Source organism: Gossypium hirsutum, chromosome A06 (genome assembly GCF_007990345.1).
Source record: "Gossypium hirsutum isolate 1008001.06 chromosome A06, Gossypium_hirsutum_v2.1, whole genome shotgun sequence".
Taxonomy (NCBI): Eukaryota; Viridiplantae; Streptophyta; class Magnoliopsida; order Malvales; family Malvaceae; genus Gossypium; species Gossypium hirsutum.
Genome location: NC_053429.1, coordinates 95,582,580 through 95,654,668, shown reverse-complemented (window position 1 = coordinate 95,654,668; position 72,089 = coordinate 95,582,580). Strand labels below are relative to the sequence as shown.

General features: G+C 36.2%; 2 non-coding genes across 2 annotated transcripts; both read right to left on the bottom strand.

Moving 5' to 3' along the window:
* Positions 1–40,371: 40,371 nt before the first annotated feature.
* LOC121231348 (small nucleolar RNA R71) lies at positions 40,372–40,478 on the bottom strand. Its single transcript, XR_005929408.1, has one exon. It is a non-coding gene; the product is annotated as a small nucleolar RNA R71 (small nucleolar RNA).
* Positions 40,479–52,501: 12,023 nt separating this feature from the next.
* On the bottom strand, positions 52,502–52,608 carry LOC121231649 (small nucleolar RNA R71). The gene has a single exon (XR_005929705.1). It is a non-coding gene; the product is annotated as a small nucleolar RNA R71 (small nucleolar RNA).
* Between the last annotated feature and the right edge of the window lie 19,481 nt (positions 52,609–72,089).

Here is a 72,089-nt window from a genome sequence, read left to right as displayed (position 1 = left end):
CGAATTCCTTGGAACACACAAACGACTTCTAAACCTCAAACAACCATCATCATCAATCTGAAACTCTGATTCCTTGTTCGAAACACACTCAGCTCGTTTTGCAACCAATTCATCATCGACTTTCTGAGCTTCACGAATTTGATGAGTCAATAATGGTTTGGCTTTTAATTCAGCTACTAACACATTGTCAGGTAGAACAGACAAGTGTACATTCATCGCTCGCAAAGCAAACTGTGATTTCCGGCTTAAGGCGTCCGCAACCACATTAGCCTTTCCCGGGTGGTAATCAATGACAAGCTCGTAATCTTTCAACAACTCAAGCCAACGTCTTTGTCGCAGATTCAACTCTCGTTGAGTCATCAAATATTTGAGACTTTTGTGATCCGAAAACACATGGCACTTCTCACCAAACAAATAATGTCGCCATATTTTCAATGCAAACACAATGGCGGCTAGTTCGAGATCATGGGTCGGATAATTTCTCTCGTGTGGCTTCAATTGTCTCGACGCATAGGCCACAACTCGACCTTCTTGCATCAGTACGCAACCCAACCCAAGTAGGGATGCATCACTATAAATGACAAACTCTTTACCCGATTCGGGTTGCACCAAAATTGGAGCTTCAGTCAAATGAGTTTTCAGTCGATCGAAGCTTTTCTGACATTTCTCCGTCCATTCGAACTTAACATCCTTTTGAAGTAGCTTCGTCATTGGTGTGGCTATCATCGAGAAACCTTTGACAAATCGTCGGTAATAACTGGCGAGCCCTAGAAAGCTCCGGACTTCGGTAACATTTCTCGGAGGCTTCCAGTTAAGTATGGCTGAAATTTTGCTCGGGTCAACTCGAATACCCGATGCGGATACCACATGACCCAAGAAGCTAACCTCTCTTAACCAGAACTCACACTTACTGAACTTAGCATATAACTGCTTATCCCGCAAAATTTGCAACACTAGCCTCAGATGCTCAGCATGTTCGGTCTCATCTCTTGAATAGACCAAGATGTCATCAATAAACACAACTACGAACCGATCCGAATACGGCCTAAAGATCCGATTCATCAAATCCATAAACACCGCAGGGGCATTAGTGAGCCCAAACGGCATCACTAAGAACTCGTAGTGACCGTACCTCGTTCTGAAAGCAGTTTTGGGTACGTCCGAATCTCGAATCCGCAACTGATAATAACCCGATCTCAAATCTATCTTTGAAAACACCGATGCTCCCTTTAATTGATCGAACAGATCATCAATACGCGGTAACGGATACTTATTCTTTATCGTCACTTTATTCAGTTGACGATAGTCAATGCACAACCTCATGGTTCCGTCCTTCTTTTTCACGAACAATACTGGTGCACCCCAAGGTGAGAAACTCGGTCGAGCGAAACCTCTATCCGTCAATTCTTGCAACTGAGCTTTCAACTCTTTTAACTCGGTTAGTGCCATACGATACGGAGCGATCGAAATTGGCGTAGTTCCAGGTACAAGCTCAATACCAAACTCTACCTCCCGAACAGGTGGCAAACCCGGTAACTCTTCAGGAAAAACAACCGGGTATTCACAAACCACCGGCACCGATTCGGGTTTCTTTTCTAACTCCTTGTCATCAAGTACATACGCGAGGTATGCTTCGCACCCTTTCCTTACATATTTCTGGGCCAACATTGCTGATATTACAGCTGGCAACCCCCTTAAGTCCGCAGACTCAACTCGGATTATTTCGTTATTTGCGCACCTCAAATCGATAGTCTTGCTTTTGCAATTCACAACCGCATCATGCGCGGTTAACCAATCCAAAACAAGAATAACATCAAACTCGTCGAACGGCAAAAGCATCAAATCGGCCGGAAAACAGGATTCTCGGATTATTAGAGGGCATCTCTTACACACTTTATCAACAAGTACACATTGACCCAAAGGGTTTGATACTCGAATTACGAGCTCAGTAGACTCAACAGGTAGAGTCTTACTGGTTGCTAAGGTTTCGCATACATATGAATGAGTAGAACCAGGGTCAGTCAATGCAATCACATTAGTATCAAAGAGAGTGAAGGTACCAGTGATGACGTCGGGGGAGGATGCCTCCTCTCGTGCGCGAATGGCATATGCTCTAGCAGGAGTACGGTTCTCGGCTCGATCGGCCGTATTAGAGGCCCCCCTCTGACTACCACCCCTGCCTCCTAATATTCTCGGTGGTCTACCTCTAGATGTCACTCCACTAGGTCTTGCACCTTGAATCTTATTCTTCCCATCCAGCTCCGTGCAATCTCTAATGAAGTGGTCCTTCGAACCGCATCCGTAACAGGCCCTGCTAGTAGACTTGCCCCAACATTCACCTAGGTGTCGTCTTCCACATTGGGGACATTCAGGTTTCTCGTGACGATTATTGCCCACACTAGCTACCGAAGTAGCTCGGGAGCCCATCGATGGTCTTGCCCTGATGGAAATTCCCGCAGTCGCCCTCGACTTATTAATGTCCTCCCTGAACTTCTTTACAGCTGAGAACGGAGCTTTACCCGTCGATCTTTTACGATAATCTCTAGCTTCAAATTCAGCCTTCCTCTTCTCCTTTCCAAGTTCTTCCGCCTTGCAGGCTCGTTCGACTAGTGTTACGAATTCTTTTATTTCCAAAATACCCATTAGTAGCTTTAAATCTTCATTCAATCCTTCCTCGAACCTTTTGCACATAGCAACCTCATCAGCTACACACTCCCGGGCATACCTACTAAGTCTTACGAATTCATGTTCGTATTCAGATACAGTCATACGGCCTTGCTTGAGTTCCAAGAACTCCTTACGCTTCTGATCAATGAACCGTTGGCTAATAAATTTCTTCCAGAATTCCGTTTGAAAGAAGTCCCAAGTTACTCGCTCGTTCGGGACTATGGAAATCAAGGTCCTCCACCAATAGTAGGCTGAGTCTCGCAACAAAGATACAGCACATTTTAGACATTCGTCGGGTGTGCATGACAATTCATCGAACACCCGAATGGTGTTATCAAGCCAGAACTCGGCCCTTTCGGCATCATCAGTTACTATGGCCTTGAACTCCTCGGCCCCACGCTTCCTAATCAAGTCTACAGGTGGCTTACTCAGCCTCACAGGATCAGCGACTGATGGCATTACAGGCTCTTGGGGTGGATTATTCAAATTTGGGAATTGTTGGACAGCCGGGTTGGTTCGGGCATATTGCGCGACCCACTCATTCATCATGGTAAAGAAGGCTTGTTTAGCCCCCTCACCTTGATTATTCGCAGATGACTGAGGTTCAACAGGTGGCGTCCTTTGTGCAGGAGCAGCCGCTACGCTCTCAACGTCATCCGCTAGGGTTCTTTCTTCACCGGGGTCCATTTACTAATCAAAACAAAAACATTTCAACCGTCGGAAGTCATCACACATTTAAACATTAACATTCGGCATGTATAGCTAGACTCATACGCGCTATGGTAGTCCTAGAACCGACTAAACCATAGCTCTGATACCAATCAAATGTAACACCCCGAACCCGAAACCGACACCGGAGTCAAACACGAGGTGTTAACTGACTTTAACCCCTTATAAAATTTATTTTCCAGACACTGCCCAATCTGTGTACTAGTCGTTCTAAAAATCATATCTTGAGTTTCATAACTCGAAAATCAGTTTCGTAATTTTTCCCAGAAACTAGACTCATGTGCCCATCTATGTATTTTTTTCTAGAATTTTTGGTCAGGCCAATTAGTACAGTTTATTAGTCAAAGTCTCCCAAGTTGCAGGGGTCGACTACACTGACCTTTGCCCATTACGACTTGGATATCTCCCTGCACGGGGCTTCAATACTGATGCCGTTTGTTTCTATGAAAACTAGAGTCAGAGAGGAATCTGTACATATATGGTACGACCCCTAATTATCTCTGGTTAATTTATAATGAATTTCCAAAGTCGGATCAGGGAATCCAGAAACCGTTCTGGCCCTGTCCCACAAAAATCTGATTATCTCTTAATATACTGCCCATATGATCTTTTCGTTACTTCCTCATGAAAACAGACTCATCGAGCTTCGATTACATAATTTATTCATCAATTAATTCCACTCCTACTATTTTTAGTGATTTTTCAATCTCATGACACTGCTGCTGCCAGCATCTGTTACGAAAGTAACTAGGTCCATTTCATGCCTACCCTTGATCCAACTCAATCGAACATTCGTGCCATTTTCGCATGGCTTAAAGTTTACATGCCAAAGTTCAAACACAACGTAATAGCTTATACATGCCAAAATGTTCTTCTAAGCCAACTAAGAAGAAAGTACCAAAACTTGCTATCCGGTGTGATGACTTCGATGACGGCCTGACCCCGCAAAAATAGATGAGTCCAAGCATCCTATAATGGGTGACAAGGAAACACCGAGTGAGTTTATAACTCAGTAAGTCATAAGCAATGCACTACCATCCATCAATAACATTATCACAAGAGGAAACAAAATGGAACGAGACAATTTACTCCATCCATACCGAACCATACCATAGTTCCTCCAACCTATCGATTTAATTTCATATCAATTCATGCATTCACATTCCATATACTCATCAATAGGACATTGAAGCATTTTCATAAATCAATTTATTTTCGTTACAATCAACGACTAAATGGCCTTTCACCCATCCTATGATAAATTTTATGTACGTGACTTCAAGTATATTTGTCACATAGGTTCAAACTTACCGAGCTCAACACCAAGTATAAGCATAGCACCTATTAGCCATGTACTCAAGACACTTACCCGATCCGCTGTCCGCGATTGACTCAATAGTGTCGCACACATAGTGTCCATGATGATTCACGAATGTATATTGAATCCGCACACTCAGTGCTATATAATCAACTCGCACACTTAGTGCTACGTAATCAAATCGCACACTTAGTGCTACATAGTCAAACTCGCACACTTAGTGCCGCATGGTCAATTCGCACACTTAGTGCATCATATTCACTTCGCACACTTAGTGCAACATAGTCAAATCGCACACTTAGTGCTGTACAATTTAATCCCGCACACTTAGCACCAATCTCATGGTCATAAATGGTTATACCCGCATGTTTAGTGCCGAGATCAACAACTCAGTACATCTTACCTCTTTTCTTTTCATTCAACAATTTCATCATCACATACGTACATGCATATATATATATATATGTATATTTATTCATTCCATTCAGCATCAATACATAAACATTATGACCATTTGAAATAATACCAACTACATGCTTAATGACTTACCTCGTGTTGGGTAAGACGGTTCCAACTCGGCTACTCGATGACCTTTTCTTTGCCTTTGCTCGATTCACCTCCTTTAACTCTTTGAGCTAAATCAAACAAATTTAACTCGTTAAAGTCTCATTTTGCTAGCTTATGGCCGAATATGACAAGGAGTTTGATGGGTCATATGGCCACCCTTTTAGCTCAAATGCACAATGGTCATATGCATTTTTAATCACATCAAATGATTCAATACAATTCACTCGAACATCAAAAGAGAACCTCAAGGTACTTAGTTCATATACACATTAGACATTAGAGTCACATATGTACGAATTCACGAATCGAATTCGACATATTAGCTAATTTTCCCTTTAGCCGAAACTTCTAAGTCAAGATAAAACCATCAACATGCTTACCTTTGGCCGAACATACACATCAACTTAGGTGCTCATTTATGTGGCCGAACACACACATGTCTATGTTAAGGCCGATTGCAACACTCAATACATTCTACAAGTATGGACACTTGCATTGACTAAACACCATTTCTATTATTTTTACTCCAAAGCCGAATGCCTCTCAAGCCCTAAGCTCATGATCCTTTCATCATTAAGCAAGTGTTATAGCACAACTAACATCCATTTTCAATTTGAACACCAACATAAAAATATTAAACATGAAAATCCATAGCCGAAACCTATACATGACATTACTCATTCCACCCATCGAAACAATATTTGTTCAAGACATCAAGCATTTTTATTTGGGTATTACCTATATGAGCATTTAGAATTTATATTTTTAGCAAGATCAATTTCTTTCCTCAACACATTCTTCATCAAAACTTAAAGGAAGTAATCAAATTTCCTTCTTTAATAGCCATAGCCGAATGCTCCATCCATCCATCAAAGTTAAAAATTTAGCATGGTCTAAGTAAGAACCATGATAATTAACCTAAAACAAGCTAAAATTTCCCAACTTTAACACAATATACTAACCTTATTAAGCATTCAAATGGCCGAAAGTTCTTTGCCCCTATTCCTTCCTTCAATTCGGCCAAGAAGACAAGGATGAAGCCTTTTTTCTTTTTTTTTTTCATTTGCTTTCTTTTTATTCTTTTCTTTTATTCATTAAATCCCACAGCCCAATATCAATTTCACAAATATATTGCCCATCATCAACCCACCTTGGCCGGCCACTATAAGGAAATTGGGCAATTTGACATGCAAGTCCACCTTTGTGTTGACATGCACTAATAAGCCCTTTAAAATTAGCCTATCATATTTTGCCATATCTCATGTTGATCCCTATTTAATAATTCCTCATGAAATTGGCGAAATTAGGGAATGAAATTTCCACATATGCATGTACACACATAATAAACGTAGAATATAACAATTAATTATTTTCATAACTCGATTTTGTGGTCCCGAAACCACTTCCTGACTAGGGTCAATTTTGGGCTGTCACACGTATACCATCACCTGAAACAATATGACCCAAAAATCTGACTTCCCGGAGCCAAAATTCACTTTTACTAAACTTACCATACAACTGCTTATCTCTCAAAGTTTGCAAAACTATCCTCAAATGCTCAGCATGATCTGTCTCATCTTTTGAATAAATTAAAATATCATCTATAAACACCACAACAAATCTATCCAGGTATGGCCAAAATATGAGATTCATTAAGTCCATAAACACAGCAGGAGCATTTGTCAACACGAATGGCATAACTAAAAATTCATAATGACTGTACCTTGTTCTAAAAGCAGTTTTAGGCACATCTGACTCTTTCACTCGCAGCTGATAATACCCAGATCTCAAGTCAATCTTTGAAAACCATGTCGCTCCTTTTAGCTGATCAAACAAATCATCAATTCTCGGCAATGGATACTTGTTTTGATTGTCACCTTGTTTAACTGCCGATAATCAACACATAATCTCATAGAACCATCCTTCTTTTTCACAAATAACACGGGAGCACACCAAGGTGAAAAACTTGGTCTCACAAAGCCTTTATCAGTCAACTCTTGCAACTGCGACTTTAATTCTTTCAACTCTGTTGCTGCCATTCTATATGGAGCAATCGAGATCGGAGCTGTTCTCGGTATCAAATCTATACCAAATTCTACTTCTCTGACTGGAGGCAAACCCGACAATTCTTCTGGAAATACATCCGCAAATTCACACACAACCGGCACTGATTCAACTTTCTTTTCAACTTCTTTTGTATTAATTATATAGCCAAATAAGCTTCATAACCCTTTCTCAAATATCTCTGAGCCGACATCGAATAAATCATACTAAATATTGCCTCTGATTTGTCTGGTTCAACCCGCAAGATTTCACCACTTTCACATTTTAATTTTATAACCTTTTCTTTGCAATTTACTATAGCATCATGCAATGTCAACCAATCCATAACCAAAATAACATCAAATTCATCAAACGACAACAACATCAAGTTGGCCGGAAAGTAATGACCCCAAATCATTAAAGGGCATTTCTTGCATACTTTATCAACTATCACACATTTACCTAGTGGATTCGACACTCTAATCATAAATTATGTGTTCTCAACAGGTATATTCATACTAGACACCAGTTTCATGCCTACATATGAATGAGTAGAAACAGGATCAATCAAAGCAATAACATTAGTATGATAAAGAGAAAATGTACCGGTAATCACATCGGGTGAGGAAGCATCTTCACGCACTTTAATAACATAAGTTCTAGCCGGAGCTCTTCCTTCAGATCTAACTGCGGCATCTCTGGCTACATTCTTACTACTTATTTCACTTCCAGCTTTTCTCGGATACCTTCCCCTCAAGTCTGCACCACTAGCTTTTACATTCTGAAATTTTTCTTTGTCAGCTCTCTCTGGGCAGTCTCTAATAAAATGATCCGGAGAACCACATCGAAAACATTTATTTGCTCTGCACGGACAAAAATAATTTCTACCACACCACTGGCACTCAGGTTAAACAAATCTCGTATTTCCCACACTAGCCGCAGAAGTAGTCTGAGAGTTAGGACCCACATTTCGCTTCTTAAAATTTCCATATGATTGCCCAGCTGAAACTTGGGAACGAGGATTCATATTTCTTGACTTTCCGATTTGTTGTGAGGGTGCATTACTCATTGGTCTTTTCTTCCAATTTCGTGTTTCAGATTCTACCTTTTTCTTTTCCTTCAGTAATTCTTCAGCCTTGCAAGCTCGATCGAGAAGTACCACCATTTCTTTTAGTTCAAGGATCCCAGCAAATACCTTAATGTCTTCATTAAGCCCGTCTTCAAATCGTCGGCACATCTTGGCTTCTGTAGGAACATATTCCCTGGCATACTTACTCAATCGAACAAACTCTCTTTCATATTCTGAGACTGTCATATTACCTTGCTTCAGCTCAAGAAACTCTTTACATTTCTGATAAATAAATCTTTCACTAATATATTTCTTCCGAAACTCTTCTTGAAAGAATTCCCAGGTTACCCTCTCTTTCGGTACCACCGAAATCAAAGTCTTCCACCAATTATAGGCTGAATCTCTCAACAAAGATGTAGCACATTTCAAACATTCTTCAGGTGTACAAGATAATTCATCAAATACCCAGATAGAATTTTCAAGCCAGAACTCTGCTTTCTCTGCATCATCATCAATATTTGCTCTAAATTCTTCAGCCCATTGTTTACGAATTCTATCAACGGGGGTTCTGTGAAATTTTATCATATCCACTCCTTGAGGCATCGGAGGCATAGGTTGAGGAATTGGGGGAGGTGGGGGAGGTCGTACATTTGGGTTCGTACGAACGAACTCAGTGTACCATGCACTCATCATTTGGAGAAAGGCTTCCCGATCCCTTTCTCCTCCTCCCTGACCAATAGTAGGGGGTGGGTTTTCAGTCAGCGCTGCCCCTTCAGTCGGAGCTGGCGAATTACTCTCTACTTCATCTGCCACAGCTGGATCGGGATCCATTTACTATATAAAAATCATTTAAAAAGGTCAGAAGTCGTCACACTATCACAATTCATACATATGACATGTATAGAAAAATCCGTACATACAACACGTAGTCTAAGAACTGACTAAACCTGCTCTGATACCACCAAATGTAACGCCCCTATGCCCGAAACCGTCACCGAAGTCGAGCCTGAGGGGTTACCAAACATAATTTATCAAATTAAGAACTTCAAATTATTTGTTTCTACATTCACAGCTTTCTAACTACCCGTGTCACAGTTACAAATCATATCTCGAGTTACGAAACTCAAAATCAAGATCCAAAAATTTTCCCTAAATCTAGACTCATATATCTATTTACTGATTTTTTTCTAGAATTTTTTGTTGGGCCAATTAGTACAGTTTATTAGTTAAAGTCTCCCCTATTTCAGGGTTTGACTGCTCTGACCTCTGTGTATTACGAATAATATATCTCTCTATACAGAATTTCAATGAATATGAGGTTTGTTTCTCTTAAAACTAGACTCAACGAGGAATCTGTACATATAAATAATGACTTCTAATTATTTTTGTACAATTTATTATGAATTTCTAAAGGCAGAACAGAGGATCCAGAAAATCACTCTGGCCCTGTTTCACAAGGTTTCAAATATCTCATAAAGTATAATTTATATGCCTGTTTTTTTAATCCATATGAAAATATACTCATTAAGCTTAAATTTCATAACTTTCTCATGATTTAATTCCATTTATACTATTTTTAGTGATTTTTCAAATTCATGTCATTGCTGCAGCAATATTCTGTTTTAAGGCAACTTTCATCTTTTCATGAGTTGTTATGAACTAGATAACCTATTAAACTTTCATGATATGAAACATGATCCAAATTTAACCATCACCATGACTTATCAATATCAAACATATTCTCAACCAATCATGGCCATATCATAAAATTATTTACACAAAATAAGTATATTGCTATACATGCCATACTTAAGTTTTACAAGCTATTTACCCAGATGAAAGTCCTTTGGATAGTGTGATCGAACCTTCGACCCGTCCCGATTCCCAAGCTGGCTTGTTCAAAACTAAAGTAAATAAAGAGGAGGGAGTAAGCATAAATACTTAGTAAGTTCATATGTAAATAACAAGTAACATAACAATGCAAATATACCAAACAACTTTAGCATGGTATCACCAAAACATATATCACATTTCTAAACATCATTCATCATCTTATCACCTTATCGTTGTTGTATCTATTTTCAACCCGAGGGTTAAGAACATAGCTGTCCAAAATGTCCATTTCACAACACTTACCAAAACGTCGCTTGCATCTTAAGTGTTCTTCCATTTCACTAGAAATTTCACCCGTTGAACACATCGGAATACAACTCGGATACACGGATAATTTGCACATAAGTGCCTCATATGTAATCAAGGAATCATGTAACCCGACCCTAAGTGAACTCAGACTCAACTCAACGAGCTCGAGCATTTGCATCCGTAAGTGAACTCGGACTCAACTCAACGAGTTCGGACATTCGCATCCATAAGTGAACTCGGACTCAACTCAACGAGTTCGGATGCTCAACCATCCTAGTGACATGTCACTTGTATCCTAATCTATTCCTAAGGTTCAAACAGGCTTTTTTCCTTGATCTCACATTTGCCGTCTTCCATGGAATATCGGAACCGATACTCGGTAGCAATTCATATTTGTCAAGTAATAAACATAATTTGCATATTACTCAATATTAACCACAAAGCATAATATTTCACGATTAAAAATCAGCATATCATATAATTAACATTAATAACTTAAAAATAACATTTATGCTACATTATTTGAACATGAACTTACCTTGGTACCAAAATATAAAGATTTTGCAATTTAGTCCACAATCTTTTCTTTTCCTCGATCGCGACTTGAATCTCGTTTCTCTTGATCTATAATGCCAAATTAATCTTATTCAATACATACATTCATCAAAACAGCATTTAATACGAACTTTGGAAAAATTACACTTTTGCCCCTAAACTTTTGCATAATTACACTTTTGCCCCTAGGCTCGGGAATTAAAATTTATTCCTCATTCTTATGTTTTATAACATGCTGATCATTTTTTCCTTCTATGGCAACATCAAATTCTTACTCTAACATATACTTGTGACTATTAGGTATTTTTGCCGATTAAGCACTTTTACTCGTTTTCACTCAAAACCGAGTAGCACAAGTTGTCTAACATAATTTAAAAGCCCATATTCTATCATAAAACATCAAAGTACACAAATTTCATGTGACAGTCCTAAATTGACCCTAGTCGGGAAGTGGTTTCGGGACCACAAAACCTAGTAAAAAATTTTGTAAAATATTAATTTCAGTGTTTATGTTATGTTGATTACCTATTGTGAAAGTTGGGTGGTCTAATTTAGTTAATTGGATGCTAAATTATTTAGTTGGGATTTGATTGTATAAAGGAAAATTTTAGAAGTCTTTTTCTTAAAGTGGCCAATTGTTAACATGGCTAAAATGTGGGGCTTGCATGTTAATTAGACCCCTTTTATTTTAGTGGACGGCAATGATGAAGGGAAATTTGTATCTTTGTGCTTTTTATATTAGTAAAATAATGATAATTGGTTTTATAATATGAAATGAATAAAACATAAAAACTGGTCTCATCTTCCACTTTCTTTATTTTTCTTCACCGTTTGGAAAGAAAGGGGGAATGGAGTTTTAGTTTTCTTCCATATTTGTTCTGCTAGAAAACCGATTGGAAGAAGGCTTGGTGTCGCATGCATGTAGGAAAAACTATGATTTTAGCTAGTTAGGTAGCTGAAATTTCAAGTAACTCGGTAATCCATCGAAGAAGAAGAAGAGGGTTGCAACAAAAAGAAAAATGGAGACGGTAGAAGGTAGGAGAAGCGGGAAAATCTTGGTAAGCTTGTTGGTTCTCTAAATTTTTCTTTATGATATTAACTGTGAAAATTTTCAAGTTTGATTTGTTGTGGTTTTATTTAAGACTACTAATGTCCAAATTAGGACACTTGATATTGATTGAATTGATGAGGATTAAATCCGTTCTTTGATGTCTGAATGTTAAATAATGCTTGCTGTCTAGATTGAAATTATGCTAGAAGGTTGAACAATTGTTGTTCAAATGGAATTTTGGAGTGTTTAATGGACTCCATGTTGCTAAAATTTACATGAATAGAAATTTCTAAGCTTAAATTGTAAGAATTTGAGTTGTGTGGTTTAAATTGTCAAAGATGCATTTGGCAATTGATTATAATTTGTTAAAGGGTGTAAAGTATTGATAGTTCTAAATGGTACATAGTTAAATGAAGATGGAAGCTTGATAAAATTTTATTTAGAATGGAAGTAGGAGAAATGTGTATTCGGCCATGTTGTGATGAGTTGAATTTGAATGATTGATGCTTTAGTTTATAAATGGTCATTAGATGAGTTTTAAACTTGTTAAAGTTTGATAATTTGGGGGTGTTAAATTGGAGAAAACGTGTAATAAAAAAAATGGGTTGATAATGTTTGTTTGTTAATTGATGTTTGCACCATTGTCGAATGTGCTTAACATTAAGGCATGATTTAGTTAAATGCAAACTAATGGAAGAATGGAATTTAGCTTTGCCGTACCTGTGTTAAAATGATGGAATTAGTAGGAAATGGATATGATCTTGTCAAATTTTTTAAATTAGGACCTTGTGAGCTAAATGATATTCGGCAATGGTACTTTTTACATGAGGAATTCGGTGTTAATTGTATTAAATAAGGTTGAGGTAGTTGTCGAATGTGTTTATAATTAAGTAAGGTTAATAATAGAGTAATGAGTGGCTAGTAGAATCTAGTTAGTCTTCTTGTTGTATTCGGCCATGAGTTTGTATAATTGGTTTGTAATAGATTAAATTTGTTTATTCAAGCTCAAGAGCTTAGGGAGTCTAATTCGGATAAGAGAAAAAGCTACCTAAAGGAATAGTCGATCTGTAATCGTTCGACAACTTCCGAGGTAAGTTCTTAAGTATTTGAGTTTGATTCCTTTGTAAGTTTTAAGTTCTTAAATGGGATGAATATGAATTAAGTATATACGTTAAGGTCAATAACTTTTCTAAATGATGGCATATATGATATTATGTTTTAAATGTGTGAATGAGAACTTTACAGAGTAAATTAGTATAAATCAGCTCGGGACAGTAGCAGTAGCGTGTTTTGGAAAAATTACCATAAATTATGGGAATTGAGTTAAAGGCTGAATAGATTATGTAATTAAAGCTTGATGCGTCTAGTTTCGTATAAAAGAAATCGTGTAAGTAAAGGGGTTGCCGATAATGAGATTTTTTTTTAAAGTTGTGTGAGACAGAGTCAGAATGGCTCCGAAATCCCCTATTCAGTATTTGGAAAATCATTATAAATCGTACAATAATTATTATAAGATAAGATTTACATGCTTAGACTCCTTAATGAGTATAGTTTCAAAAAAATAAACGAAAACATATTTTGAATTCTGTACAATGAGAAATTCAGTTCTTAGTGAAGAGTAGTCAGAATAGTCAAGCAGGAAAATAGGGGAAACTTTAAGAAAAATCTGGTATTGATTAGCCAAACCAAAAATTCTGAAATTTTTTTGGATAGAAGATATACGAGTCTATTTTCATGGAAAATTAACGGCACATCATTTGGAATTTCGTAGCTCCAGTTACAAATAATTTAACGACTGTTGCTCAGGAAAACAGCTTGTAGAGAATTTGTGATTATGTTGTAAACATTGATAAAACTTGTTTTAGTTGCTCATAAGCTATTGATTAAACCCATACGTGAATTCTAATTTGTGACATTATAAAATAATATATGAGTGTTAGATGGATCTTTGATATTAAAAATTGTGAAATTGTAAGTTTATAAGTATTCGAATATGAAATGATAGTATGACTTGAAATTGAATTATTCATTGGAAAATGATAGATGTAGGTTCAGCCAAGACAAAGTGTATACATGAAAGTATATGTGGGATATGAAGTATATTTGGATAATTGTGATGTGAATATATGAAAATTTATATTTTGATTCAGGATTTTATGTGATGAATGTGAATGTGTATATATGAGATAAGGCCGAATGGCCAATGTGATGAACGTGAAAGTGTATATATATATTGTGGCCAAATGACAAACTGTGGAAGGTGTGTTTTATTAGATATTTGATGAGACAAATGAATTACAAATACGATAGTCGATGTGAATGCTATAACATGTGAATAAATATGCATGAAATTCTGTGATGTAAATCCGGGATTTAAGACCCGATGACTATATGTGGTGACTATATCCGAGTTAAGACTCGCTGACTTCGTGTGGAGATTTCATCGGAGCTAAAGGTCTCGCCGATAATCCGAGTAGAGTTTAAAGCTATAAGACTTCGCAATAAGAATTGCTTATAAATATATTCAATGCGAAAGGTTAAACAGGTATGTACTCCGAGTCTATATGTGAGCTTGATTTGATCTAAATCATAAGGTAGTTATGTGACGCATACGTGAGCAATCTATGAGACTATTCCTATAATTATGTGGCATCAAATCAGTGTGAAAGGTTATGTGAAATTATACAATATATCTATGTTACATGAGCTTAATTTTAGGTGAAAGTCTATCTGCCTATTGTATATGATGAGATGTTCATATTCGGTAAAGGAATGATATACCCAAAGGAAGAGTGAAATAAAAAAATACGAACAACCATATTATAATTTGATTGTTATCTGTTGACACTGCTTAAAACTTACTAAGCATTGTAATGCTTACTCCGTTTACTTTGTTTCCTCTGTTTTATAGATCTCATTTGGAAGTTACAGACTCGGGGATCGTCAGCAACTTGTTACACTATCACTATCCACTGCTTGGTACTGTTATGTTTTGGGTTATTTTATGGCATGTGTAGAATAGACTAGTGGGGGAAGAATATTTTGGTTCATGTATATAAGCCATGCGAAAATGGCATCTTTTGAATGTGTACTTATAGAAGTTTAAATTGTATCCCTGGCTATCTTTAGTATTTATCTAAAGGAATGTTCTTTATTTCTTAGAAAAAATTTCAAAATTTTTACTGTTCTGATATGAGTTTCAAGTCCGGTAATGCCCCTTTACCTATTCCGCGACGGATACGGGATAGGGGTGTTATATTTTATTGGTATTAGAGCTACGGTTTTGTCGATTCTAGGACTAACGTAGCATGCGTGAGTCTATTTATACATGCCATAAAGTGATAAAATGATAGTGTGATGATTTTTTACTATTAAAATGTGTTTGTTGTATTGTAATGAATCTTGATCCCGATCGCGCTGTAGCAAGCTTCTGACTATGAGAATTTGTGATATTATGACTATAAATGTGATTTTTGTATGTGGCTATGGAACTGGAAGTTGAATGGTCGATAAGCATGTTGCGTTTGTATTCAAGTAATGTAAATGATATACTAATGTGTATTGTTATATATGTATATGTACATGAGAATTGAGAGTTATATATCCGGGCTAAGTCCCGAAGAGCATTCGTGCTGGTGTTATATCTGGGCAAAGTCCCGAAGAGCATTCGTGCTGGTGTTATATCCGGGCTAAATCCCGAAGAGCATTCGTGCTGGTGTTATATCCGGGCTAAGTCCCGAAGAGCATTCGTGCTGGTGTTATATCCGGGCTAAGTCCCGAAGAGCATTCGTGCTGGTGTTATATCCGGGCTAAGTCCCGAAGAGCATTCGTGCTAGTGATATATCCGGGCTAAACCTCGAAGGCATTCGTGCTGGAATTATGAGGCACTGTGTGTGCAAGCTCTTCAACCGAGCACTATGTGTGCCAGATCAGTAGTTGAGGCACTATGTGTGCGAGTTCTTCAATTGAGCACTATGTGTGCGAGATTGGTAATTGAGGCACTATGTGTGCGAGTTCTTTAATCGAGCACTATGTGTGCGAAATCAGTCAGTGGGCACTGTGTATACGAAGTGTGTTTCATGTATGACCTCGTGTGAGATGATGGCATTGATTTGTAATAGTAAGTAAGACTTAAAGAGAAAATTCGTTAAACAGACTAAACACTGGTGAACTAATTAGAGTCGGAGATTATACAACATTGTGCTAAATTGGTAATGAAATAAGTTCGAGACATTAAATTGACAAGGTATGTGATATATATATACATTATAAATATGAGATTCTCGGTATATGCAATTATATGTGCTATTGTGAATAAACACTATTTTCTTAATCATGTTCAAGAAATTATTTCGATTAAGTTTCGACATTTGAAAGTTGGTAAGAATTTCTGATGAATGGTGATAATTTTGGATATATGAGTTATGTGCTAGAATAAATCTCATGCCAGTATATTATATTAGGCTTTATGCTTATTTGACTGTATACGGGTAGCGTTAACTATGAAAGAATGTACTAAATGAAATAAATGTTCAGGTACGTGGAAGTTGATTTTTCCTTTGGAAATAAGTTAAGTTAAATATTGATGCAAGATGTTAACATAATCTTGTATCAGCTTATATATGTTGCTGAATTGAGAATTAAAACCTTCAGCTACTGTATTAGTGGTTACTTGAAATAGCCGAAGATAAATGATAGTATTAAATTCTTATTGATAGTGTTTTATTCATGAATGGGTGTGTGAAAGATTATCTAAGTTATATGTATATAAAAAAAAACTTTTAAGATGTTAAATGAGTGTTGTCATGAACCAAATGAATATATATATATTTGAGTTATTCAGGCCTTGTGCCTAGTAGGTTTGGGACCGGTGAATTGTATACTAGGCTAATAGCCAAATTAGTTGATGGCTGTCAAGTTTATTCGGACTTTGGGTTAAGTAGGCTTAGAACCTGTGTGTAGGGTTCGAGCCTATACCTAGTAGATTCAGACCGGTGGGTTAAATTGTGTTATACCTATGTGTGTTATTACCGAAATGAAAAGTAAGTGAGTAAATGTCAATTCTGTGGATCTCTGTGATTTATTATGATCAAACTAAGAAAGTTTTGTTAGTTAAAGCACTGAAGCGTAAGTTCGGAGTTGAGGAAACTAGGTGGGATCTAGAGAACTCAACGAGAGAAAGTTACCTTATCCTATTTGCCGGTAAGATTTTCGGGGACGAAAATCCCTAAAGGGAGGGAGAGATGTGACAGTCCTAAATTGACCCTAGTCGGGAAGTGGTTTCGGGACCACAAAACCTAGTCAAAAATTTTGTAAAATATTAATTTCAGTGTTTTTGTTATGTGAATTACCTATTGTGAAAGTTGGGTGGTCTAATTTAGTTAATTGGATGCTAAATTATTTAGTTGGGATTTGATTGTATAAAGGAAAATTTTAGAAGTCTTTTTCTTAAAGTGGCCAATTGTTAACATGGCTAAAATGTGGGGCTTGCATGTTAATTAGACCCCTTTTATTTTAGTGGACGGCAATGATGAAGGGAAATTTGTATCTTTGTGCTTTTTATATTAGTAAAATAATGATAATTGGTTTTATAATATGAAATGAATAAAACATAAAAACTGGTCTCATCTTCCACTTTCTTTATTTTTCTTCACCGTTTGGAAAGAAAGGGGGAATGGAGTTTTAGTTTTCTTCCATATTTGTTCTGCTAGAAAACTGATTGGAAGAAGGCTTGGTGTCGCATGCATGCAGGAAAAACTATGATTTTAGCTAGTTAGGTAGCTGAAATTTCAAGTAACTCGGTAATCCATCGAAGAAGAAGAAGAGGCCTGCAACAAAAAGAAAAATGGAGACGGTAGAAGGTAGGAGAAGCGGGAAAATCTTGGTAAGCTTGTTGGTTCTCTAAATTTTTCTTTATGATATTAACTGTGAAAATTTTCAAGTTTGATTTGTTGTGGTTTTATTTAAGACTACTAATGTCCAAATTAGGACACTTGATATTGATTGAATTGATGAGGATTAAATCCGTTCTTTGATGTCTGAATGTTAAATAATGCTTGCTGTCCAGATTGAAATTATGCTAGAAGGTTGAACAATTGTTGTTCAAATGGAATTTTGGAGTGTTTAATGGACTCCATGTTGCTAAAATTTACATGAATAGAAATTTCTAAGCTTAAATTGTAAGAATTTGAGTTGTGTGGTTTAAATTGTCAAAGATGCATTTGGCAATTGATTATAATTTGTTAAAGGGTGTAAAGTATTGATAGTTCTAAATGGTACATAGTTAAATGAAGATGGAAGCTTGATAAAATTTTATTTAGAATGGAAGTAGGAGAAATGTGTATTCGGCCATGTTGTGATGAGTTGAATTTGAATGATTGATGCTTTAGTTTATAAATGGTCATTAGATGAGTTTTAAACTTGTTAAAGTTTGATAATTTGGGGTGTTAAATTGGAGAAAACGTGTAATAAAAAAATGGGTTGATAATGTTTGTTTGTTAATTGATGTTTGCACCATTGTCGAATGTGCTTAACATTAAGGCATGATTTAGTTAAATGCAAACTAATGGAAGAATGGAATTTAGCTTTGCCGTACCTGTGTTAAAATGATGGAATTAGTAGGAAATGGGTATGATCTTGTCAAATTTTTTAAATTAGGACCTTGTGAGCTAAATGATATTCGGCAATGGTACTTTTTACATGAGGAATTCGGTGTTAATTGTATTAAATAAGGTTGAGGTAGTTGCCGAATGTGTTTATAATTAAGTAAGGTTAATAATAGAGTAATGAGTGGCTAGTAGAATCTAGTTAGTCTTCTTGTTGTATTCGGCCATGAGTTTGTATAATTGGTTTGTAATAGATTAAATTTGTTTATTCAAGCTCAAGAGCTTAGGGAGTCTAATTCGGATAAGAGAAAAAGCTACCTAAAGGAATAGTCGATCTGTAATCGTTCGACAACTTCCGAGGCAAGTTCTTAAGTATTTGAGTTTGATTCCTTTGTAAGTTTTAAGTTTTTAAATGGGATGAATATGAATTAAGTATATACGTTAAGGTCAATAACTTTTCTAAATGATGGCATATATGATATTATGTTTTAAATATGTGAATGAGAACTTTACAGAGTAAATTAGTATAAATCTGCTCGGGACAGCAGCAGTAGCGTGTTTTGGAAAAATTACCATAAATTATGGGAATTGAGTTAAAGGCTGAATAGAGTATGTAATTAAAGCTTGATGCGTCTAGTTTCGTATAAAAGAAATCGTGTAAGTAAAGGGGTTGCCAATAATGAGATTTTTTTTAAAGTTGTGTGAGACAGAGTCAGAATGGCTCCGAAATCCCCTATTCAGTATTTGGAAAATCATTATAAATCGTACAATAATTATTATAAGATAAGATTTATATGCTTAGACTCCTTAATGAGTATAGTTTCAAAAAAAATAAACGAAAACATATTTTGAATTCTGTACAATGAGAAATTCAGTTCTTAGTGAAGAGTAGTCAGAATAGTCAAGCAGTAAAATAGGGGAAACTTTAAGAAAAATCTGGTATTGATTAGCCAAACCAAAAATTCTGAAATTTTTTTGGATAGAAGATATACGAGTCTATTTTCATGGAAAATTAACGGCACATCATTTGGAATTTCGTAGCTCCAGTTACAAATAATTTAACGACTGTTGCTCAGGAAAACAGCTTGTAGAGAATTTGTGATTATGTTGTAAACATTAATAAAACTTGTTTTAGTTGCTCATAAGCTATTGATTAAACCCATACGTGAATTCTAATTTGTGACATTATAAAATAATATATGAGTGTTAGATGGATCTTTGATATTAAAAACTGTGAAATTGTAAGTTTATAAGTATTCGAAAATGAAATGATAGTATGACTTGAAATTGAATTATTCATTGGAAAATGATAGATGTAGGTTCAGCCAAGACAAAGTGTATACATGAAAGTATATGTGGGATATGAAGTATATTTGGATAATTGTGATGTGAATATATGAAAATTTATATTTTGATTCAGGATTTTATGTGATGAATGTGAATGTGTATATATGAGATAAGGTCGAATGGCCAATGTGATGAACGTGAAAGTGTATATATATATTGTGGCCAAATGACAAACTGTGGAAGGTGTGTTTTATTAGATATTTGATGAGACAAATGAATTACAAATACGATAGTCGATGTGAATGCTGTAACATGTGAATAAATATGCATGAAATTCTGTGATGTAAATTCGGGATTTAAGACCCGATGACTATATGTGGTGACTATATCCGGGTTAAGACCCGCTGACTTCGTGTGGAGATTTCATCAGAGCTAAAGGTCTCGCCGATAATCCGAGTAGAGTTTAAAGCTATAAGACTTCGCAATAAGAATTGCTTATAAATATATTCAATGCGAAAGGTTAAATAGGTATGTACTCCGAGTCTATATGTGAGCTTGATTTAATCTAAATCATAAGGTAGTTATGTGACGCATACGTGAGCAATCTATGAGACTATTCCTATAATTATGTGGCATCAGATCAGTGTGAAAGGTTATGTGAAATTATACAATATATCTATGTTACATGAGCTTAATTTTAGGTGAAAGTCTATCTGCCTATTGTATATGATGAGATGTGCATATTCGGTAAAGGAATGATATACCCAAAGGAAGAGTGAAATAAAAAATACGAACAACCATATTATAATTTGATTGTTATCTGTTGACACTGCTTAAAACTTACTAAGCATTGTAATGCTTACTCCGTTTACTTTGTTTCCTCTGTTTTATAGATCTCATTTGGAAGCTACAGACTCGGGGATCGTCAGCAACTTGTTACACTATCACTATCCACTGCTTGGTACTGTTATGTTTTGGGTTATTTTATGGCATGTGTAAAATAGACTAGTGGGGGAAGAATATTTTGGTTCATGTATATAAGCCATGCGAAAATGGCATCTTTTGAATGTGTACTTATAGAAGTTTAAGTTGTATCCCTGGCTATCTTTAGTATTTATCTAAAGGAATGTTCTTTATTTCTTAAAAAAAATTTCAAAATTTTTACTGTTCTGATATGAGTTTCAAGTCCGGTAATGCCCCTTTACCTATTCCGGCGGCGGATACGGGATAGGGGTGTTATATTTTATTGGTATCAGAGCTACGGTTTAGTCGATTCTAGGACTAACGTAGCATGCGTGAGTCTATTTATACATGCCATAAAGTGATAAAATGATAGTGTGATGATTTTTTAATATTAAAATGTGTTTGTTGTATTGTAATGAATCTTGATCCCGATCGAGCTGTAGCAAGCTTCTGATTATGAGAATTTGTGATATTATGACTATAAATGTGATTTTTGTATGTGGCTATGGAATTGGAAGTTGAATGGTCGATAAGCATGTTGCGTTTGTATTCAAGTAAAGTAAATGATATACTAATGTGTATTATTATATATGTATATGTACATGAGAATTGAGAGTTATATATCCGAGCTAAGTCCCGAAGAGCATTCGTGCTGGTGTTATATCTGGGCTAAGTCCCGAAGAGCATTCGTGCTGGTGTTATAGCCGGGCTAAACCCCGAAGAGCATTCGTGCTGGTGTTATATCCGGGCTAAGTCCCGAAGAGCATTCGTGCTGGTGTTATATCTGCGCTAAGTCCCGAAGAGCATTCGTGCTAGTGATATATCCGGGCTAAACCTCGAAGGCATTCGTGCTGGAATTATGAGGCACTGTGTGTGCAAGCTCTTCAACCGAGCACTATGTGTGCCAGATCAGTAGTTGAGGCACTATGTGTGCGAGTTCTTCAATTGAGCACTATGTGTGCGAGATTGGTAATTGAGGCACTATGTGTGCGAGTTCTTTAATCGAGCACTATGTGTGCGAAATCAGTCAGTGGGCACTGTGTATATGAAGTGTGTTTCATGTATGACCTCGTGTGAGATGATGGCATTGATTTGTAATAGTAAGTAAGACTTAAAGAGAAAATTCGTTAAACAGACTAAACACTGGTGAACTAATTAGAGTCGGAGATTATACAACATTGTGCTAAATTGGTAATGAAATAAGTTCGAGACATTAAATTGACAAGGTATGTGATATATATATACATTATAAATATGAGATTCTCGGTATATGCAATTATATGTGCTATTGTGAATAAACACTATTTTGTTAATCATGTTCAAGAAGTTATTTCGATTAAGTTTCGACATTTGAAAGTTGGTAAGAAGTCTTTTTCTTAAAGTGGCCAATTGTTAAGATGGCTAAAATGTGGGGCTTGCATGTCAATTAGACCCCTTTTATTTTAGTGGACGGCAATGATGAAGGGAAATTTGTATCTTTGTGCTTTTTATATTAGTAAAATAATGATAATTGGTTTTATAATATGAAATGAATAAAACATAAAAACTGGTCTCATCTTCCACTTTCTTTATTTTTCTTCACCGTTTGGAAAGAAAGGGGGAATGGAGTTTTAGTTTTCTTCCATATTTGTTCTGCTAGAAAACGGATTGGAAGAAGGCTTGGTGTCGCATGCATGCAGGAAAAACTATGATTTTAGCTAGTTAGGTAGCTGAAATTTCAAGTAACTCGGTAATCCATCGAAGAAGAAGAAGAGGCCTGCAACAAAAAGAAAAATGGAGACGGTAGAAGGTAGGAGAAGCGGGAAAATCTTGGTAAGCTTGTTGGTTCTCTAAATTTTTCTTTATGATATTAACTGTGAAAATTTTCAAGTTTGATTTGTTGTGGTTTTATTTAAGACTACTAATGTCCAAATTAGGACACTTGATATTGATTGAATTGATGAGGATTAAATCCGTTCTTTGATGTCTGAATGTTAAATAATGCTTGCTGTCCAGATTGAAATTATGCTAGAAGGTTGAACAATTGTTGTTCAAATGGAATTTTGGAGTGTTTAATGGACTCCATGTTGCTAAAATTTACATGAATAGAAATTTCTAAGCTTAAATTGTAAGAATTTGAGTTGTGTGGTTTAAATTGTCAAAGATGCATTTGGCAATTGATTATAATTTGTTAAAGGGTGTAAAGTATTGATAGTTCTAAATGGTACATAGTTAAATGAAGATGGAAGCTTGATAAAATTTTATTTAGAATGGAAGTAGGAGAAATGTGTATTCGGCCATGTTGTGATGAGTTGAATTTGAATGATTGATGCTTTAGTTTATAAATGGTCATTAGATGAGTTTTAAACTTGTTAAAGTTTGATAATTTGGGGGTGTTAAATTGGAGAAAACGTGTAATAAAAAAAATGGGTTGATAATGTTTGTTTGTTAATTGATGTTTGCACCATTGTCGAATGTGCTTAACATTAAGGCATGATTTAGTTAAATGCAAACTAATGGAAGAATGGAATTTAGCTTTGCCGTACCTGTGTTAAAATGATGGAATTAGTAGGAAATGGGTATGATCTTGTCAAATTTTTTAAATTAGGACCTTGTGAGCTAAATGATATTCGGCAATGGTACTTTTTACATGAGGAATTCGGTGTTAATTGTATTAAATAAGGTTGAGGTAGTTGCCGAATGTGTTTATAATTAAGTAAGGTTAATAATAGAGCAATGAGTGGCTAGTAGAATCTAGTTAGTCTTCTTGTTGTATTCGGCCATGAGTTTGTATAATTGGTTTGTAATAGATTAAATTTGTTTATTCAAGCTCAAGAGCTTAGGGAGTCTAATTCGGATAAGAGAAAAGCTACCTAAAGGAATAGTCGATCTGTAATTGTTCGACAACTTCCGAGGTAAGTTCTTAAGTATTTGAGTTTGATTCCTTTGTAAGTTTTAAGTTTTTAAATGGGATGAATATGAATTAAGTATATACGTTAAGGTCAATAACTTTTCTAAATGATGGCATATATGATATTATGTTTTAAATATGTGAATGATAACTTTACAGAGTAAATTTGTATAAATCTGTTCGAGACAGCAGCAGTAGCGTGTTTTGGAAAAATTACCATAAATTGTGGGAATTGAGTTAAAAGCTGAATAGATTATGTAATTAAAGCTTGATGCGTCTAGTTTCGTATAAAAGAAATCATGTAAGAAAAGGGGTTGCCGATAATGAGATTTTTTTTTAAAGTTGTGTGAGACAGAGTCAGAATGGCTCTGAAATCCCCTGTTCAGTATTTGGAAAATCATTATCAATCGTACAAAAATTATTATAAGATAAGATTTATATGCTTAGACTCCTTAATGAGTCTAGTTTCAAAAAAAATAAACGAAAACATATTTTGAATTCTGTACAATGAGAAATTCAGTTCTTAGTAAAGAGTAGTCAGAATAGTCAAGCAGTAAAATAGGGGAAACTTTAAGAAAAATCTGGTATTGATTAGCCAGACCAAAAATTCTGAAAATTTTTTGGATAGAAGATATACGAGTATATTTTCATGGAAAATTAACAGCACATCATTTGGAGTTTTGTAGCTCCAGTTACAAATAATTTAACGACTATTGCTCAGGAAAATAGCTTGTAGAAAATTTGTGATTATGTTGTAAACATTGATAAAACTTGTTTTAGTTGCTCATAAGCTATTGATTAAACCCATACGTGAATTCTAATTTGTGACATTATAAAATGATATATGAGTGTTAGATGGATCTTTGATATTAAAAATTGTGAAATTGTAAGTTTATAAGTATTCAAATATGAAATGATAGTATGACTTGAAATTGAATTATTCATTGGAAAATGATAGATGTAGATTCAGCCAAGACAAAGTGTATACATGAAAGTATATGTGGGATATGAAGTATATTTGGATAATTGTGATGTGAATATATGAAAATTTATATTTTGATTCAGGATTTTATGTGATGAATGTGAATGTGTATATATGAGATAAGGCCGAATGGCCAATGTGATGAACGTGAAAGTGTATATATATATTGTGGCCAAATGACAAACTGTGGAAGGTGTGTTTTATTAGATATTTGATGAGACAAATGAATTACAAATATGATAGTCGATGTGAATGCTGTAACATGTGAATAAATATGCATGAAATTCTGTGATGTAAATCCGGGATTTAAGACCCGATGACTATATGTGGTGACTATATCCGGGTTAAGACCTGCTGACTTCGTGTGGAGATTTCATCGGAGCTAAAGGTCTCGCCTATAATCCGAGTAGAGTTTAAAGCTATAAGACTTCGCAATAAGAATTGCTTATAAATATATTCAATGCGAAAGGTTAAACAGGTATGTACTCCGAGTCTATATGTGAGCTTGATTTGATCTAAATCATAAGGTAGTTATGTGACGCATACGTGAGCAATCTATGAGACTATTCCTATAATTAGGTGGCATCGGATCAGTGTGAAAGGTTATGTGAAATTATACAATATATCTATGTTACATGAGCTCACTTTTAGGTGAAAGTCTATCTGCATATTGTATATGATGAGATGTGCATATTCGGTAAAGGAATGATATACCCAAAGGAAGAGTGAAATAAAAAAATACGAACAACCATATTATAATTTGATTGTTATCTGTTGACACTGCTTAAAACTTACTAAGCATTGTAATGCTTACTCCGTTTACTTTGTTTCCTCTGTTTTATAGATCTCATTTGGAAGCTACAGACTCGGGGATCGTCAGCAACTTGTTTCACTATCACTATCCACTGCTTGGTACTGTTATGTTTTGGGTTATTTTATGGCATGTGTAGAACAGACTAGTGGGGGAAGAATATTTTGGTTCATGTATATAAGCCATGCGAAAATGGCATCTTTTGAATGTGTACTTATAGAAGTTTAAATTGTATCCCTGGCTGTCTTTAGTATTTATCTAAAGGAATGTTCTTTATTTCTTAAAAAAAAAATCAAAATTTTTACTGTTCTGATATGAGTTTCAAGTCCGGTAATGCCCCTTTACCTATTCCGGCGACGGATACGGGATAGGGGTGTTACATTTCACCTATGGTTATTTTTCCAAATAAAAACCTTAGGTTGAATTATTGCTGACATAAGCTTAATCGAGCTACCGAGATTCCAAAAACGTAAAGAACATTAAAAACGGGGCTTGGAATCACTTACTATGGAGCTTGGAAGCTTGAAACAAACCCTAACTATGGAGAACCCTTGAAATTTCGGCCTAATGAAGAAGATGGACAAAAATTGGCTTTTAATTTTGTTTTTAATTCATTTTAATAACTAAATGACCAAAATGCCCTTACTACTAAACTTTCCAAAAATTCCATCAATGTCCAATTTTTGTCCATAGACTTAGAAATTGGTCAAATTGCTATTTAAGACCTCCTAATTAATATTTCAATGCAATTTCATACTAAAACTTCTAGAATGCAAATTTTGCAACTTATTCGATTTAGTCCCTACTTTCAATTTAAACACTTTAGGCATAGAATTTCATCACGAAATTTTCACACAGTCATGCAATCATATCATATTCATCAAAATAATTATAAAATAATTATTTCTATCTCAGATTTGTGGTTACGAAACCACTATTCCGATTAAGCCCTAATTCAGGATATTACATAGTGCATCTTACAGCTTCTTCCAAAACCGTGATGTAAACCTCGGGTCTCTATCTGAAATGATAGATATAGGCACACCATGTAATCTCACAATTTGAGAGACATACAATTCAGCTAGCTTATTAAGTGAGTAGTCCGTGTGTATTGGAACAAAATGAGTCGATTAAGTCAATCTATCAACAACAACCCAGATTGCATCTTTCTTACTCGGTGTCAACGGTAAACCAAATACAAAATCCATCGTGACTCTATCCCACTTCCACTCAAGTATCATGATAGGCTGAAGTAATCCTGAAGGCACCTGATGCTCAGCTTTTACTTGTTCACAAACTAAACATCTTGCAACAAAGTCAAAAATGTCTCGTTTCATACCATGCCACTAGTAAAGCTGTTTCAAATCATTATACATCTTTGTACTACCTGGGTGAACAAATAACCGACAATTACGAGCTACATTCAAAATCATCTGAACCAACTCTGAATTCCTCAGAATGCATATTCGATCTCTAAATCTCAAACAGTCATCTACATCAACTCTGAATTCTAAATCAGCATCTGTCTCACACTGGGCTCGTTTTGCAATCAATTCATTATTAACTTTTTGGGCATCACATATTTGTTGAACAAATAACGGTTTAGCTTTCAATTCAGCTACTATCGAACCATCATCAGACATAACCATATGTGTATTCATTGCACGCAAAGCAAACATTGACTTTCAGTTTAAAGCATCAGCAACAACGTTAGCCTTTCCCGGGTGATAGTCAATCAGAAGCTCATAGTCTTTTAGCAATTCTAACCATTGACGCTGTCTCAGATTCAGATCTTTCTGAGTCATCAAGTATTTCAGGCTTTTGTGACCAGAATAGACATGACATTTCTCACTGAACAGATAGTGTCGCCAAATTTTCAGGGCGAATACGATGGCTGCCAATTCTAGGTTGTGTGTAGGATAGTTGTTTTCATTTGGCTTCGACTGTCTCGAGGCATAAGCTATCACTCTGCCTTCCTGCATCAGAACACAGCCCAAACCATTTAATGATGCATCACCATAAATAACAAATTCTTTACCCGATTCTGGTTGAACTAGCACTGGAGCTTCAGTCAAAAGGGCTTCCAAGTGATCAAAGCTTTTCTGGCACTTCTCTGACCACTCGAACTTAACATCTTTCTGCAATAGTTTTGTCATTGGAGCTGCAATCATAGAGGAACCTTTCACGAGTCGTCTATAATAACCAGCAAGTCCCAAAAAGCTTCAGACTTCAGAAACATTCTTCTGAGGTTTCCAATCCAATATAGCTGAAATTTTGCTCAGATCCTCCCGAATACCTGATGCTGATACTACATGACCCAAAAAACTAACTTCACTTAACCAGAACTCACATTTGCTAAATTTCGCATACAACTGTTTATCTCGCAATGTCTGCAACACAAGTCTCAAATGCTCGGCATGTTCCACTTCATCACGAGAGTAGATCAAAATGTCATCTATAAATACAACCACAAACCGATCCAGATACGGTCTGAAGATCCGATTCATCAAATCTATAAAAACAGCAGGTGCATTAGTGAGTTCGAAAGGCATAACCAAAACCTCATAATGTCCGTACCTCATTCTGAAAGTAGTTTTTGGCACATCTAAATCTTGAACTCGCAACTGATAGAAGCTAATCTCAAATCTATCTTCGAAAATACTGCAGCCCCTCTCAGTTGGTCAAACAGATCATTAATCCGTGGTAATGGATACTTATTCGTTATAGTCACCTTATTAAGCTATCTGTAATCGATGCACATTCTCATCACATTCTCATAGTTCCATCTTTCTTTTTCAAAAACAACACAAGTGCACCCCAAGGAGAAAAACTTAGTCGTGCAAAACCTCTATATGTTAATTCTTGCAACTGAGCTTTCAATTCTTTTAATTCTGTAGGTGCCATTCTATACGGAGCTATAGATATCAGAGTCGTCCCAAGCATTAACTCAATACCAAACTCTACTTCTCGAATAGGTGGCAAACCCGGTAATTCTTCTGGAAACACATCCGGATACTCACATACAATAGGCACTGATTCAATGTTTCTTTCAGCCGCTTTACTGTCCAGCACGTAGGCAAAATAAGCTTCACACCCTTTTCTCACATATTTCTGAGCTAACATCAAAGAAATCACTGCTGGTAAGCCATACAAATCACTAGACTCAATCCGAATGACTTCATCATTCTGGCTCCGTAGATCAATGGTCTTTCTTTTGCAATTCACAAAAGCATCATGTAACGTTAACCAGTCTATACCAAGAATTATGTTGAACTCATCAAATGGCAGCAACATCAAATCATCCAGAAAGATTAGATCTCGAACCATCAAGGGACAATTCTTACACACTTTATCAACCATAACACACCAGCCCAAGGGGTTTGACACTCTAATCACAAACTCAGTAGACTCAACAGGCAGAGTCTTGCTAAATACTAATGTCTCACATACATAAGAATGAGTAGAACCAGAATCAATTAATGCAATTACATTAGTATCATAAAGAGTAAATGTACCAGTAATAACATCTAGAGATGAAGCCTCCTCTCATGCACGTATAGCATAGGCTCTGGCAGGTGCACGAGCCTCAGATCTGATTGTCGTATCCTTAGTCCCTCTTTGACTACCTCTCGTATTACCAGCATTTCTGGGTGGTCTACCTCGGGCTACAGTGTTACCCGGTCTTGTATTCTGCACTAGATTTTCCTCGACTAACATTGGGCAATCATAAATATAATGATCTGTCGATCCACATTTAAATCAGGCCCGATCATGCAACCTGCAACTGCTGGGATGTTGTTTACCATAGTGCTTACACTCAGGTTGATTTGATCTGCCATTACCCACGCTCGCTATTGAGGTAGCTCTCGAGCTAATTGGTGGTCTGTTCTGATCCCGTCTGGAGTAACCTGAACTGGCTTTAGAACGGCTAAAATCTTCTCAAAATTTTTTTGATAATGACTGGAATGACTTACCAGATGTTCTTTTGCATGCATCTCTAGCTTCAAAGTCAGCTTTTCTTTTCTCTTTCCCGAGCTCTTGAATTTACAAGCTCGCTCAACAAGTACCATAAACTCTTTTATCTCAAGTATGCCAACTAACTGTTTGATATCTTCATTTAGTCCATCTTCGAATCTTTTACACATTATAGCTTTAGTAGAAACACACTCTCGGGCATATCGGCTAAGTCTTACGAATTTTCGCTCATACTCCGTCACTATCATCCGACCTGTTTCAACTCCAAAAATTCTTTATGCTTCTGATCGATAAATCTCTAACTGATATATTTCTTACGGAACTCAGTCTGAAAGAATTCCCAGTTCACCTGCTCTCTCGAAACTACTGATACTAGGGTATTCCACCAGTGATATGATGTGTCTCGAAATAAGGATATGGCACATTTCAAACACTCATCTGGGCTACAAGACAGCTCATCAAACACACGGATGGTATTATCAAGCCAGAACTCAGCCCGCTCAGCATCATCCTCATCAGTGGCTTTAAACTCTTTAGCTCCATGTTTTTTGATTTTATCAACAGGTTGTCTATTCATTCACAACGGATCACTTACTTGAGGTACAGTAGGCACAGAAGATGGATTAATCGGGGGTGGAGGTTGCTATGCAGCCAGATTAGTCAGGATATATTGAGTGAACCAATCATTCATTGTGACATCCCTAATTTGACCCTGGTCGAGATGTGGTTTCGGGACCACAAAATCGAGTTATAAAATTTATTAAATATTAAAATTCATATCTACTATGTGTGATAGTGCATGTGTGAAATTTTGATGCTTAAATTCTGTTAGTTGAATGTGAATTTTAGTCAAAGGGCTTAAGTGAGACATTTGTGAAATAGGTTAGGTAAATATAAAGTGATCTAATAATGCATGTATTCAAAAATGTGGACTTGCATGTCAAAATACCCATTTTTGGGATAGTGGCCGGTCATGATATTGTTTTATATATAATATGTATTTTTGATTTAACATTTTATATTACAAATGAATTAATAAATAAAAAGGAGATATTAGATAATAGTTAGTGGGAGGAGAAACCAAAGTTGGTTCATCCTTGTCCTCCATTGCCGTAGCTTAAAGTGAGGGAGAAGAAATTTTGTTGTTTGATTTTTGGCTTAGATGATGGCTAGAATGAGGTATGTATTGAATAATTCTTGAAAATTTATGCATAATTGAGATGATTAGTTCAAATTTTACTTATCCCATAGATTAAACTTAGGTTTTTGAGGTTGGAAATTCGGTCAATAAGCTTGAAACTCATAGTAGATATTTTTTTTGTGACATTAAGATGGTTGGTTATATATTGACTTATTAGCTTTGAAAGTTTAATGACATTGGTTAATTTGTTCATGTGGGTATTCGGCCTTGTGAATGTTATGGAATAAGTTTCAATTATGTATATATGTGATTTTTGAATAATCGGTCATTTATCTAGTATATGTATAAATGGTAAATTGTTTTTAACTTGAAAGTTGAGATTAGTGTATTTAAAGAGAGTTGCCGAATGTGGTCCTTGAAGATGTTTTAATGAATAAAATGTGTAGTTGAGTTATAACATTCGGTTAAGGATTAAGGGTTCTAGCAAGTTTGGTATAATGTATAGTTGTAAATCGCCTTGTATTTGACGTTTTTTAAGGATAGGAAACGGCTAATTAAGATGTTGTTGGATAAAATTCTAGTTAGGTTATGTTAAAGCATTCGGCATTTCTTATAGTATTGTATACGAGAGTGGGAAAAGATTAGTAATTATTCTAAGTGAGTTATGATCTTAATAGGAGCAAAATAGAATCAGCTATAATTATGATGGAGTGATTCGGTCATTGTTTGGCATAGGTGAAACCATTATGAAATTGCTACTTTGATCTTGGAATGAAAATTTTAAATGGAGGTTAAATTTGTTTGGTTAGGGCCGAATAGGGTTTATAAGTTAATGGTATGCTATATATATAGTTAAATTTGTGTATATGAAAGCGTGGTAAGTAATGTGAATTTTTGTTTGTGCATGCGAATTAGGTATTGGTATAATAAGCATAAAAGTTAATCATGGCATATTTTATAAACATATTATGCATTGAAGTTATATGATTGTCAAATGTGACTATTAAAGAAGTAATGTTGAATAAGTAATTAAAAAAATTCATTTGTTTTAATTAAGCTCATGAGCAAAGAGGATCTAAATCAGATAAGGGAAAGGAGAAAGCAATCGAGTAGCCTATCCGCAGTTGTTCAAATAAATCTGAGGTAAGTCTTTGAGTAATGGAACTTAGCTTAAGATTTGATAAACGATGATATATATTTATATGAACATAATAAATAAAATGTGACCTAATGGTTCTACTTGAATTACATATTGAAATAAATAAGTTTCTAGCATATAAGTTTAGTTATAATGAAGAATGATATGGAATACGGGTAAAGATGGGACTATGAATTGGTGTAATTACCTATAGTAAAATGATAAGGAATAAGATACTTCTATGAGCCTTAGCCGATTGGTTATTAGAAAAGTGATATTTAAATTATGATTTGTATGTGATAATAAGAAGTACTTATATATGATGATATGTTTTAAACTCAAATGGTAAGTTCTTAAGTGTTTGGACTTGGAAATTTAAGAGCAAATTGTAATAATCTGCTTAGGACAGCAGCAGTAGTGTGATTTTTGAAAATCACCATAAATTGTTGGAGTGGAATTAGAGACTGAATAAAATATGTAATCAAAGATCAATGAGTCTAGTTTCTTATAAAATAAACAGTGCAAGCAAAGGAATTTTCTATAGAGAGATATTTAAAGTTGTGTGTGACAGTGTCAGAATGAATCTAAAATACTCTATTCTATTTTTAGAAAATCATTATAAATAGTAAAAAAAAATTTATAAGATAAAATTTATATTATTAGACTCCTTAATGAGTCTAGTTTCAAATGAAATAAACAAGAACATATTTTGAAATCTGTACAATGAGAAATTTGATTTGTAGTGAAGAGTGGTCAGTATAGTCAAAGAGTGAAATAGGGGAAACTTTAAGAAAATTATGGTTTTGATTGGACAAACCAAAAATCTTGAAAATTTTATGGATAGAATATATATGATTCTATTCTCAGGGAAAATTTACGGCACTACATTTGGAGTTTCGTAGCTCCAATTACAAATAATTTAATGATTGTTGCTCAAGAAAACAGCTTGTAGTGAATCTGTGATTTTGTTGTAAACATTGATGAAACTAATTGAGTTGCTTATAAGCTATTGCTGAATTGATGTACAAGATAAATATATAGGTGGTGAGGCCAAAATGGCTAAAATATAAATGTATGCAAGTTATCCAAATGGCTATTTTATAAACGTAAGCAATGTATATGTAATATGTGTTGATAGTTTTATAAATTGAAGGTGTGGTGACTTATATGTTGTTTAGCCGAATAGTTGTCATGATAAGAATGTAAGTCATGTGTGTATTTTCTAATTTAGTTGGAAGTTTATTGAAAGGGATATATATATATATATATATGTATATATGAATATGTGTTGAAGTCGAATGCTATACGCTTATATTCGAATGAGGTTAATGAATTACAATGGTGATAGTTTGTGTGAAATGTGGTAACATGTGATTAAATATACATGGAATTTGGAAAGTATCCGGGTTAAGACTCGCTGACTGCGTGATGTGGCCTAATGGCTCTTGTGAAATGAGACTAGCTATATTGAGATACGAATAAGTTCGAATGAAGTGATACCTTATTAATGTGTTTCCGTGTTGGAAAAATCGAAGGTATGTGAATTGATGTGTATACAACTTTGTGAATTAACTATGATGATATATCAGGGCTTAAAGTCCCGCAGGCTTGGTACTGGTAACTGGATTCGGATTTTTTTAAGCCTAGCAGGCTATGGCTAAGTGCCTTGAATTATTTTAAACCGAAGAACATTTGTATATCTTTAAGATAAGGATTTAATTAGTTTCATAAAAATTTACTAATTTGAGTTGTATTCGGCAAGATGTACAAATACAAGGTATGGATTGCGTTTGGTCATTTATGTATATGTGATAAGGAATATGTTTGGTCCTTTATATACGTATACGAAACTTTAATACTTGTCATGATTTGATTATTTGAAATATTAATGTGAATATGAACTAAAGAACTAAGCTCCTAAATACATGTATACAATTATGTATGTGCACGAAATGAGTGCATATGATTAAGTGGTTAGAGGTATTGAAAGATTGAATTGGTAATTGGTAACTATGGAAACGGTAAGTGTACAAAGGTTAAGTATATGGTAAGTGATACTTACTTGCTATGTGAACTCGATTTCGTTTGTATTACAAATGTACTTGGGGAATCACTTATGAGATGGTTATAAGTTATATTCAACGAGTATTGACTCTATCAAATTGTTTATGTAAGATGAAAACATGAATATGTGCTTCCAAATATGGAAACCGAATGTGATTATAGTGTTATGTTTTAGTTCGACTGATTAAACTAAAAGTAGCATTGATGTTTTTAAATGCGAAGGGGTATATACTCTTAAATTTGGATGAAATAGATGAATTACTTGTGCATACATAGGGTTTAATCTATTTGACCGAATGGTGATATATCTTGACATTTCAAAACATGATTTGTGTAAGGCCTAATCTTAATCGACTTAGTAATAAATCAACAATTACGGATGATCAGCACATTAAGTTGGCCAGGTATGTATTATGTACTTGTGTAGGCTTATTAAGCCCATCGAGACTTCACTTGGATTTTGTGTAAGTTATAAATGTATTTAATCCAGCAAAGTTAATTGTTTTACTTAAGACTTACTTAGCCTTGAAAGCTTACTCTGTTGTTACGTTTCTCTGTTTTATAGATTATCAAATTTGGCCTTTGCTCAGGGGTCGTCAACAACTCGTCACACTATTACTATCCACTGTTTGGTACTGCTATGCTTTGGATTATTTTATGGCATGTATAGAATAAACTAGTAGCGGAATAATATTCTGGTTAATGTATATAAGCCATGCGAAAATGGCATCTTTTGAATGTGTACTTATGGAAGTTTAATTTTATCCCTAGCTGCATTTAGCATTTATCTAAATGAGTGATCTTTATTTCAAGAAAAAAAGTAAAAAAATTTTACTGTTCTGACATGAGTTACAAATCTGGTAATGCCCCTTTCCTATTCCGACAATGGTTACGGGATAGGGGTGTTACATTCATCATTTGATAAAAGGCTTGTTTAGCCTCACTTTCTAGATTACTCGAAGTCGGTTGAGAATTAGCCTGCACTGTCCCTTGCGCGGGAGCAGGAACTACACTCGAGACATCATCAGCTACAGCTCTGTCGGGATCCATTTACTATATTAAAACACATTTCAAATGTCAGAAGCCATCACACTATCACAGTATATAATTATGGCATATATAGCTAAACTCACACACGCTATGTTAATCCTAGAACCAACTAAACTTGGCTCTGATACCAATAATATGTAACACCCCTAACACGTATCCGTCGCCGGATTAGGATTATGAGGCATTATGGATCAACGGTTCAATTCCAAACATTTATACATATGCATATATTCACTCAAGTCGAATTCATTTATAATAGAAAATAAAATCAATTTACGTTTCAAAGAAGTAATGACATATATCTTGCATAAACAATGTCGTAACTAAACTCAACGTATTGCTTACAGCATCAAAGTATTTACATGCGCTATATTAACTAATACCAACATGGTCAAATAAACCTCTAATTTCAGTTATGTGGTTATTCACATGGTAACCAATTCACATACACATTTAAAATTTAATAAGCCATAAAACATATTTTAAACCACCACATATGCAACATAGGAAATAGGCAAAATAAACTTGCATGCTTTATTCTTTAATACAAAGTGAATCAATATTTAGGCTTCTTAACTATTAATCTCTTAATGCCATTCGCAAATAAACATTAGGAGCAAATCTTTAGAACCCACGTCCAATCATGCAACCATATTATGAAATTTAATAAGTAATCACGAATAGATGTTTAATACATTACACCATGGCCGAATAGACTAACATATACATATACGTAATATGCAATCAACCTTAAGGTAGCGGTTACATTTTGCATTAAACACATGATAGGACAATTGACTAATTATTCACAAGACACATGCAATATTCATCACTTAACAAACGAATCAATTAACTTGTATACACTTATCCAACATTTTCTTTTTATTTCATCCTATCTATCATCCTCAAACCGATTCAAAACATAGAACACCTAACATATATATAAATTGTAAGCAACCTATACATGCCATAATTTAAGTTTAGCCAATAAAATACCAAAACGGTAGATAGTGTAATGAACTTGGCTGACTGTTTCCCGAGCTTGTAGCTTGACTCCAAAATCTATAAAACAAAGAATCAAATACACAGGTAAGCTAACATAGCTTAGTAAGTTTAAAACAAATAGACAATTTGAAGATTTAATCAATTCTTTCAAGCTAAGCCGAATGGTATAAACAAAACCAATTTTAACTTCGAATTTACAAGTGAAATAAATAGTAGCATTTCCATGCATATTTCTACATAGCCGAATGCTATCATAACCACTTTAACCGAATGTGAAACCAACTTCCTAGGTTATAATATCACTATACAATTAAATACATATAAATACTTATTCGCATAAGCACATGAATTCAACTAACAATATCATGTGCGTTTGTATACAATGGTATTTTACTTGAACGCTTATATAATCAAAATTAACAAAACATTATTTAACCTTCAAGGCCGAATGATCAATAGGTACCTAGTTCAAACATTCATAATATAATCGCATGTACATATGTTGCTCATTTGACCAAATACAATAAATGCACATACACAAAATTAACACTCATTCAATAATGTACAATAGACCAAATACACTTACCTTATTTTTGTTAATAATCAACTAAATCATGCATGGCCATTTAACTCGTGTTACACAATCCGTACACAATTATATTTTCCCGATGAACCATTCGGAATTGGATAAGAAACTCCGATAATCACATAAATCATAAAATGCCAACGTCCCAGACGTGGTCTTACATGTAGCCACGTATCGATGACACTATCCCAGATAGGGTCTTACTCGTAAAAACACATCAGAATCACAAATCGATGACATGGACTTACTCGCACACATATATCGGAATCCTATGTCATGACATATGTATCCTAGCTATTCCTACGGTTCATACGGGGCTTTCAAACGTTGTATCTCAATTGAATCGAACTCAAAAATATCATTGCCAAATTTAACATATTTGGCCTTAGCATAATTTAATTATAACATTTCATAACAATGTGTAATTATAACATTATACTATCAATAAACACGTCTATTTGCTTATAAACTTACCTCGGATATCGTAAAATGGGACGGGGTTACTAGTCGACAACTTTCGTTTTTCCCCGGTCCAAATCTGATTTCTTTGGTTCTTGATCTAAACATATTCAAATTGATCTCATTCAAACATGTTTTCATTCAATTTAGTCCAAAAACACATAAATGGGCAAATTACCATTTTACCCCTGACATTTACAATTTTTACAATTTAGTCCCTATTGCACAAAACACAAAATACACCAAATTTCTCCATACCCAAGCTAGGCTGAATATTACCCATTTCTATACAAGCCCATATAATTCATTAATTTCACATTTTTGTCCCTTAAATTATTATTTTTGCAATTAAGTCCAAATTACTCAAAATCATCAAAAACTCCAATACAAAAAATGTTAATCTAAAACATATCTTTCATTTTTCATCATCAAACAACAAAAATACCAAGCTATCAACAATGGCACAACTCAAAATATTCATCAAAATCAAAAATTAAAGCTTGGGCTTTGTAGTACTTGAAGCAACGATCTCAAAAACGTAGAAATTATCAAAAACGGAGTTAAACTCATACCTTACTTAAGCTTCAAATTGGCCGAACCCTAGCCTTTTATTCTTTCTTTTTCTTTTAGCTTATATTTGGTGTAAGAGAGAATGATAAAACACAGTTTATTTTATGTTATTATATCATATATATGTTTAATAATTAAATTACTTTTATAACCTTAATAGTTTAATATAAAAACCACATAACATAAGTCTTAAACCGTCCCACTAATATATTTATGGGTTATTTACAACATAAATCCTTCATCTTTAAAAGCCACTAACAATTTGGCCCTTTAAATATTAAACTACCAAATTTTTAATTTACGCGATTAAGTCCTTTTATTTAATCGGACACCTAAACGATAAAATTAAATCACGAAAATTTCACAGATATAAATTCACACAAAATAAACACAGAAAATATTTTTAAAATATTTTTATGACTCAAATTCATGGTCCCAAAACCACCGTTCCGATTAGGGTCTAAATCGGGCTGTTACAACACCCCTAACTCGTATCCATCGCCGGAATGGGTTACGAGGCATTACCAAACAAATACAATTCGTAACGAACTTTCATATTTTGATACAATAAATCATATAACCTCCAAATTTATATTCAGTCAACATTATAAGAAAACACAAATATTGAGTATTAAACTCATACCCAAATATTTTCATATCATTATCAAATCATGTATGCATACTATCAAGTTTTAAGCTCGTATGTCTAACCAATCAAATTGGCACTTATTCAATCATAATCTTAACTTCAATAAGCCACACCATTATCAAAGCCACACGTTTACCGAAATAAACCAATTATCAAATCATATCCATCAACCATATATAATTATTTACTCAGCCAAACACATTATACTAACATACACTGCTTTTTTTTAACCGAATTAGAAGTATAAATTCCATTCGAATATATGCATCAACTTGCCACATAAATATTAAGCTATCAACATATATATATCGTATGCGTACTTATCAATTGTATTCGTCATTAACCGAATATGCAAACTTATCATTTATTAATTCTAAGCAAAGTTTATACAGCAAGTCATATATTAAATATATTATCAATAATTAACCACTTTAGATAATCACATTTATGATATAACAAAGTCGTTTTATAACTTACTAAGATATGTAATTCATATAACATATTTATCCATTTTCAATTGCAATTGTCGAATATATCCATTTTTGTTAACACACGTCACTCATATGTTTTATACCTTAGGTTAAATACATAACAAATATATATTATTTAATATAGATATAAGCATCATACTAATATATTATATACCTATGCATATTTAAATGCCGAATCATGTATAACATACCTATAAAACTTATAGCAGATTCCTTCACTTTAAGCATACATAATGAACTTGTAAAATATCACAAACCACAACTGAGTTCATAAGCATACCTATTTATCCATATGTCATAACCAAAATCAACCAAATACACATATCCAAAATCACCAACTATTTCCGTAGGGATGCCTTGTTACTTCACAAAGTCTTTTATATGCTTATTAGATTTAATTAATCGTCTGAATTGACATAGGGATATGCAAGAGATTGGTTCAATTTAATGAGTATGTATGTGCAATAACATGTTTGCTTGCTAGAATCTGTTTAGTCGGTTGAATTGACATAGGGATATGTCAAGAGATGAATGGATTTTTGTATGTAAATTTGTTCATATGTTAGCAAATTACCGAGTTACGGTGAATTTATTCGTAATAGTGTAAACATGAGTTTAATAATTCTAAGTGAAGTGAATATGATTAATCCAACACAAGTATGTTACCTTGATTAAATCTTATTTGAAATCGTGTATTAGAACTCCTTTGTTTTATTTTTAATCATTTACTTAGTTTTTAAATAGTTTTTGACCATCTTTTAAAGCCAAATTATTTTTACCTCACCAAAGTGTTTTACAATTAATTTCATAAATAATTCTTTTACAATCCCTGTGGGTACGATAACTCGACATTTACTTGTCACTTTATTACTTGTTGCGATTGTATACACTTGCACATTTTTTTCGTCATTCCAAGTTTTTGGCGTCGTTGTCAGGGATTGTTTCAAAAAGTCATTATTTGTGAATTTGTTAGTTTTACATTTTGGTTTATTTTTCTGTTTAATTTTTAACTTAATTAATTTTTCTGTGATTATTTCAGGTGTTTATGAGTATTGATCGAATTATTGACCTACTCCCTGTAGACGCTGAGATTGAATAAACTTTCCGACAGCGAAGAAGACAAGCGAACCAGAGAAGGACTGAAGGAAATGGAGCAAACCTTGCTCAAAATCCTATCCTTATTACTGATGATAGGGATAGAGCCTTGAGACAGTATGCAGTGCCTATTTTTAATGATCTTAATCTGGGTATTATGAGACCCGAAATCGAGGCACAACAATTTGAGCTGAAGCCAGCCATGTTCCAGATGCTTCAAACAATGGGCCAATTCAGTGGAATGCCTACAGAAGATCCTCATCTTCATTTAAGACTATTTACAGAGGTGAGTGACTCTTTCAAATTAGCTGGAGTTTCCGAAGATGCATTACGATTGAAGCTATTCCCGTACTCACTAAGGGACAGAGCTTGAGCCTGGTTAAATTCATTGCCACCAAACTCAATTTCTACATGGCAAGAGTTAGCCAAAAGATTCCTCATGAAGTATTTCTCACATAGTAAGAATGCTAAGTTGAGGAACGAGATCACTACTTTCCAACAAATGGATGATGAGTCCTTGTATGAGGCATGGAAATGATACAAAGAGCTATTACAGAAATGCCCTCATCATGGAATCCCACATTGCAGCCAACTTGAGACATTTTATAATGGTCTTAATGCTCACACGAGGATGGTAGTGGACGCTTCTGCTAATAGTGCTCTCCTTTTTAAGTCCTATAATGAGGCTTACGAAATCATCGAGAGGACCGCTAGTAACAATTATCAATGGCCAACCAATCGAGTCGCATCAGGAAGACGAGTCACTGGAATACATGAAGTGGACGCTCTCACTTCACTCGCATCTCAGGTATCTTTAATATCCTCAATGCTTAAGAATCTTACCGCTAATGGGTCTAACAGTTTTGCAACCCAACCACCTCATCAATTTTAGAGTATAGCCTGTGTTTATTGTGGGAAGGGACATTTGTTCGAAGAATGTCCATCAAAATCTGATCCATATATTACATCGGTAACCAGAACCAAAACCAAGGAAGACAATGACTGCAATCCAACTTCTATAACCCATCATGACGAAAGCACCCGAATTTTTCCTGGAGCAACCAAGGGGCTGGAACCAGTAACAACTACGCTCAACATAGACCGACTCAACCGTCTAGTTTTTCCGAACAAGCTCAGAAACCAGCTCAGGCCGAATCATCCAATAGCTTAGAGAATTTATTGAAGGCATACATGGAAAAAAATGATGCCACTCTAAGGAATTTGGAGAATCAAGTGGGCCAGCTGGCTACTGAACTCAGAAACCGACCACAGGTGCTTTACCTAGTGATACGGAGAATCTGAGGAATCCGGCGAAGGAGCATTGCAAAACGTTGGCATTGAGGAGCGGAAAGACAATAGAGCCCAACACTATCGAAGCTGAAAATGAGCCAGCTGATGCTCAAGACTCAAAGGAAATTCAACAGAGTGTTGAAATTCCAGTTGCACAAGAACCAGAATCTGAAAAACCCGAACAGGTAATTCCAGAACCAGCTAATTCTGATCAACTAACAACTCCGTTAAATGCAGAATTACCGTAGAAAACGAATCAACCAATTTCAGTAAAGAAACCAGCACTACCCTACCCTCAAAGACTTCAGAAGCAGAAGCAGGAAATTCAATTCAAGAAATTTCTAGACGTACTCAAGCAACTTCACATCAACGTCCCGTTGGTTGAAGAACTTGAAAGAATGCCGAACTACGTCAAGTTTATGAAGGATATCCTGTCCAAAAAAACTAAGACTTGGAGAATTTGAGACGGTAGCTCTGACGAAGGAATGCAGCGCATATCTTCAAGACAAACTACCCAAAGCTGAACGATCCTAGATGTTTTACCATATTTTGCAACATTGGAGCAACATATTGTGGTAAGGCTTTATGTGATTTAGGTGTGAGTATTAACTTGATGCCTATGTCAATATTTAGAAAGTTGGGGATAGGTGAAGTTAGACCTACTACGGTTACACTTCAGCTAGCAGATCGATCCTTAGGACATCTAGAACGAAAAATCGAGGACGTATTGGTACGTGTAGATAAATTTATCTTCCCTGCTGATTTTGTTATCCTAGACTTTGAATCAGACAAAGAAGTGTCGATTATCCTAGGAAGACCATTCTTAGCAACTGGAAGGACCCTTATTGATGTGCAGAAAGGCAAGCTTATGATCCGTGTTCAAGATGATCAGGTAACATTTAATGCTTTTAAGTCTATGTGATTTCCTGACACAATTGATGATTGTTCTGTAGTGTCCGAATTAGAGGATTCATTAGTGGAAAAGGAGTTTAACTATGTTGAGGATCCGTTGGAACAAATTTTGACATCAGATCTTCCAAATGATGAAGAGGAGGATGAATACTTAGCTTTGTTAGAAGCTAATCAAAGGGGATTTAATCTGCAATCCCGCTTTGAATCTTTAGAGTTAGAGAAGAGGGAGTATGCCCAACCAAAAGCGTCAATCGAGGAACCACCTAAATTAGAACTCAAGGTATTACCTTCACATTTAAAATACGTTTATTTAGGTAACGCTTCTACTTTTCCTGTGATTGTTTCAGCAGAATTAACTACTGAGCAAGAAGAGAAACTCATCTTGGTGTTGAAACAATTCAAGAAGGCTATCGGATGGACCATAGCCGATATCCGTGGTATTATTCCATCTGTATGCATGCACAAGATTATCCTGGAAGATGGAAAAAAAGGGACAATTGATGGACAATGAAGATTGAACCCCATTATGAAGGACGTGGTGAAAAAGGAGATTATCAGTGGTTAGATGCGGGTATCATTTATCCCATCTCAGACAGTTTGTAGGTAAGTCCGGTCTAGTGCGTGCCAAAGAAGGGAGGTATCACAATCGTAGAGAACGAGAATAACGAGTTGATACCAACTAAAACAGTTACAGGATGGAGGATTTGCATTGATTGCCATGGTCTTACTCGCACACATAAATCGGAATCCTATGTCAAGACATATGTATCCTAACTATTCCTAAGGTTCATACGGGGCTTTCAGACGTCGTAACTCGATCAAACTGAATTTGGAAATATAGCAGCCAAACTTATTCACATTCGACCTTAGCATACATAATTTCATATATTTCATTCTAGCATGTATGCTTAGCATTTAATTTAAATTTAGTACACCTATTTGTTTATAGACTTACCTCAGACGACGTAAAACAGAACGGGACAGCTAATCGACAACTTTCGTTTTCCCCCGATCCAAATCCAATTTTTTTTCGTTTTTGATCTAAACATTTCAAATTAAGCTCACTCAAACATATTTTCATTCAATTTAATCCAAAAACAGATAAATGGGCAAATTACCATTTTACCCATGACATTTACACTTTTTACAATTTAGTCCCTATTGCACAAACCACAAAATATACAAAATTCCAACATGCCCATGTTGGCCAAATTTTATCCATACTCATACAAATTCATATATTTCATTTATTTCACATTTTAATCCCTCAAATTATTATTTTTACAATTCAGTCCTAATTACTCAAAATCATCAAAAATTCAAATACAAAACATGTTTATCTAAAACATATCTTTCATATTTCATCATCAAACAACAAAAATCATAAGCTCTCAACAATGGCATTACTCAAAATATTCACCAAAATCAAAAATTCAATTATGGGTTTTGTTTTACTCGAAGCAATGATCTCAAAAACGTAAAAATTATCAAAAATCAAACTAAACACTTACTTTGATTGAGCTTATAATCATCCAAACCCTACCTTCCTTTCTTTTGTTTTATTATATATGTTTCAGCTATGGTGGAAATAAAATATAAACACTAATGTTTTATGACATGTTTTATAATATATTAACTTTTATTATTTGTTTACTAATTTTCTGTAACTCCCCCACGTCCGAAACCGTCGCCGGAGTCGAGCTTGAGGAGTTACCGAACATAATTTATCAAATTCAGAACTTCAAATCATTTGTTTCTACATTCACAGCTTTCTAGCTACCCACGTCACAGTTACAATAAAAATCATATCTCGAGTTACGAAACTCGAAATCAAAATCCGTAAATTTTCCCTAAATCTAGACTCATATATTTATTTACTAATTTTTTCTAGAATTTTTGGTTGGGCCAATTAGTACAGTTTATTAGTTAAAGTCTCCCCTCTTTCAGGGTTCGACTGCTCTGACCTCTGTGTATTACGAATCAGATATCTCTCTATACAGAATTTCAATGACTATGAGGTTTGTTTCTCTTAAAACTAGACTCAATAAAGAATCTTTAAATATAAAGAAAAACTTATAATTATTTTTTTAAAATTTATTATGAATTTTTAAAGTCAGAACAGGGGATCCAGAAATCACTCTGGCTCTATTTCACAAAAGTTTAAATATCTCAAAAAATATAATTTATATGCCTAATTTGTTCAATCCACATGAAAATAGACTCATTAATCTTCAATTCCATAACTTACTCATCATTTAGTTCCATTTATACTATTTTTAGTGATTTTTCAAATTCATGTCATTGCTGCAGTAATATTCTGTTTTAAGGCAAGTTTCATCTTTTCATGAGTTGTTATGAACTAGATAACCTATTAAACTTCCATGATATCAAACATGATCTAAATTTAACCATCACCATGACTTATCAATATCAAACATTTTCTCAACCAATCATGGCTATATCATAAAATTATTTACACAAAATAAGTATATTTCTATACATGCCATACTTAAGTTTTACAAGCCATTTACCTAGATAAAAGTCCTTTAGATAGTGTGATCGAACCTTCGACCCGTCCCGATTCTCGAGCTGGCTTGTTCAAAACTACAGTAAATAAAGAGGAGGGAGTAAGCATAAATGCTTAGTAAGTTCATATGTAAATAACAAGTGACATAACAATACAAATATACCAAACAACTTTAGCATGGTATCACCAAAACATATGTCATATTTCTAAACATCATTCATCATCTTACCACCTTATCGTTGTTGTATCTATTATCAACCCGAGGGTTAAGAACATACCTGTCCAAAGTGTCCATTTCACAACACTTACCAATACGTCGCTTTCATCTTAAGTGTTCTTTCATTTCACTAGAAATTTCACCCGTTGAACACATCGGAATACAACTCGGATACATGGATAATTTGCACATAAGTGCCTCATATGTAATCAAGAAATCATGTAACCCGCCCCTAAGTGAACTCGGACTCAACTCAAGGAGCTCGGGCGTTCGCATCTATAAGTGAACTCAGACTCAACTCAACGAGTTTGGATGCCTAGTTACATCTCACGAACTCGGACTCAACTCAACGAGTTCGGACATTCGCATCCATAAGTGAACTCGGACTCAACTCAACGAGTTCGGATGCTCAACCATCCTAGTGACATGTCACTTGTATCCTAATCTATTCCTACGGTTCAAACGGGATTTTCCTCAAACACATATCCTTGCCATCTTCCGTAAAATACCAAAACCAATACTCGGTAGTACTTTATATTTAACAATTAATACACATAATTTGCATTTTATTCGAAAATAACCACAAAGCATATATTTCATAATAAAAATCAGCATATCATATAATTAACATCAATAACTTAAAAATAACAACTATGCTACATTATTTACACATGAACTTACCTTGGTACCAAAATATAAAGATTTTGCAATTTAGTCCACAATCTTTTTTTTTTCCTCGATCGCGACTTGAATCTTGTTTCTCTTGATCTATAATGCCAAATTAATCTTATTTAATACATACATTCATCAAAACAGCATTTAATACGAACTTTGGAAAAATTACACTTTTGCCCCTAAACTTTTGCATAATTACACTTTTGCCCCTAGGCTCAGGAATTAAACTTTATTCCTTATTCTTATGTTTTATAACATGTTTATCATTTTTCCCTTCTATGGCAACATCAAATTCTTACTCTAACATATACTTGTGACTATTAGGTATTTTTGCCGATTAAGCCCTTTTACTTGTTTTCACTCAAAACCGAGTAGCACAAGTTGTCTAACATAATTTAAAACCCCATATTCTATCATAAAACATCAAAATACACAAATTTCACCTATGGGTATTTTTCCAAATATAAACCCTAGGTTGAATTATTGCTAACATAAGCTTAATCGAGCTACCGGGATTCCAAAAACGTAAAGAACATTAAAAACGGGGCTTGGAATCACTTACTATTGGGGCTTGGAATCACTTACTATGGAGAACCCTTGAAATTTCGGCCTAATGAAGAAGATGGACAAAAATTGGCTTTTAATTTTGTTTTTAATTCATTTTAATAACTAAATGACCAAAATGCCCTTACTACTAAACTTTCCAAAAATTCCTTCCATGTCCTAATTTTGTCCATGAACTTAAAATTGGTCAAATTCTATTTAAGATCTCCTAATTATTATTTCAATGCAATTTCATACTAAAAACTTCTAGAATGCAAATTTTGCAACTTATTCGATTTAGTCCCTACTTTCAATTTAAGCACTTTAGGCATAGAATTTCATCACGAATTTTTCACACAATCATGCAATCATATCATAATCATCAAAATAATTATAAAATAATTATTTTTATCTCAGATTTGTGGTCACGAAACCACTATTCCGATTAAGCCCTAATTCAGGATATTACATTTTCCCTTAATGAACTTATAACAAAACCATATTTTGCAAGCCTATTGCCATCCATACAATAAATCAATGGGTTATTTACCACTTAAAGCTTCCACTTATAAAGCCAATAACAAATCGGCCCTTTATAAATTAAACTACAAAATTTTTAATTTACGCGATTAAGTCCTTTTATTTAATCGGACACCCAAACGATAAAATTAAATCATGAAAATTTCACAGATGTAAATTCACAAAAAATAAACACAGAAAATAATTTTTAAATATTTTTCTAACTCGGATTCGTGGTTCCGAAACCACCGTTTCGATTAGGGTCTAAATCGGGCTGTTACATATACCACTAAATGTAACACCCCAAACCCAGCCTAGACGTTATGATCGAACCTGGTGATGTCACAAGGATTAAGTTTTGAAAATGGTGTTATTTCAATAAATCATCCAAGTTTTATAACTATTACTAAAAATGTTATTTAAATAATTCATTTGCCAAAACAATATTTACGGCGGAGGTCTTTAAAACCATTATATTTTGGAAGTCCAGTTCGTACTTTCGAAAAAACCTTTGATTTCGTAAAACCATAATTTTAGTCAAACGTCGCACTAAAATTTAAAATATAACCAAAACCAAAATAAAAATTCAAACAGTCTAGAGAGTCCAATAATTACAAAACTCCCAGGTATAATCCGTAATTAAATAAAAATCAATATTTAAAGTTAATTCACAAACTTGTGGTCACCGTGAGACTTCGTCGAACGATCTATCTAAGTCTATGGATTACCTGCAAAATATGTGAGTTTACAAAAACTCAGTATGTAACCCAGTAGAATTAAGCATGCCAACATACAGAATTATAAGCACAGTCAAAAAAAGATACGGTTTTACATTCAAAATTAGATTTAGAAGCAAATATGCATAAATCTTACCCCTATCCTCTACAAACCATCATCGACCATCCCATCACACCATGTGGGGTTAAAAACACCCACCCATCCCTACACATTACATTGTGCCATTAAGACACATATCAGAATATATGCAGCCAAGCTACCAGAATATAAGCGATTAACGCCGATCAGAATACTTCCTCCTCATATACAAATCCCACCCCAAATTAGATACAGAAAATTAGATACAAATTTATCAGACTAAACATACTCTGCATGCTTTTATACAAATAACAGATATACATATGGCAGTACAGTCAGGCATACATTTAGTATCCTACTCAGATCAGTCTATCAGAATATCATAGCATTCAAAATAAGGTTTAAATAGCCCTTATCGACCCTACAGTTGGACAACAGTCGATCAAAGCGGCCCATGCGACCCTAGGGAAAATTTTAGAATTATGGGCCCACATGCTCATGTGGCCTACCGTGTGGGCCCATACACCCAGATTTGGCCTTACCCGTGTGGCCCATATGGCCTGGACTAAAAGCCACATGCCCGCGTAGGCCCACACACCTAACTTGGTTAAGCCCATGTGGCTCACACAGCCGCACTCACGTCACCACACGATCGTCTACTGCGCACGGCCATGCCTTCGTCGACCACATAGCCGTGTCTCGCACATGGCCGGCCACAAGCCTGTGTAACGTCGACATAACAGCTTTTTGACTTTCATCGAGACTCATTTTTCTACTTTTCGGGAACACACCTGGCATCAGTTCGATGCAAAAATAATCTCGAGGCCTCTAGAACCTAAAAATAGAACACCCACAACGAAATTAACCAACAATTCACAAACTCTTCAAAACTAAACTGAAAGGTAGGCACACACTTACCACCAACCTACCCGTTCACTCACACAGGTTCAACCGTTGAAAAGAGACTGTTGTTTTCCCCCACTTCTCCTATGCAAAGATACCGCAAAGTTTCAACCTTCGAAAAACAACACTAAAAAGAAGCAATCCAAAGTCTACTTACCGATTACACGAAATTAAAGATTCGAAATGCCCAAAAAAAGGATTAGTAGCAGAACCAAAGATCAAAGGGAACAGTTTAACTTCGACAAAGAGTAGATAAAAATGAAAATAGGAATAATGGGGATTTTTCTTTGGAGAAAGAAGAACGTCAAAACACATAGAGAATTCTGGGGAAAAAGAAAAGAAAATAAAATTAAAACTAATCAGATATCCCTTAACTTCCCACTAACACCTTAATCTTCACCACTTCAAAATCCCAACTCCACCGAAATACTTGCCCATAACCGAGCCAAAAATAACACCCACACTGTAACACCCCTTACCCATATCCAACGTTGAGACAGGGTTTGAGGCATTACCGGACTTAAACATAAACAAACATATAAAATTGAGCCATAAAATTTCATCTAAATTTAAAACTTTTCAATCACATGAAAATTGTCCCTTAAAAGGGCCTACGAGGCCGAAAACATACACCAGGAATAGTTTAGGACTAAACAAAGAACTTTTGGAACCTTCTTTGACACTTAGAAAAAAAATTTTGTTTTAGAGACTCACATGCCTGTATGGCTTGGGACACTCCCATGTCCTCAGCCCGTGTAACTCTCTGACTATGACGCCATCAGTAAAATGAGGTCACACGGCCACAGCACACGCCCATGTGCTTAGGCTGTGTGGAAATTGAATTCTAGAAATTAAGTGCAGACTTCACACGGTCTGGGTACACGCCCATGCCCTAAGGCCATGTCCTCCATACAACTGAGACACATGGTCGTGTCTCTGCTTGTATGTTTACTACTGGGCATTCTGTTTGCATTAATTAGGGTGCAAGAGACATACGGCCGGATCACACACCCATGGGACAGACCGTGTGTCACACACAGCCTAGACACATGCCCATGTGTCTAACCGTGTGGACAATTTCTAGGCTATTTTCCAAGCCATTTGCCACCCTTGAACACTCACCTACCTACACTATCTTCATGGCATGCAACATGGCACCTTTAGTTACTCAAGCATTCACATACATGGTTAATTTATAACTTGGTAGTGTCAGCATATCACATGCTTAAACCATTAGGCTTTCATATGGCATTCGACACCAATTTCATATCTATTTATCATTATACCACATTTATTGTCATATTCATTAATCATATTTCATACAAACAAATATACATGCCATCCATCACACTCATTAACATAATCAACCACAAGCAACCACATCAAGTATAACACATTTGTATGCATACACAAATAATTAGGGTTACAACCCAAATAATCAATATAAGCCACCCCTCATGGCCATATACAAATTGAATCACAATACCATCATGAGCCAACACATTTGGCTAATCAATATGACACATAGCAAAAAGACCAAGTCTTTATACATGCCATATTCAAAATGTTGAATCTAACTATACCAAATTTTCCAATTGATAGTGTGATCGAAAACTTCGACGTCCTCCAATCCCCGAGCTAGCTTGGCAACACTATAAAAAGAAAGGAAGAGGGGTAAGCTTTAAAGCTTAGTAAGTTCACATGCAAATAATAAAAAACATAACTCATACAATTAACATAAGGAGAAGTTTCATAAATGTCATCAAGTCCCATAAGCATAACTTTCTCAAATGCATTCTTACCACATGTTCACAGCATATCGAAATCTTTAATCATGAGTTTATGTACATACATGTCCCAACTTGCACATAATACTTACTTTTTCATCTTTGACATGTTCATTAAGATTACCCATGGAACTTCTCTTTGAACTACCCATTGAACACTTGGAATACTATCGGATACATCAGAATCTCGCACGTGAGTGCCCCATATGTAGCCAACGCTACCTTATATCACATATCACATGTTGCTCACTTTCGAGTTACTTACGAGTTTGCTTTCACAAGCTGACGGTCAAGATGTAGCTACATAGGCTGCTCACACAAGCTGTCAGGTATCCATAACACATGCCAAACTACCCAGCCACCAGTAGAACATACAAGACCAGTACCCGAAATGCCAAAACATGTGTAACATATATTATGAACTCAGACCACAACTCATGAGCTCAAATCTCATAGTTCCTAGTGACATGTCACTTGTATCCTAAACTATTCCTAAGGTTCAAATGGAATTCTTCAATACCAAATTTCTGTTGAGGTTGCTCGTAATGTCGATTTCAATATCCATAGCACCAATCACATACTCATGGAATAACCAAAGCATAATTCATAATAAAATTTAAGCATTAACATATGGTACAACATCACATTAATTATATATATACTTATCATACATGCCAATATTAAAGCATGTAAAGTATGGTACATGTTGCATAATTTGCAAATGAACTTACCTCGGTACAAAATGATAAAAACTAGACTAATCCTTGTAAACTTTGTTTTTCACTCGATGAAAACCCGAATCAGTTTTTCTTAATCTATAATGCCAAATTTAACTTGTTCAATACATACATTGTTTGAATTGACCCATAATTCATACTTTGGTAAAATTACCTTTTTAAACATACATTGTTTGAATTGACCCATAATTCATACTTTGGTAAAATTACCTTTTTACCCCTAACTTTTTACTTGTTTACTCTTTAGTCCTTAGGCTCGTAAAATTAAATGCATGCATTTTCTTGGTTACCCAAGCCTAGATGAACCTATACCATGCTCATATCAGCTTACATTTTCCTTTATTTCACATTTTTACTACTCAATTTTACACATTTTACAAACAAGTCCTTTTTAGGTGTTTTCACTAAAAATCACTTAGTAAAAGATTTCATCACACATCAAACTTTCATAATCTTCCATTAATCATCAAAATAAAAACATGTCACACATGGGTCAAATTTCATACATGAACCCTAGTTCAAAATATGGTTATAGATGGATAGATCATGCTTCAAAGACTTAAAAAATGCAAAGAATATCAAAAACGGGGCTTGGGAGCACTTACAATCAAGCTTGAAAAGTTGAAAACCCTAGCTATGGAACCCTTGAAAATTTTAGCACACTAGGAGGAAGATGGAAACAATTTTTTACTTGATTTTTCCCTTTTTATTCTTTTATTTATCAAATGACAAAAATACCCTTAAGGCCTCTCTTTCTAATTTTTCCTATTCATGCCCATTTTTGTCCAAAATTTTAGAACTTGGTCAAATTGCTATTTAAGGACCTCTAATTAATGATCCAATACAATTTCATGCTTGAAGCTTCTAGAACACAAGTTTTTCAACTTCTTCAATTTAGTCCCTAAAGTCAAATATGACACCTTAGGCATAGAATTTCTTCATGAAAATTTTACATAAACATCCAATCATATCATGGACCACCAAATAATCATAGAATAATTATTTCTATTTCAAATTTGTGGTCTCGAAACCACTGTTCTAACTAGACCTTGTTTCAGGATATTACACACACTCGCACAAAGATTCGAACTCAGGACCTCCAATATACTAACTCCCTTACCACTCAACCCAACAGGCACATTCTGGTATGAATTTACAGATAATGTAATATAAGCCCACTGAAAATGAATAAGGCTTGATCCAAAAATAACAAAATTAACAGAGGTGAGACTTGAACCCAAGACCTCTTACACACACCTAGAACACTTAACCACTGAAGCAAATACACACTTGTGTCAAATACTCACAAAAATAGAAATAAGAAAGTTAGGGCGTTACAGGGTGATCTAAGTCCAGGACTTGTTAGGCCACATATTTAAGCTCAACACTTTTAATTAAAACCAGTAATGTTTCAAATGCTGCAAACGATAGGAAAGTTTAGTGGTCTACCAACTGAAGATCCCAGATTTCACTTAAGGCTTTTTCTTAAATTCTATGACTCATTCAAGCAGCAAGGTGTTCCTGAAGATGCTCTTAGATTAAAATTATTCCCTTATTCATTGCAAGATCATGCCAGATCATGGTTAAATGTATTACCATCAAGTATGGTGGCATTTTGGAATGAACTGTGTCAGAGATTTTTGCTTAGGTACAATCCTCCCAACATGAATTCCAAGATGAGGAATGACATTACATCATTCACGCAATTTGAAGATGAGACATTATTCGAAGCATGAGAGCGTTTCAAGGAATTAATTAGAAAATGCCTGATGCATGGTTTTCAGTATTGGACACAAATGGAAATGTTCTAGAATGGATTAGATACTCATACGTGAATGGTGGTGGATCCATCTGCTAATGGAACGTTGCTTGACAAATCCTATAGTGAAGTATATGAAATTTTGGAAAGAATAGCAAATAATGTTATTAGTACCCCCACTACTAGTATTGGCACTAGTAAAAGAGTTGCTGGAGCAATGGAACTTGATGCGATTACATCGTTAACAACTTAGGTATCATCTTTAACGAATATGATTAAAAATCTAAAAAAAACCCTCTACAGTGCAAGAAATTAAGGTTGCAAAACTAGAATGTGTATACTATGGAGAAGATCATGTTTTTGATGAATGCCCATCCAATCTAGCCTCTGCATATTACATGGGAAATTTTAATCATAGAAACAACAATGTAACACCCCTAGCTTGTATCTATTGCCGAAATAGGGCTACGGAGCATTGCTGGAAGTTACATCTCACAACGAACAAATATTCAACGTATTCAAAACATACATAATTCATAGAAAAATTATTCAAACCCAAACATATAGTCTCTTATATGAGCCCTTGAGGCCATAAAAACACTTTAAAAATGAATCGAGACTAAATCGAAAACATATATAATTTTTGGGCAAAAGTTTAAAAATTTCATTCTGCAGGGGTCACACAGCCATAAAGCCAGGCCATGTGACTCACACGGCTGAGACATACGCCTGATAGTACTAGAAACAACATATGTTTTCTTTGTCACGCCCCGAATTTAGGCTTAGAAGGAATAAGCCTTGAGCATGGGAACAGCTAGGAGACTGCACGTAAGTATTTAGTTGTGAAAAAAAATGGCATAAAAGCATGCTAGCTTTAGTGGTTAAGTGTCCTGAGAAGTGTTGGAGAAGTCATGGGTTCAAACCTAGGCTTTAGAAAAAATTTTAATTTTAAGTGAATAGGGCCCTTGGTTTTAGATAGTAGGCTTCTTATATTAAATTAGGTGATATATGATACAAAGAGAGTTGTGGTGTAGTGGTAGTGGCGTGTTTTGCTTCTAAGGAGTTTGGGGGTTCGAGTCACTCTTTGCACAAAAGAGTATTTATTTTATTTCTTTGTTGCATGAGAAGTGGAGCCTGACTAGAACTCTACAGGTTGGAATTTGAATGGGTCATAGAGAAAATCAAGGAGTATTTCATGGAGAGAATTGTGGAGCGATAAAGGGAGAGATATTTGGAGAAAATTGAGGAATTGAGTGAAAAGGGGAGTGTGTGCAGAAATTGGTCTCTAGCTTTGACGAAATTCGACTTTGGTAACTATAGGGGTTGTGCACATTTTCGGGTTCAGGGTTTTCCTCTTCATTTTTGGTTTTGTTAACACCCTTAGTTGTCTTCTGTTAATATACCGATTACTACTAGGGACTTTGGTTTTCGGCTTCTGCTTTGCTTTATTTTTTCTTCTTTTGGCCGAATATACTATTTTATTTCGGTATCATCTATTCCTTCATTTCTCTTTTCTCTTCTTGGTGAGGTAGTCGAACATCCTGATCTTTTCTTTCCTTTCCAGTCGCTCCTCTTATCATCTCCTCTCCTACCATATTATTTCCTTCTTCTTCTCGATTTTTCCCCCTAGCCGATTGTTCTTTCCCCATTCTTTTCTTCCCTCTTTTACTCCTTATTAATTTGGAATACCGATTGTACTCGGCCTTCTTTTCTCTCCCTATTCTTGATCGATTGCTTCCATACGTCGTTATTGGTTTATTAATTCATTTTCGGCGAGAGTTCCTAACTAGAACGGTAAGTGTTCATATTGGCTCTTCTCATTCAATCTATTCTTTCTCATCCACTTTCTTTAAATCGAATGCCTCCTTTCTATTCATGACTGCTGAGTGATGATCTTTTCCCCATGATATGTGGCTCGTTGGGTTGTCAGGTCTCTCGAGGAGTGGAGTAGTGCAAGTGGCCTTGAAGCAACTTACCCCTACCTCTTATTAATCGAATAAGGTAAGAATGCTATCTTACTGTTGGGTTAGGCCAGATATTCCTGTAGATTGTAAGTTGATGTTGTGGATCTAAGCCACATCTATGATCACTCCTATCTAACAGGATATATTGTTATGCAGCTAATCGACAAGGAGTGTCCATTTGGTTCTAGCCAGCGATCTGAGGGTATTAGGCTTTATTACTGTCAATCAAGGTTAGTAGTAATTGAAAGTCTGGGGATTTAATGTTGTGAACTGTAACATTTGAAAGGCTAACAGCATGTTTTATTGGAATATGGACTTTGGGCTCGTGAGCGGTTCACTCGATTTCACAAGCAAATGTCTATTCTCACACTGAATAGACTATAGAATGGCAAAAGCCGAAAATCTGAAAGAACGGCCTTTTGGCCACATAGGTGTGCGAACGCACATGTGGTAAACCAGGCCCACGAAACATGGGTGTTCTACTATAGAGGCCACCATGAGCATTCTCACGGGTTTGGGCCGTTCTGGGCCACGATGGGTCGAAATGGGCCATGGGGGCCCCATGGGCTTGTGTGCTCCACACAGATAAATTCCACAATATATGGCAAATATTGGACTGGCTTGTATAGTTCGAATGGTCGTGGTAATTTTTGGGCTTGATGGGCCACAACTTGTGTAACGCCTCAATTTTCAGGAATTCTGTGAGTGTTGGTAAATTTTAAATTTTGGTGTTTTGTCTGCTTGGCATAGATTTAATCAGGTTAGTGGGTCTCTAGAAGGCCCAAGTTTAAGTTAAAATCCGGTAATTTTAGATAATTTTAATTCTATAGAAGAAGGGGTTCTGGTTAGCTGGGCTTTAAGGTATTAACTTGGTAAAATAAAACACAAGGAAGACCATGGTAAGTTGGCTTGTGGCGTCACTTGGGGGTTTGAGAGGTGGCGTGTGGATGAACAAGGAGAGCTAAGGTTCGAGTCGCAAGGTAAGCAAACTAGTGATATTAATTTTTATGTGCAGAAAAGGTAAGTAATGGAACCTAAGTGAAAGACTGTCAAGAGGAGTTTAAATTGCTCAAGGGATTGAGTAAGGAGGGGATAAGGGAGAAGATTTAGGAGCTAATTGGGGAGAGTAGTGATAGCGGAATAGTGGACTCTTGAGGAGCAAGAGTTTTCCGGCCAAGGGTTTCTTTAGGGGGACAAAATTCGGCTAGGTTAAGTGCTAGTATAAATTCGGCATTAGGGGGAAAGTTGTGCCGTTTGCTGACCATTCTTCTCTTCTTTCTTTTCTCCTCTTCTCTTAAACTTTTTCTTTTTCTTCTTTTCCTCCATGGCCGAATCTCTCTAACCGCCTATGCATCTCCATCTTTTTCTTCAGACGTTTCTAAAACTTTCATAGCCATTGCCATAAAAAGCCGAAATCTCGAAAACTATACTTTCTTCTATGTCGATTTCTCCCAGCCAATTTTATTATCTTTTCCATCATTCTTGATCGATTCTCTACTTCTCTAAACCTCAAGGTTCTGTCGACAAGACCATAGCAAAACCTTTCTATTTCATCTTTCTTTACACAGCTTCAACAAAAGCCGAAAACCCCACTCTCTTAGGGACTTGGCCGAATAGTAAGATCACTGAAGGCTGCTGATAATAATATGATCTACAGGCTACTGATCAAGGGCTTGGACAAGTGGAGTAACGGGATGTAAGGCTAGTCGCAAACTTCAGCAAAGGTAGGATTGCTAGCGCCTAAGGTGTTATGGTCGAATAAGGTAAGGAGTTATTATGTAGTTCGTTTCGGTAGTAGATTAACGTGGTAGTAATACAATTGTAGGTAGTTCGTGCGTGGATCTCGTCAACGAATCGTCATAAAACAGGTGTGTAACTGACCCCTTTCTTAGTCTAGATCGGCAAAAGCTAAAAAGCCAAAATGTCGAAAACCGGTATTTTGTGGATTTACGAGTGTGCGAATGCTTATGAGGTAAATCGATTAATGTTTTTGGTAAGCTGCAATGTTTGGACTGCAAAGTGCATGATTTCTGTGCCTCGATATTTTTGGGCTTATTGGGCCAAAATTGGAATAAAAGGCCAACGGGCCCAATTCGGTAAGAACCCTCGGTAAGTGATTCTGTTAGTACGTGAAAGGTAGGAGTATGCATGAAAAAACCTAAAATAGATAAATTACTAAAATACCTTTAAAAGTAGAATTTACAGTTTTACCCCTAGGAGATAAATTACTGAAATACCCCTAGGGTTAAATTGACCTCAATGCATGTTTGACTGTTGTTATTTACTGCATACCATGTTGTTATTATCTGATGCGTGGGACTGGGATATTGATGGAGGAGGTACTAAAAGTGGCCTGTCCACGTACTGGAGGCTACTGTTAACTGAGCGGCAAGGCTGCAACTGTGGAGTGTAGGGCTGGATAGGTTGAGCTATTCCCCACATGGAGTGTAGGGCTGGTACGGGTGGAGTGTAGCGGTTGGTGGGTTGAGTAGTCTCCCCAAATGGGATTGCATATGTTTATTGATGTTGCATGTATTTTGAAATAGGCCTATGGGGCATACTGTTATTTGGATAAGAGGCTAAGGCCCAGTTTAATGTAATCTGAAAAGGGTTCTGGCCCAGTATCACTGTTATCTGAATGGGCTTAGGCCCAATGGGCTTGAGCTGACTTGGGCTTTGGATGGGTTTCCTTACACATTAGTTTCCAAACTCACCCCTTCTTTAACCTTGTAGGTGGGCCTTGATGTGGGTGTCTTGGAGCCGGAGGGGATTCAGAGTGGCCATGGTGAATGCTTTTGGGTTTGAAAAGAGACTGGTTTTCTTAGGCTATTTTTAATTACTATTTAATTTTTGGGTTGTAATAAGGCCATTTTAACTTTATTTTCTTCTTTCATTTTCTGGGATTATATTATTTTAAATAACTTTAAATTGATGGATAATAATTCAAATGGGCTAGACTTAGGGCGCGATTTCAAAAAGTTGCTTGTTTTAAAATAACACGACGTCACGAATATTCGATTTACCAAAGATAACCACTCAAAGAAATTTCAATTTATTATAACCAAGTGTGGCAATAGATGTGGGCATGTCTAGGATTGGATTCAATCGAAGAGCTTGGTACTTAAGCAGCCTTCATGGCTCACCTCCTCTGTTACGGATACCTACCTGGTGCCCAACTTCCATTCACTTGGTTAGCTTAACAAAAGTCGACTTTTAAAACACTAAAAAGGGAACATGGGTTTTTAACTTCAATGTGGCACGTCAGATTCGGCCATAATGTCTGGGCCGGGTTTGGGGTGCTACATTTAGTGGTATCAGAGCCCAGTTGCAACAACTCAGCTGTGGATCGGGTCTGAAAAAGGGTTTTCAAAACTTTATGCCAAAAAGGGTATTTTTGGAAAAAATTGACTTTTGAAAATAAATTTCCTGTTCAAAAGGGGATAATCTCCGAACTTGTTTTTTTAAAATCAAATGTTTGAAAAATGGATTTCAAAAAGCCTAAATCTTTTGAGTTTATCTGAAAACTGATGAGGTGGCACACTGAATCCCCGGCACCAAGGCTGTAAGTACCTTTCTATTTTACATACTGAACTGTATTGTAGTTAGTACTAAACCTTAGAGATAGTACTATAGATAATGTAGCGTAAAGGCTACGAAACTGAGACTATAGGGTAAACTAAGCCCTAGGAAACCGATACAGTAGCTAAACTGTGGTTACGCGAGAACAACTCTGAAACCTTATCTGTTTATAAGATATTCTGTAATAAACAGTGGAAACAGTAAACTAACTGCATAAAATTCATAATCAGATAAATCGATATGAGTACGAGAGCTACTCGGGGAAGAGGCCATGGTCGAGGCCAAGGTAGTACTCAAGTTGGATCTTCGTCTTCTGAACACATACCCGCTGGAGTAGCACGACCACCACTGGTGGATGAGAATGGGCTGTATGATCGGGCCGCGGGGGATGACGCTTTATCCCAGGCCATGTTAAGAGTTTTGGAAAGGGTGGCTGGAGCTAATGTCGGGCCCATGAATAGGGGATCCATTTCTAAGCGACTCTGGGCCAACAGAGCAGAAGTCTCTAGAGGTATATTTGGAGTAGCCCCAAATGTGGCTGAGTACTGGCTAGAAGCCACGGAGCGGATTATGGATGACCTGGACTGCTCAGTGGAGCAAAAGTTAAAAGGGGCAGTGTCCTTGCTGCGGGACGAGGCATATCAGTGGTGGATCACTGTGAGAGAGGGTACCCCAGCTGAAAGGGTAACTTGGGAGTTATTTAAGCAGTCCTTCAAGGCGAAGTATGTCGGAGCTAGCTATGTAGATGCATGAAGAAAGGAATTCCTGAACCTGACTCAGGGTGGTAAGACCGTTGCTGAATATAAGGCAGAGTTTCTGCGATTAAGCCGGTATGCTAGTGGTATTGTCTCTACCGAATTCGAGCGCAGTGTTCGCTTTGAGGATGGCCTCAGGGATAAGTTAAGGGTGCTCATAGCTCCGCAGAGATAGCGCGATTTTGCTGCACTAGTAGAAAAGGCTAAGATAGCCGAAGAGGTGAAGCAAGCTGAACGAAGGAACCGCGACAAGGATCGAAACCAGTTTAGGAGAGATGCTGGACCAGTTGGTGCTGCAAACCGGAATGTTAAGAGAGCTAGGATGGAGGAACCAGTTCGAGCGGTTCCGGTGAACACTGTTAGATCACAAGTTTGTGGAGATTGTGGTAGAATGTATATAGGGGAATGTTGGAATCTTTCTGGGGCTTTTCTTTGTTGTGGATCAAAGGAACATAAGATTAGGGATTGCCCTAGGAGGCCAGCTCAGGCTCATGTGGTTGAACAAAGGGCTGTGCAACCCGGCCAACTAGCGCGAGGTGGACCGCTGCCATCGAGAGGTTGTGGCCAAGGTCGTGGTGGCAATGGCCATGGACATGGGGCACCTGGCAGGGGTACTGTTAACACTGAGGCTCGTCAGCCAGCTTTCGTATATGCTGCTCGTCGCTGCGAGAAGGGTAACGCACCTGATGTGATAACTGGTACGTTTTTCATCTCTGACGTACCCTATATTGCTCTGATAGATGTGGGGTCAACTCATTCATATGTAGCATGTGATATTTTTGGGGCATTGGGTGTTCACTTTGAGGAGATTGTGTGTGGGGTAACTGTGATAATTCCGTTAGGTCACTCAATTAAAGTAGAGAAACTCTTTAGGGAGGTGCCTTTAGAGACTCAAGGTAGGATTTTCTGTGGAGACTTAATGGAGTTACCGTTCAGAGAATTCGATTTGATCTTAGGGATGGATTGGCTGACTAGGCATAGGGCAACGCTGGATTGTGCAGTTAAGAGGATGGTGTTAAGGACTATTGAGGATAAGGAGGTAATGATTATTGAGGAACAAAGAGATTACTTGTCCAATGTGGTATCGACTTTAAGGGCTGAGAAACTAATACGTAAGGAATGCGAGGCGTACTTGGCTTTTGTAAATCAAGTTGAAACTGGGGATCTGACTGTGGATACCGTCAGGACTGTTAGGGAATTCCGAGATGTTTTCCCAGAGGAGCTTCCTGGATTGCCTCCAAATCGGGAAGTGGAGTTTGGAATCGATTTGTTGCCTGGAATAGCTCCAGTATCCATTGCACCCAATAGAATGGCACCGAATGAGTTAGTGGAACTGAAAGCTTAAATCTAAGAGTTGTTAGATAGAGACTTCATTAGACCTAGTGTGTCTCCATGGGGAGCACCAGACCTGTTTGTGAAGAAAAAGGATGGGACAATGCGCATGTGCATCGATTACCGCCAGTTGAACAAACTGACGATAAAGAACAAATACCCACTGCCAAGGATTGATGATTTATTCAACCAACTTAGAGGAGCTTCGGTTGTAATACCTCTCGCCCGTATCCCTCGTTGGAACAGGGTTCGAGGTGTTACCTGACTTAAACTCAGTCAATCACACAAAAACCTGCCAAAAAATTTCAATCAATTTAAATATTTTCTTTTCATATGCAATCTGTCCCATATATGGGCTTACGAGGCCCAAAACATCACTAGCCAACATAGGCCAATTCACATGGCCAAAACACTTTATCAATACAAGCCACCACCTTTGGCTAACTTATAGTATCACATACTCAACATTAAAACCCTATACATGCCATAGACTCGAAATACTAGGATTTACTTACACCAATAGCGTGAGCTCGACAGTGTGATAATATCTCCGGCGAACTCCAACCCGAGCAAATAACTAGAGCCAACAATCTACAAAACAGAAAAATGTAACAACGGAGTAAGCTTTCATAAGCTTAGTAAGTTTTAAGCAATGCAAACAAATAAACGCAATTATACTTCGATTATTCAATTTCTCAAGAGGCCATATTCTAGGTATATTGCCATCTGGCAGAATACACACAAACACATAATGCACGTTTAGCATTCTTATCATACTTAATCTGAATTCATATAACATAATTAACTCAAATACTTTCACGTACTTTCACACCCTGACCCGATGTATCATGATCATAGATATAGTTATAACATTTATTCACATATGTATCACATTACACACTAATGATTCACTTCAAATCAAACTCACATATGAGTACATAATGTGCACCTGGCCCACTTAACATATTGAATGTGTTCATTTGTCAATCTAACATGAGGTACCTTAGTCTTAGACTTTTCTCAAATCACTGGCATTTCGCCTGCTAGGATCGAGACCCGATTATCATTTCATCGGCATTATAGTCGGCTAGGCTCGAAAGCCCGAATAGTATCTCACCGGTATTATAGCCTACTAGGCTCAAAGGCCCGAATATAATACCAGCACTAGGCATGCGGGATTTAACCAGGATATAATACCAGCACGAAGCCTGCGGGAATTAACCCGGATATATTACCAGCACGAAGCCTGCGGGATTTAACCCGGATATATTACCAGCACGAAGCCTGCAGGATTTAACCCGGATATAATTCCAGCATATAGCCTGCGGTCTTTAAGCCGGATACAAATATCGTGCATATTTAATCATATATTAACACATTTCAGCACTTTTCTTTCATCTCATTTTCACACTTAGCATTTGATAGCTTATGCATAACATTTTACTCACATTCATTTCAAACTTATCAATCGATTATAAAAGCACATTACATATTTACCAACATGTTATACTTACCATTAGGCCATATAAGCATGATATAATACACTATCATTTCATCTTAAACATTCGGCTAAATCCCTATCTTACAAGGAACACCGAATTCACATAACATTTCATTTCACCGGCATTATAGCCTGCTAAGCTCAAAGGCTTGAATAATATTTCACTGGCATCATAGCCTACTAAGCTCAAAGCCCGATATCATTTCACCGGCATTATAGCCTGCTAGGCCCGAAGCCCGATTATCACATTTCGATAGACAATTCACCTGTTCTTTCCCACTTTCATAACTTATACTTCAATCATGTATAACTGAAACACATATCTATGAACAAAGATTTTCATCCTTTCAACCACATAGGGTTTAATTTCCACATTGGAACACATATCTTAGTACATCATTTAATAGTATCAAATTCGACTAGATATGCTAGTCACATACGGCTCATAACTTTAATTTAATATTCATTCAACACAAAGAACATATGTATATTTTCACTGAAGCATCATCTCAATACAATACATCTTGCTCACTAATTTGCACACAACCATTCAAATTAGCAATTATAAGATGGTTTCGTACATAGCCCATCCTTATCGATAATTTAGGATGATTTTATCCTTACTCATATATATGACATAGGCATTTTCACCTATGCTTCTCAATTCACATTCATGATTCAATTCCAATCGATTTAACATGCATAAGTACATATCGCATACCTGACCAACTTAATGTATTGAACAAAATCGATTGTCGATTTAACACAAGGTCTTATAGTTGAACATAAACATGAAACCATTTCTTATATGTTCGATTCACATCAATCATCAAATTCAGTTAATTCACATGTACATAATTAGGTTGTTCGTACCTGAATAGTTTACTTTACAGAACGAATCCACATATCGTATTAGCCTATAGTCTTATAGCACCACACTTTTAATAGTTTACCGGCAATTTGCCTGCTAGGTAATAACCTGATTTCATCGCCGGCCATAAGCCTGCTAGACCTTTAAGTCCGATGTCATTTCACCGGCATTACGCCTGCTAGGTTTAAAACCCGAATATATATTATAATGCATAACTTATATCATCGATCACTAACAGTTACCTCATCGAAGTTCACATTTAATCACTTTAGTACCAAGCCACATTCGGCTACCACAAAGGACTAATAAAAATAATTTTATACACATCATGGTTTCCTTTAGATATTTAATAATCACAAATCGTGATATTTCTACCAGCACATATACGACATAGTTTATCCATTGTAACACTCATTTAGTGCATCAAATTTCCAAATCCAATTCAACTTAAGCATAATAGCCATAATCGGCTTATAGCCTTAAATCATTACATATTCGGCACATTAACTAAATAAAATTTACATTCTCTCTGCCATATTAATTTAGCTCTTAGGCATATAAAAAGGAATCAAGCTTAAACACTTAAGAACTTACCTTGAACGTTGCCGAACGATTACAATGGCTATTCGATTACTTTCTCTTTTCCCTTATCCGAATTTGCCCCTCTATGCTCTTGAGCTTAAATTCAAAGATTTTAAACTAGTCATTATTCGACTATTCCAGCATCACTTTCAAAATATAATATATATATTCGAATTTCACACCTACTGATCATAGTAAGCTTATAAGAAATCAATAAGCAACTCATTAACAAATTTTTGTCAATGTTTACCACATAATCATAATTTCACTGCAAGCTGTCTTCCTGAACAATAGTCACTAAATCATTTATAACTGGAGCTATGAAACTCCAAATAAAGTTCCGTTAATTTTCCCTAAAAATAGACTCATATATCTTTTATCCATAAAATTTTCAAAATTTTTGGTTTGGCCAATCAGTACCATATTTTTCTTAAAGTTTCCCCTGTTTCAGTGTTTGACTAATCTGACCACTCCTCACTACGAATCAATTTTCTTATTGTACTGAATTCAAAATATGTTCTCATTTATTTCATTTGAAACTAGACTCATTAAAGAGACTAATAATATAAATTTCATCTTATGATCATTTTGTACAATTTTAATGATTTTATAAAAACAAAATAGAGGATCTAGAAGTCATTCTGACCCTATCCCACATCACTTCAAATATCTCATTATCGGAAATTATTTTGCTTACACAGTTTCTTTTATAAGAAACTAGACTCATTAATATTTAATTACATAATTTATTCAGCTTCTAACTCATCTTCCACAATTTATGGTGATTTTCAAAAATCATGTTACTGCTGCTGTCCCAAGCAGATTTATTACCAATTCACTCTTTCACACATAACTTGCATGCATGTTATTCAAACATGCATATCACAAATCAATCATCACATACCTATGATTTCACTTAAGCATAATCTCCATTTCATCATTTTAAAGCACAAACATTACTCAATGTTATCCAAGTTCAAATTCGGCCATAATACACACAACATGTTAGCCGATTTTCCCCCTTAGCATCTAAGGCACATCCATGCTCATTTTTTTGGCTCAACTTCACCTATCTTCCATTATTCATCAAAAGAACATGATACAACAACCATTTCCTTCATTTCCATTCATGGCCGAATGCTCACAACACAACCAAAAATAAAAAATATGCTTCATGAGTTAAGGTAGAATCAAGAAGAACTCATGAAAATCAAGATAGAAGTAAACTATCATGGACTTACCTTGGATTTTTCTTCCCCTAGTGACCGAATTTTTCAAGAGCTTTTTCCCCTCTTGCTCTCCTATTTTCGGCTATGAAGAACAAGGATGAACAAAGAACAAGGTGGTCGCCTATGCTTCGCGACAGCTTAAGCCTCATGAAGCGAACTACCCTACGCACGATTTAGAGATAGCAGCAGTGATCTTCGTGTTGAAAATCTAGAGACATTACTTATATGGAGAAAAGTGTATCATATACACCGACCATAAGAGCCTAAAGTATCTGTTAGCTCAGAAGGAGTTAAACCTTAGGCAACGAAGATGGGTAGAGTTGCTTAAGGATTACGGTTGTTCGATTGAGTACCACCCAGGTAAGGCTAACGTGGTGGCTGATGCGTTGAGTCGAAGGGTTGTTTCTGATTTGAGAGCCTTGTTTGCATGTTTGAGTCTGTTCGATGATGGAAGTCTGTTTGCAGAATTGCAAGTGAGGCCTACTTGGACTGAGCAGATTAAAGAAAAACAGTTGAAGGATGATTCGTTGGTTCTTCATTTACAGCAAATTGAGAAGGGTGGAAATGAAGATTTTGGACTGAATACTTATGGAGTTTTATGCTTCCGAGGAAGAATTTGTGTTCCGAAGGACTCTGACTTGAGACAGTCAATATTTAAGGAAGCTCATGGGGGACTTTGTGCCATGCATCCTGGAGGGAATAAGTTGTATCATGACGTGCGAGAACTGTACTGGTGGCCTGGGCTTAAACGAGAAGTAATGGAATTCGTGGGGAAATGTCTGACATGCCAGCAAGTGAAACTTGCGCATCAATTTCCTTCTGGATTACTACAACCGGTGAAAATTCCATTGTGGAAGTGGGAGAGAGTCACTATGGACTTTGTGAGTGGGATACCTTTGACACCCACCAAGAAAGATTCTGTGTGGGTAGTGGTGGATAGGTTAACAAAATCTGTCCATTTCACACTAGTTCGTACTGATTACTCCCTACAAAAGTTCGCTAAGTTGTATGTGGCAGAGATAGTGCGACTACATGGAGTGCCAATGTCGATTATTTCAGACCGAGACCCTAGGTTTACATCTCGGTTCTGGAAGAAGTTGCAGGAGGCATTTGGTACACGCTTTGATTTCAGTACTGCTTTTTACCCACAGACAGATGGACAGTCGGAGAGGGTTATTCAATATTTAGAGGATATGTTAAGGGGTTGTATCATCGATTTTCGTGGGAGTTGGGAGGACTATTTGCCATTGGCGGAGTTTGCATACAATAACAGCTACCAAGCAAGTATTCAGATGGCTCCATATGAGGCACTTATGGGCGGAGATGTCGTACGCCTACATGTTGGACAGAGTTGGGTGAACGATAAGTGCTTGGACCGGAGTTGGTGTCAGATACCAAGAGTAAGGTTAAGTTGATAAGAGATCGATTAAAGTAGGCATCTGATAGATAGAAATCGTATGCGGATCTAAAGCACAAAGAGATAGAGTTCGCTGTTGGGGATATGGTTTTCTTAAAGGTTTAACCTTGGAAGAAGATCTTGAGATTCGGTAAGAAAGGCAAATTGAGTCCGCGGTTTATAGGGCCTTATTGGGATCTTAAGCGGGTAGGGCCAGTAGCGTATCAGTTAGAGTTGCCACCAGAGTTGGACAGAATCCATGACGTCTTTCATGTGTCTATGTTAAGACGATATCGATTGGATCCCTCGCATGTTGTGCCAGTAGGGGAGATTGAAGTAAGGACTGGGTTGACCTTTGAGGAAGAGCCCTTACAAATTTTAGATCGAGAAGTTAGAGTTCCCAGAAGGAAGTCGGTTCCGTTGGTAAAAGTACTGTGGCGTAATCATGGAAGGGAAGAAGCTACTTGGGAATCAGAAGAGACTATGCGTCAACAATACCCTCAACTATTTGGATCAGGTAAATTTCGAGGCTGAAATTTTTTTAAGGGGGGTAGAGTTGTAACGCCCCAATTTTCGAGAATTCTGTGAATGTTGGCAAATTTTAAATTTTGGTGTTCTGTCTACTTGGCATAGATTTAATCAGGTTAGTGGGTCTCTAGAAGGCCCAAGTTTGAGTTAAAATCCAGTAATTTTAGTTAATTTTAATTCTATAGAAGAAGGGGTTCTAGTTAGCTAGGTTTTAAGGTATTAACTGGGTAAAATAAAACACAAGGAAGCCCGTGGTAAGTTGGCTTGTGGAATCATTTGGGGGTTTGAGAGGTGGCGTGTGGATGACCAAGGAGAGCTAAGGTTCGAGTCACAAGGTAAGCAAACTAGTGATATTAATTTTTATGTGCAGAAAAGGTAAGTAATGGAACTTAAGTGAAAGACTGTCAGAAGGAGTTTAAATTGCTCAAGGGATTGAGTAAGTAGGGAATAAGGGAGAAGATTTAGGAGCTGATTAGGGAGAGTATTGATGGCCGAATAGTGGACTCTTGAGGAGCAAGAGTTGGCCGGCCAAGGGTTTTTTAGGGGGCAAAATTCGGCTAGGTTAAGTGCTAGTATAAATTCGGCATTAGGGGGAAAGTTGTACCGTTTGCTGACCATTCTCCTCTTCTTTATTTTCTCCTCTTCTATTCAAATTTTTCTTTTTCTTCTTTTCCTACATAGCCGAATCTCTCTAACCACCTGTGCATCTCCATCTTTTTCTTCAGACGTTTCTAAAACCTTCATAGCCATTGCCATAAAAAGTTGAAATCCCGAAAACTATACTTTCTTCTATGCCGATTTCTCCTAGCCAATTTTATTATCTTTTCCATCATTCTTGACCGATTCTCTAGTTCTCTAAACCTCAAGGTTTTGTCGACAAGACCATAGCAAAACCCTCCTATTTCATCTTTCTTTATAGAGCTTCAACAAAAGCCGAAAACCCCACTCTCCTAGGGACTTGGCCGAATAGTGAGATCACTGAAGGCTCGACTTTTGTTATCATTTGAGGGCTTAGATCGGCATCAGAATTGAGTATAAATTAATTGGAATCATTGACCGAAGGAACCGGTGGTAAGCCTTTTCAATCTAGTCTTTATTTCGTATTTTAGAAAAACCAAAACCCCTAAAGGTTAGGGAGGCTGCCGACTTGGACTTGTAGCCCTAAGGGGTTGTGATAACTATTTTGTCTTGATAATAATATGATCTACAGGCTACTGATCAAGGGCTTGGACAAGTGGAGCAACGAGATCTAAGGCTAGTCGCAAACTTCGGCAAAGGTAGGATTGCTAGTGCCTAGGTGTTATGGCCGAATAAGGTAAGGAGTTGTTATGTAGTTCGTTTCGGTAGATGATTAACATGGTAGTAATATAATTCTAGGTAGTTCGTGAGTGGATCTCGTCAATGAATCGTCATAAAATAGGTGTGTAACTGACACCCTTTCTTAGTCTAGATCGGCAAAAACCGAAAAGCCGAAATGCCAAAAACTGGAATTTTATGGACTTGCGAGTGTGCGAATGCTCGTGAGGTAAATTGATTAATGTTTTTGGTGAGCTGCAATGTTTGGACTGCAAAGTGCATGATTTCTGTGCCTCGATATTTTTGGGCTTATTGGGCCAAAATTGGAATAAAGGGCCAACGGGCCCAATTCGGTAAGAACCCTCAGTAAGTGGTTCTGTTAGTACGTGAAAAGTAGGAGTATGCATGAAAAACCCTAAAATAGATAAATTACTGAAATACCTTTAAAAGTAGAATTTACAGTTTTACCCCTAGGAGATAAACTACCGAAATACCCCTAGGGTTAAATTGACCTAAATGCATGTTTGACTGTTGTTATTTACTACATACCATGTTCTTATTATCTGATGCATGGGACTGGGATATTGATGGAGGAAGTTGTGAAAGTGGCCTGTCCATGTACTAGAGGCTTTGCCTCAATTTACTGTTAACTGAGCAGCAAGTCTGCAACTGTAGAGTGTAGGGCTGGTACGGGTGGAGTGTAGTGGTTGGTGGGTTGAGTAGTCTCCCCAAATGGGCTTGCATATGTTTATTGATGTTGCATGTATTTTGAAATGGGCCTATGGGCCATACTGTTATCTGGATAAGGGGCTAAGGCCCAGTTTAATGTAATCTAAAAAGGGCTCTGGCCCAGTATCACTGTTATCTGAATGGGCTTAGGCCCAATGGGCTTGAGTTGACTTGGACTTTGGATGGGTTTCCTTACACACTGAGTTTCCAAACTCACCCCTTCTTTAACCTTGCAGGTGGGCCTTGATGTGGGTGTCTTGGAGCCGGAAGGGATTCAGAGTGGCCATGGTGAACGCTTTTGGGTTTGAAAAAGAGGCTGGTTTTCTTAAGCTATTTTTAATTACTATTTAATTTTTGGGTTGTAATAAGGCCATTTTAACTTTATTTTCTTCTTTGATTTTCTGGGATTATATTATTTTAAATAACTTTAAATTGATAGATAATAATTCAAATGGGCTAAACTTAGGGCGTGATTTCAAAACGATGCTTGTTTTAAAATAACACGACGTCATGAATATTCGATTTACCAAAGATAACCACTCAAAGAAATTTCAATTTGTTATAACCAAGTGTGGCAATGGATGTGGGCATGTCTAGGATTGGATCCAATCGAAGAGCTTGGTACTTAAGCAGCCTTCTTGGCTCACCTCCTCTGTTATGGATACCTACCTGGTGCCCAGCTTCCATTCACTTGGTTAGCTTAACAAAAGTCGACTTTTAAAACACTAAAAAGGGAACATGGGTTTTTAACTTCAATGTGGCACATCAAATTCGGCCATAACTTCTGGGCCGGGTTTGGGGTGCTACAACTTGGGCCCATTTACATTGTTAGGACCATTAAGGTTACACGAGTTGGTCGAGGCGACTGTAGACCTTCTGATGGGTCGATAAGAGTACCTAAACCCCAAGAGTGGTAAAATGAGCAAAATACCCCTATAAGGTAAAATGACTATTTTACCCCTCGAGGGTAAATGACTGATTTGTGCTATGATTTGAATGTACTGAGCATGACATCCTGCATACTTGTATGATATAGGACTTGACATTCTGCATGGGGTTGGGATACTGTTAAGGAGGAAGTGTATTATACCGGTGGCTTCACCACATTTACTGTTATTGGTGGCTTTGCCACATATACTGATACTGGCAGCTTTGCTATGATACTGTTACTGGCAGCCTTGCTGCGATATTGGTGTGTTGGCTGGGTAGGTTGAATTTGTTCCCACATGGTGTGTTGGTGGTACGGAGTGCTGTGTTGGCTAGTTTTGGATGGGTTGCATTATTATACTGTATTGATACTGTATTGGGTTAAGGCCCACTCTGTACTTTTTCTGAATAGGGCTCAAGCCCAGACTGTCACTATATGTTGTATGCCAATCGACTGATAGGGGATTACACACTGAGTTTCCGTAAACTCACCCTTTCTTTTGACTGCGCAGGTAATCCCCAGCGTTAGGCGGATCGGAGCTACGAGGGACTCGGAGATGGCCACACTACTGCTCCTGTTTTCTTTTATATGGCATTTATTTGCTGTTAGATTTCATGTTGGGTTTTGAATCATGTAATAAGGTCTCTCTAATTATCCAACTTTTAATTTGGGATTTTTTTTGCTTATCATGATTTATATCTATTAAAAGTAGAACGCGATTTTCCAAAACGATAACTGTATTCAAAAACTACGTTTTCGTAGCACTTTTGAAATGCTTCCGCAAAAAACAGAGTTTTAAGAGTAATGACAATTTAAAATGAATAATGAATAGCTAGAATGATTTGAGTTCTAACAAAGAGGCTTTAAGTTTCCAAACGGGTTTTTCATCAGCAAAAGCAAGTTTTCGAAAAGCACTCCAATGTAACACCTCCAAATTCGGCCATAACGTCTAGGCTGAGTTTGGGGTGTTACATTATTTCTACTTATTGGTTAATTTGTCCCCATTTAGTTATCTTTAGAGCATATTTTACCATTTTCAGTTTAGTAAATTGCATTTTATAACTCAGTGGATCTTAGCCTATTTACCCTTAATTTTTTCATTTTTTGGTACTGATGTCACTGCATGAGTATTTCTAGATTGCGCCCAGAATTGTCGCTGCACCTGGCAACTGTCCAAATAAGAACAAAAACGTGTGAGCTGTCCAATCTGGTATAACCAACTTGTATGTACAGAGGCATCATGATCCTAATGAAAGTGCACATGTGTTATTTGGAAAATTATAAATATTCACGTGAAAAGGAAAAAATAGAGGCTTTTTGGGGGGTATTATCTTCTTCAACCTATCTTTTGGAGCTTTCAGCTATGGAAGCTTAAGTCTCCTACGAGTGAGTCGACATGAAAGAGAAGCAGATCAGCTCCTGACAAAGAGCCCTAAGTGCGACACAAAAGGGAATGGAAAGGTTCAAGTCGAGATTGTCTAGGAATGGTATTCTCCACTTTTTTTTCTTTTATATTTCTTTTCTAAATGATGGTGATTACTTTCTATTTCATGTTTGTACAGAAAGTACATATGATTCTGGGTTAAATCTTATTTTATTCAATCTTTTTTATACAGTTTAATCTTTGGGTTTGAATGTTTTTAGCAGGGAAGTGTTATTGTGGTCACTGACACTAGAAAGTGCAGCGACAATTCAAGCATGACAACAAAAGTTGCTTGAGGATTAGAGGAATTTAATCCACTTGTTCTTAATAGTGTTTCATTGCCATCATCAAAAGGTGTGGTTAAAATGCATGTTTAATTCTTAAATTAAATATAGAAGTTAAGTTTGGTAAGATATTCATTGCAATTTAATGCATCGACAATCATCTATCCTTTTATACCTTGTGAGCACTTAGTATTCTGTTGAATATACACATCGGGGATCCTAGTTTATCATTATCATATTTTATCTTATTGTTTTCAAGTTATTGTTTTGACAACTACACTCACAATTTATCTCATTTCTATCTATTTATTGCATTGACATTGATAGTCAAAAGACAACCATCTTTGTCGAATCGATATCCAATAGACTCATATCTATCTACTATACTTGCATCGACAGTGTACACTTGCACATTATTGTTGTGACGTTAAACAGCCACTCAACGCTCGTGTCTCAGGCCATGTGGACAATCAAAATAGGGACACACAGCTGTGTCCCATCCCGTGTCCATGCCTTTGTAACTTTTTGACTTGGGTTACTAGGCCAAGCCACATGCCCATATGTCAGGCCCGTGTACCCCTCAAAATGGCCACACACGCACGTGTGTCAGGCCGTGTGCTAGGCCGTGTAGCTGCCTAACTTGCAACCCTTTGAAACCTACAGGGGACACAAGATCATGTCATGTGGCCGTGTCACACACGGTTGAGACACACGCCCGTGTTTTAGGCCCTGTGGACAAGAAATAGGCCAATTTCAAGCCATTCTTTTCACCCAAAACATGATCACATATACAAACCAAATGCACCTCTTTTCATGCATCCAAATTGTACCTAACACATGCATATTCAAGCTAGGTCATCATAGTATTTAATCATACAACCAATATGCCTAAAAGGCACCTCAATCACAACAATCAAACTTGATTATACATTTGCTGAGTTTAGCCATAAATCAACCAACCATTGGAACTAATTCTATACCAACATTTACCACAATGTTCACACATAAATCATACTTAAATATACCAATTTGACCATTCAACAACTATTATAACTAAACTTTAGTAAACTTGGCCATATGCTAACCACATCCAAACTTACCAAAA